Source organism: Protopterus annectens, chromosome 12.part0 (genome assembly GCF_019279795.1).
Source record: "Protopterus annectens isolate FY-2018-M chromosome 12.part0, PAN1.0, whole genome shotgun sequence".
NCBI classification, from domain to species: Eukaryota; Metazoa; Chordata; order Ceratodontiformes; family Protopteridae; genus Protopterus; species Protopterus annectens.
Window position 1 is genome coordinate 1,039,256,352 of NC_056746.1, and position 72,089 is coordinate 1,039,328,440.

A 72,089-nucleotide genomic window follows, 5' to 3' on the forward strand; every position below is an offset into this window, starting at 1 on the left:
AAGGTTGGAAACAAGCGCAAACACGGGCTTTTAAACCAGAAAGTTGAAAGAGATGGAAAAACTGCCCAAACGGCCAATAAACTACAATTTCTGAGCCAGAAACCACTCTTGTGTTAGATAGGCTACCTAGTGCTTACCACTCTCAATGGTAAGCTAGAAGGCTTCCCTCCAACACAAAAAGGCTTGGGGGGCTCAGAAGCTTACAAACAGTCCTGGATATAACAAATCTGTATCCGGACTAGACTAGTTACAGGAAAGGCAGGAAATAAGCTTAGAAAGTTTTATTTTTTTTGGAAAGTGGAAAGGGAGAAAGGAGAAACAGAAGATAATTCAAAATTAAGGACCTAAGTGGCTTGCCCTTCACAAATGTTCTCTCTGTAGTAGATAGAATGAGCTACTGACACTGGACTGGAATAGAGCTGTGATACAGCTGAACAGATGGGACTGGTAGGAGTGTCTGAAGTCAAAATATGATCTCACTGTACTCGGTTGAGTAAGCAATTTAAAGATGGGCGGGCAATTCCAAAGCCACCAAGATTAATACCAAAACAAAAACAGGGAGGGTGGGTGGGAATCTAACTGCAGCAATAAAGAGAGACCACAGTATTCTATGAAACAATTAAATAGAAAAATAAATAACTACAGAGAGACACAGACCACAATATTCAATGAAACAATTAAATGGACAATAAAATAAAATACAGTACAATCTTTAATACTGCAAGTTTGTACTTAACTCAGCTAGTAATGCAGTTGATTGTAGGTATGTAGCAGAAGCTAAACAACTCAGATATTGAGCAGTAATAAATTCAAAGATATGTGACTAACACTTATAAATACAGAGAAACCCTCTAGGCTAAGAGTTTAATACTGAATATCAATGAAGTAAAACACAATAGCCCGCACTTATTGCAGAGACAGAGAGAGACCACAGTATTCTATGAAACAATTAAATAGAAAAATAAACAACCACAGAGAGACACAAACCACAATATTCAACGAAACAATTAAATAGACAGAAAAATAAAATACAGTACAATTTTTAGCACTGCAAGTTTGTACTTAACTCAGCCAGTAATGCAGTCGATTGTAGGTATGTAGCAGAATCCAAACAACTCAGATACTGAGCAGTAATAATTTCAAAGATATGTAACTAACACTTATAAATACAAAGAAACCCTCTAGGCTAAGAGTTTAACACTGAATATCAATGAAGTGAGATACAATAGTCCCCACTTACTGCAGAGACAGAGAGAGATGACAGTATTCTATGAAACAATTAAATAGAAAAATAAATAACTACAAAGAGACACAGACCACAGCATTCAATGATACAATTAAATAGACAGAAAAATAAAATGCAGTACAATCTTTAACACTGCAAGTTTGTACTTAACTCAGCTAGTAATGCAGTTAATTGTAGGTATGTAGCAGAAGCCAAACAACTCAGATATTGAGCAGTAATAAATACAAAGATATGTGACTAACAGTTATAAATACAGAGAAACCATCTAGGCTAAGAGTTTAACACTGAATATCAATGAAGTGAAACACAATAGCCCCCACTTACTGCAGAGACAGAGAGAGACCACAGTATTCTATGAAACAATTAAATAGAAAAATAAATAACTACAGAGAGACACAGACCACAATATTCAATGTAACAATTAAATAGACAGAAAAAAATGCAGTACAATCTTTAACACTGCAAATTTGTACTTAACACAGCTAGTAATGCAGTTGATTGTAGATATGTAGCAGAAGCCAAACAACTCAGATATTGAGCAGTAATAAATTCAAAGATATGTGACTAACACTTATAAATACTGAGAAACCCTCTAGGCTAAGAGTTTAACACTGAATCTCAATGAAGTGAAACACAGTAGCCCCCACTTACTGCAGAGACAGAGAGAGACCATGATATTCTATGAAACAATTAAACAGAAAAATAAATAACTACAGAAAGACACAGACCATAATATTCAATGAAACAATTAAATAAACAGAAAAATAAAATGTAGTGCAATCTTTAACACTACAAGTTTGTACTTAACTCAGCTAGTAATGCAGTTGATTGTAGGTATGTAGCAGAAGCCAAACAACTCAGATATTGAGCAGTAATAAATTCAAAGATATGTGACTAACACTTATAAATAAAGAGAAACCCTCTAGGCTAAGAGTTTAACACTGAATTGCAATGAAGTGAAACACAATAGCCCCCACGTACTGCAGAGACAGTGAGAGACCACAATATTCTATGCAACAATTAAATAGAAAAATAAATAACTACAGATAAACACAGACCACAATATTCAATGAAACAGACAGACAGAAAAATAAAATATCTTTAACACTGCAAGTTTGTACTTAACTCAGCTAGTAATGCAGTTGATTGTAGGTATGTAGCAAAAGCCAAGCAACTCAAATACTGAGCAGTAATAAATTCAAAGATATGTGACTAACACTTATAAATACAGAGAAACATTCTAGGCTAAGAGTTTAACACTGAATATCAATGAAGTGAAAAACAATAGTCCCCACTTACTGCAGAGAAAGAGAGACAGAGATGACAGTATTATATGAAACAATTAAATTGAAAAATAAATAACTACAGAGAGACACAGACCACAGCATTCAATGATACAATTAAATAGACAAAAAAATAAAATGCAGAACAATCTTTAACACTGCAAGTTTGTACTTAACTCAGCTAGTAATGCAGTTGATTGTAGGTATGTAGCAGAAGCCAAACAACTCAGATATTGAGCTTAAGGGTGTCTTTAAACGTGATAGCAATGTCACCCTTCTCGTTTTTAATCTATCAAGTCTGATAATGTTGTAACCTTTGGGTAAGATTTCGTCATCTTTTATATGGGGTTTTAGGCAGGTCTCAGTAATGATAGTAATATCAGGTGGGCAAGAGCAGCATGGAATTCATGTAGTTTATTTATTATGCTTCTTAGTTTGAAATTGATTATCAATAGGTCAGAGCTGCTATTTTTTTGTATATGGAAGGTTACATGCCAGGTTGCTATAGTCTTGAGTGCCTGCAACAGTTAGGTGAAGGGGGAGCAGGGAAGCTGAGTTGATTTGATGGCTTCAGCCCTGGGTTTGGATATATGAGTCCATGTAGTTTAATCTGTGAGAAAGAATATAGGAGATGCATGCCAATTTCAAGAGGCTTCACAAATAAGATAATTGCAGAAGGTCCATGAAGAACAACCCACAGAAATATAATGCACAGAATGTGATGGGAAAACTTCTCAATTTGATTGGTCTGTTGATTCAATGGTTAAGTTGTTGTTCCTGTTTGCACATATGTAGGGAGGTTTCAGCTAAATGCAGAGCAGAAATGTAATGCACTGGATATGAAGGGAAAATGGTGAGCACTCAACGCCAAGGGATGCGGCAGCTTCTCATCCCTGAGGCAGGAATATGCATCCATATGAATGTATAAGGCAGAGAAATTCGAAGTATAAAAAGAAAACATAGTGCAGAACTGCCTAAAGTGGATTTGATAATATTAATGCTCAAGGAAACCTTATTTTGTAAAATATAAGGCATAAGCATATAACCAAATATGAAAAACAAGCATACAAATTTTAACATATGTAGTATGCAATATTTTGTAACATATGAGGCAGGAGAAATGGTGGAACCTTGTTTAAGTTGCAGATCTAAAAGGTGAGGATTATTAATGACACCGCTATTATAAATAATGAATATAGTAATTGATTTTATGAGCAATTCCTGAGAAAGTGCTTTAACATATATAGCTGAAGAGTTTCACTGAACAGATCTCATCCTTATGTACAGACATTTTTACAAACTGAGTAACTTCTATGAAAAGTTGGTACTACAGGCTGGTAAGCCCTTGGTAGGATCTAGGAATAACTTAACATGAGACCAGCAGTGGAATTGCTTAAAAAAAGAGTGACTGTGGTGGAGAAACTAAAAGATGAGCTATGAAGTTCTTAATAAATCTTCTGATCGCATCCAAGCATGTATTTGAATGACAGCTTCTGACATAGCTGCTGAAGACTTTAGAAACCACATGGTTGTTTTTTTTTCCAAATAAAGTTCTTTCCTTTATTCAAGAGTAGCTAAGTATTTTAATTTTACATAGCTAGTAAAATCTGAATATATGATGGTACTAACTTTTGTTAAGGCAATGTATGTGTCAAATAACTGCTGGTCTCAAATGCTAAGGTAAGTGAGGTATATACCTTTTCTCTGAATCTGTCAAACAACCTCCCCTTCCATGTAGAAGGGAAGTATCTCCACAGGCACTGGTAATTAAAACAAATGAAGAAGAAAGCCTGACCGTGTCTGCAGAGTCAGCTTTCAGAATAAAATGACTTCTGTCTTTATCATAGGCATATGAGAGTTATGCTGGCCTGTGTGGTGGTCACTGATGGTCTTGGAGTATGGTATGCTGTTTCCACATATACCAAAAAAAGGTCTTCGACATTGGAGGGATCATCTGTATAGAACAGAAAACTCTGATTATTTTCAAATATTTTCTTTTAGATGTTACAGTCTGTTAGTAGGCTAGTTTAAGGATTCACTCATATCCTTTACCATTTTAATAAAGGTGAATTCCTGCAAGATTAGCCTGTGGATCAAAAAGAGAAGTATTTATTATCAGACTGAATAAAATGAAGAGAGAAATGCCAAGAAAAATATGAATATTCATCTTTATATGATGAGGGAGGTAAAGACTTCTCACGTTCTTTTTTTTTTTTCCTGATAGCTTTGGGAGTACCGACATAGGCCACTTTGCTTGAGCCTGAATTCAGACATATTTTGATCAACAAAAGAAACCAATATCAGTCCTGAATGTTTCTCTTTTAAGACAGAAACAATTTTCTTCAGATGATTTTTTTATAATCACAGGAAACTACAGCAGTTATCAAGATGCTGGCCCTTTATGTATTGGAAGAGTGAGTCTTGATAACTAGCGAAATCGTAGACTCCCCTGCCTGGGAAATCTACAGCTCAGATACCTTTTTCATTTCCAGCGTAATCTTAGAAATGTCTGACTGTAAGGGTGCCAGTTTCAAACTGTATTTCAAATCATCAGTGTCAGTGGAAGTTATGATGGCACCAAAGAAACAAACGGCATTTCTGTGTTTTGGAGTCTGTAAAGTAGCCATGCCTGCCACTTATGTGTCCATCTATAGCTGAATAATCTTTTCTACCCTCAAAAGATTTCGACATTTTCTGGATGATTTGTTTACCTTTTTCTATCTTGTGCTGGTTTATCTAAATATTCCTTCTTTGACTTCTTTTCAAGGAACCTAAGACATCTTTCTGCATTAAAAAACACCTTTAAGGTTACTCATTTTAGTTGCCTGCTTAAATTTAGTAAGAGAGATATTAGGCAAGTGAGATATTATGGTGCTATATGCCTCCCATAAACATATTTATTAAGGAATTTTGCATAGTTCAAAACTTTGTATGCAACATGTAGGGAACCATTAATGAGAAATGATGAAAAGGAGAAAATCATGACTGAAGTTGTTAGAAAATAATAAAGCAAAGCTACCAACCAGCAAAGAATTCATCCTGATAAGCAGGGGATGACGCTGTGAAACAGTGGGACAGTAATGTGGAAAAAAAGTGGGATAAATAAGGGAGTGTCAGGCCATCATACATCATTTCCTGGCTTAAATTGTTTCTTCCTAGGGAATATGCTGCTCCTTTACCTGTCTGGTTAAAGAAACTTGTATGATGAGCAAACTCATGCTAAGATTTTTTAGAAGACATTTTTTCATCATCACCCCTTCTAAGATCAAGCTGCTAAGTTATCAGCTTATTAATGTCCCTATCTTCATGTATACCTCAGGCACATACCAGTTCCCAAAGTGAGCCACACCAGGGTGGTATCATTTACAGAAAAGCCCCCCTCCCCACATAGGTGTTTAGCAAGTCTCCTTCTGTATGCAATTTTAGGAATAGTTCACTGGAATATGCCGTGAGTAGGCCAGGACGAGGAAAGAATGCATCAAACTATGGTCTGCAGATGGCTTTTTTATTTTTTCTGGCTCTGCCACCCTCTGATGTGCTGAATCATATCATGCTTGGAACAAGCAATGATTTATGTGAGGAAACTCCCTCACCTGCATGATGACACCTTCCCAGGAAGACTTGCCCCTTTTTATTTCACAGCACTGTGCTGCTGGCAGAATACTACCACCATCTGTCCATATCTGTGTGCTCTGGCATATCCCTGGAGCCTTACCTCCCTGGATGAAATAAACAGGCACAGACTTGTCATTCCTTTTAGATTCTTAGGTTCATAGGTTGTTACTATGCCAATGACCACTAGGGCCCTTACAAGCATAGCTGTGCACCTCAAATCATTTGGACCACAGCATCATGGGTGTCTATACAGGGGTGGATAATATTTTTCTTATAGATGGCCTTTGTCCATAAGGGGCATGGGGGCCAGAACAGGGGTAAATGTCCAATTTCCAATCCAATTGCAAAGGTTTCATCCTTTGGGACACATATTTGTCTCTCCAGCATGTTCTCTTTATGTTACAAGTGAAGTTCAGATTGGGTTTATTTCTTGTATGTATGGCAGCCTGTATGCAGCCATTCACATGTTTGTTCATGGACTCTGAATAATTCTGCTCTGGTAGCTGTGGTTTAGGGGTTGGGGAAGCCTTAAATTTTGACAAACTCTCATTTAATAGGATGAAGTTTGTGGGCCTATATTAGAAGAGTGAAGTGACTTAAGAGCAAATGCTCCACGTAAAACCCAGAGTCTGAAAAGAGTGATGATACAGAAAAAAACGCTGTTCCAAAAAAAAAAAAAATCAGAAAGTCAAAATAAAGTGGGGGGGGGTTGCCCCCCCAAATGTGGGGAGCTGCCCCCCCCATTCCACCCTACTTAAATATACCAACTCTGAGACCGCACCATGGTGGAGAAAACAGCAAAGACCCGAGAATGGCCCAGCAATTTTTTTCCCTGGAAAAAAAATTGCTGTTCCGCAACTTCACTGTTTTCAGACTTTGGGCTTTATGTGTCGATGGAAGACAGTTTGCTCTTAAGTCGCTTTGCTCTTCTAATATAGACTCAGAGTTTGCCTTTGAATAGTTCCTGTTACTGGTTTACCTGGATGTTCTAGGTAGATTTTTCTTCACACAAGATAGCTTTTTGATCCAACCTTACTAGTGAGAACATAACACAGAGGGTGAGAGGGTGCAATGCTGTCTCATGTTGGTGAGAACAAAATCCAGTATCCAGTTTGATCTTCTGGTTGGAGTTGTTTGTGTTAATAAAGTATAGGAAGTGTTGTCCCTGTGAATTTGAGGCAGTGTACATTTCCCAGTCTCATAGGTTCATAGGTTATCGTAGGTTAGCACTAAGTTAACTGCCCTTCTGGACCATTTTAAGCTTAGCTAATTACCCCATGTGAGAATCAAACCCTGCACTTTGTGTTTGCAAGGTAAACACCTTAACCATTATGCCAACCTCCCAACCCCCCAAATGAGAACCACATTTTTGTCTCTCCAGTGCACCATCACAACTTGTGCCTAAATGTACAAACTTTTTTTTATTGGCCAGGATTTAAACACAAGTCAACTGCTTAGAAAGCAGATCTGCTCACCACTTTACCATCAATGATAGAGGGATAGCTAAAATCACCCAATAATGGGGTGTTTGGTTGGATGGTGGGTACTTCTAGGTTTAGGTAAGAATCATGAGACTCTAGGGGCATAGATGGTGACTTGTAGCTAACCATGATATGGTGAGGAACCTTATCGATGCTGACTTGCATGTGAATGAGCTCCATGATATCATCATGTTTAGTGAACCTGGAGGTCTGTTTGTTACCAGTGTAGATCAAGACACCTCCACATGTTGCCCAGTCTGTACCATTTCTGCCTAAATGTGTGGAAGGCAATGATGGCTTGCACTGCTGGAGTTTCTATGGCTTTAAACTAAGTCTCAGTCATGGCACAGATGTCTACATTTTCCAGAGTGACGAGGGCTTGAAGGCTGTGGAACTTTTGTTTAGGCATTGAGCACTGAGCAATAATACCTTAAAACTGCTTGTAGACTTTTCCACTATGTTAGTAGTTCTGTATTTCTGACATTGCCTAAAAAAGCTCTAAGGGGGTGGATAAAGTTTTAGCCAATATCTGAAAGCTTAGGGAAAACAGGTGTAACCCATCCTTGGCAAAGCTATGTGGCCTTTTGACCATGCGCTCTCATGCGACAGATATTGGATCCGCTTGGAGTGACACTAAGCCAGTTATTAAAATCAATTGTTTTATGTTCATACTGTGATATCATCCTTGGTGAAGATAGAATGCTGCTCAGTGCAAGGCTCATACCTATCTGTGACACATACTCTGAGAGATCTAGTATGTCTCTCTTTTCATATAATCCATTGAAGTATGTCTCAGGTCATTTACACCTACACAGACTATGATAGAATTGTGGTACTTGAAGTGCATTAACTTGTGTGTGTACATATTTCCATTCCCGCCTGGATCTTTTCCACACATAAATGTCCAGTGAGTACTGGAGTCACTAATCAAACTAGGGATGCCTGGGACATTGTCATGGTTTTATCCCTCTATGCTAACAGAACTGGCACATATTGTAACTTATTGTTGCACTGACTCTACCCAAAGAAGACCAGTAATCATATTATGGTGTCACATTTCAAGAAAGTAGCACCAAGTATTACTGCAAGTTCCTGATTTAGAGGTATTTATAAGCACACAGTGACACTCATTCAAGAATATTATGGAGAATATTGGTAGGCTTCTGTTTATTCATATATGTCATCAACTATTGTATACTGCTCTTTACAAATGTGTGATAATATAGCAAGATGCACAGAAAAATGTAGCCGAAATCATAACTCATTAAAACTGGGATGTAAATGGCATCTTGCTTCCACAGCAGCATAAATGATGTTCCATGTTAAATAGGGAATTAGAAAAGCGAGATATTTTACAAAAGGATGATTGTAACTTGCATGTGTGCAGCCTTTATATATATCGTGCAGGTGCCCTACATTTTATACAGTTTGGGAAATATTTTTCAATGGTCTGGAGCAGTTGCATTGCTTACTAGAGGACCATGTACTATTTGTATGTTTTTTAATTGCTGATACCAGAGCCAAATTGTACTTACATCTTAGCAATAATACTGCCATGCTGATTGATGTCAACACAGCATTTTGGTGCAAAGTCAAAGCAATATTTTGTTGCCTGCTGGAAAAGTTATAATAATGTTAATGACAAATGCAACTCTGAATCCAAGTCACTGACCACAAATGCTATTGGGCAGATGTATTCTTTTTGATGTGTGTGGGATGGGGTGGTGGTGCTGTTAAGCCTACAAATGAATATAATGGGATGGAGTCAATTGGAAGTAAAGATAAAAAATGGAAAGGTATGTGAGATATTTTCTATAACAGAAGAAGATAAAGAAACTCTTAAAGCAGCATTACAAATAGCCATATGTATTCATTTGTTTGTTTGTTTAATTATTTAAGATAAACAAAAAGGGCTGTTTTTCAGGTGCACTGTGTAGCAGTACACAAAAGCACAAAATTTCCAACAATGATACATAGACAAACTGCAATTATAAAGATGAAGGGATTCATCTAAAGCAACAATTAATCATTCCTTGGTCTGTCTTTTCTAGAAGATATCCTGGTCTAAGATAAAATATGTGAACGTGGTTTCTGATGTCAGATAAAGACCATCACTGCCCAGTTCCATTATCTTTTGGATAAGATACCCATCCACTGAGAATGGGCTCATGCTCAGTTTGACAAACCCAGGTAACAAATATCAAAATATCGAATATCAAAATAAAGCTGCATATCCCCTTAACCAATAACTTACTTCTTTTAACCACCCTTCACTTGACGTATATTCAGTTTGTTGTCACATAACTTTACAGTTCCTGACCATATGAGCCTTTATAATAAGCAGCTCAGATCATCAACTAACTTTCTATGAAATAACACTTCAACTCATTTCCTATAATGTAGCTCTGGATATTGCACTGTAGCTTCCAATAGGTGGAGCCTAAGCTTTTTTTTTTACTCATGTATTTTTTTATTTACAAATTATTTTGTTAAACCATTCATAACATATTAATCATAACATTTTAAACAACTATTTACAGTATTTACAAACAGCCTGACATCAATAATAAAAAAAAAACAATGATACATAAAAGTAAATATATGAAACATTTTACAGTTATCAGAGTGAGTCTGTTGGCAGTTGCGAAGTATCAATTAGTGATAAAACTTTTTTTCCAAAGGTTATTTACCAATGGCTTTGGATGTGTTCTTAGTTCTTTAATTTTGATTTCCTTCAGTACTGAGCTTTTCAATAAAGTTAAAAAGTCTTTCAAGGTAGGTGTTGACTTTGAGTTCCATCTTCTAGTTATACATTTCCTGGAAATCGCTAAAATTGTCAATAATATGTATGTTTGTTTTGTTGAGATAAGAGTCTTCATCAACATTCAATAGAATTAAAGCTTTAGATAATACAAATGATTCATTAAATAATGCCTGAAGGAAATTGTGAATAGCTTTCCAGTAAGGTTTAATGTTAACACAATCGTAAAAAATATGGTTCCAGTCTGATTTACACACCTGTTTACATCTCCAACATAGTCCATTAATGTTAGAACTAATTCTAGTCATTCTATCTGGAGTTAAAAATGCCCTATGTAAAAATGTTCAATTGAAAAATTTCCAATATTGTGAACTAGAAGTGTACTTTGTTGATAGTAAGATGGTTGATTTGATTTCTGAAGATAGATATAATGAATGCCCAGTATTGATATATTGCCAGAAACTCAATTTAGGCATCGTTTATACTTTTTTAATTCTTTATATAAGTTTGAGATGTTATTCTTTATTTTAAGACTATTATATATGATTCTATATAAGTAATTTATGAGTTTTGGAGTATCTTTAAAGGAAGAGTTACTAATTATCCTACATAAATCCTGAGAGTACATTAAAATACTCTATAAAGTTAACAAAGCTTGGGATGGTAAATCATAAAGTGTCCTTACCATTAGCATATCTATAGTCTTTAGTTCTTTGATGCATTGTATCCAACAAATAAAGTTATTTTGTTCCCAGGAAGTAAGTATTTCTTTATATATTTTGCATAACTTGCATAGCTGCGTATTACTAAAATTACTGTGTTTGTGCATAAAAGTCTATAATTTCTTAAATCTGCTATATATTCTGGCATATCTGGAATATTTTTTGTAAGTGTTCCTGCACAAAGTATATAATTGTCAAAGTATGTAACTGTCTTGTACAAATGTATACAATTGTCAAGTTACTCTGCCTGTATCTATGTATTTATGGAGCTTTTCTTCCCTTGGCCTCTGCTGAAAATGGACCAAATTCCAGTTGGACTCTCCCAGTTAACAAATGTAAAATAAAATAAATAATAAATAAATAATTTTATGAGGATCATTTTTTGTAATGGTAAATAGGGTTAAAAGATCAGACCAAAGTTTTAATTCCATGTTTGCATTGATTAATTTCCTAAAGACATTAAAAAGAAAATTAATCAAATATGATTTAGTAGGCCTGATTAAATTATATTGCATATTAATACTTAGTAAATACCATAATTTATTATATTTATCCAATATTGAGATGTTTTTAATGAATTGAATTCATTTAGTAGTTTAATAGTGTGTAATGTCTTCCAGTTAGCAGGGTAATTAGGGTTTATCCATTCTATAACAGTTTTAAATATAGATGCTTTTAAATAGTTTTTGATATCTGGAAAGTTCAGTCCTTCTTGCTCCCATGGCCTAATGTGATGTGTATAAGCCACTATGTTTCTTTTAGGATACCATAAAACCTTAATAAAACTGTATTTATTTCTTTAAAGAGATGTGTCTCTGGATACAATTGAAGGGCTACTGATACATATAATACTTTTGGAAGTAGAACCATTTTTATTAATTGTAATCTATCCTCAAAGGTCAATAATATTTTCTTCCATTTTTCCACCAAGGTTTTGATATTATTAATTATGTTTTTATAATTTGCTGTTATTAACTCATTCAAATCTTTGCATAAGACAATACCTAGATAATTTAAAGTAAGAACTACTTGATTGTCAAGAGATTTACAAAAAAACATAAAATTTATGACAATATTGATAAATATTATATGAACAACAATTAATTTAGCTTTACCAGCACTAGACAGAGGTCAAATATCAATACTTTTTGTTTGCCATTATGTAAGCCTTGAGATGACATATTTAATACTTTGTATGAAGCATGGTTTTGGAATTATTAATGCAAATATGAACAATCAATACTTGTTGCCTAGAGGTGTGAGTAAGATGTAACTACAGAACCCTTTGGAGACATTACCAGGTTGTAATGTGTTAGCTCCTCCACCTTCTAACTTAAATGTTGTCCCCTTCTTCTCATGTATCTGCTCTTGAAAGATGCCAAGCTAATATCCACCTTGGCTTGACTGATTCCTCCACTGTAAACAACATTTTCTATCATGTCCCACCATGCACATTTTTCAGTTCAAGAATATTCATACCAAACTATTCTCATCACTCTGTACATTGTTTTTGGCTGCAATTTTTACTGTCTTTCTGTGAAATGCTTCTCTCCTTCCCCTTTCCCCATCTCCGATTTTTGGAGAGGAGGAAGAGATCGATCAATGAGCAGGGGGAGGCAAAAAAGGAGGTTACCCGAAGAAGAACGCATAGGTCCAACCTTAAAGAAAATGTGGGAAAAGACAGGGAATCATTGATTTGGAATATATCAAGTAGATCATTAACCAAGGAAGAAACTCTTGTATTAGAAAAAGGCCTTTCTTTTATACCATCAGTCAAAAGTGATATGACAGATTTAGTAATAGACCTTAAATTATATACTAGGAACATTCAATTATGCTTAGACTACGGTAATCACCAGTCTATAGATGGAGCATGCACTCTTAGAAAACCAAGCACATATATACCAAACTTACATCCGCTAATAGATGCATATTCAAAATTAGTCGAACAGGAACTGTATGAAATAGAAGGAACAGAGATAAGAGATGGTATGGCAATTTACACTCTAATTTAAGAACAGCTTTGAGAACATTGAAAAATGACGATAGTATTGTGATAAGACCTGCTGATAAAGGAGGCCCCATTGTTATAATGGATACAGAGAGATATATCTCTAGTATAGCATAGCAGAGAGTGTTCAAATTTAGAATAAAAGTATGACATTCATATTTATATTTTTATTTATTATTATTATACAATTAATTTTAAGTAGTATATGTTGAGCTGATTATAGTCGACCAACATTATACTCTGCATTTTATACACATTTTTTATATAGTTAGTGTTGCTATAAATATTTGAATGTGAGTTGAGCACAAGGGAAGTGATGTCACACAGACCTAAAGTATATATATATATATGTTAAAAGCTCTGTGATGTGTTTGGCCTGAGGAAGCCTACAAGGTGAAAGCGCTTGCCAGTTTTTTGTCAATAAAGTGTTCGTATTTACAAGATTATATCGCTGTGGTCCTTTTAAAAGTGTATTTTGGACAGCTGTTTCCATTTGTAATGAGGTGAAGACCGAATTTCAACACATAATAGATTGTGTTGTTTAACTGTGGAACAAGTTTCTGTTTGGTGAGGTGAAAACCGACCTGTTAACTCAAAAAATTTACTGGGATTTAAACAGCCAGTGTGTTTCGCTGACTATTTTACAGCAAACCGTTTGCAGAAGGTGTGAAACTTTAACATCTGCTATCTTAACAGACAGTTATTGTCCAACATAAACTTGCTTTTGGCTATCAATTTGGATGGTAACCATCAATTATTTGAGGTGTTTATTCCAATTCGCTTTCCACTAATTGTAAGTAAAGAACTGAAATTGGAATAGTGACTGTTGCTCTGCCAAGGTGTCTTGTCATTTTTTAACTAACACACTTTACTGCTATTTTCGAGACACTAAATATAGCAGCTATTTTTTACCTAATATCCACCTTGGCTTGACTGATTCCTCCACTGTAAACAACATTTTCTATCATGTCCCACCATGCACATTTTTCAGTTCAAGAATATTCATACCAAACTATTCTCATCACTCTGTACATTGTTTCTGGCTACCATGTTTACTGTCTTTCTGTGAAATGCTTCTCTCCTTCCTGTGTCCTTGTAAAGATGTGGTCTTCAAAACTGCAGAAAATGCTCCAAGAGTGAGTTAGTTGGAGTATTACCAGCACTCTGAAAAAAGACAAGGAAGAAGAATCCTGTAAGATTCTAATAATAATAATAATAATAATAATAATAATAATAATAATAATAATAATAGAGTTTTGATGGAGAAACTGTCACAGTAGTACAAATGGACTTTTTACACAGCAATGTCTGTGCATTTGACTGAATTCTTCCTGCTGTTTAAGGTGCTTTGAACTTGGTAATGTCAGTATCACATGTGATCCCCAGTGGCACTGGCTTGTCCATACCCCATGCCATCTTTGATTCTTCAAGTGAGAAACTTGAATAAAAATATAATATTAAAAGTACCACTATGTAGTGACTGTACCAACATAATCCCACTAATGGCAACATGTAAGTTGTAACAGGCTATAAAATATTGGTCCTGCTGCTATAAGAGTGTTTTCCTCAAAGGAAGGACAGAAATGTGTGATTCTCAAGCAGAAAATAAACTCCATATGTTTTCCCAATAAATAATTTGGCTACACGCCCTTTGGGGTAGTCCAAGGTATAGAATTCTCCTACTCTAAACAATTTTTCCTGCAAACCAGTGATTGGCAACCCAGAAAGCCACTGCCCTGGGGAAGAATGAGTACTAACCTAGACACAGGAATTAGGTGTCCCTCTCAACTTTTTTTGCTCAAGAATTTTGGACAAAGCCAAAAATAATGGGGGGACAAAGGCCTAAAATCAGGGACAATTTTTAAATATTACTCTACGTTACTTAAAAACTTAATAGAACAACAGGTTTGTTTGTACTATGATATACATGCATTTTCTGAACAATAAGAAGTTTAAAACACTAATGTATGGCACTTTTGACTGACTGTAATTCTCACTGGCGTAACAGAAAATCAAAAATTTTATGAGGAACAGGACAGAATATAAGGCAAGACTCAGACAAATTCAACAAAATCAGCTACGGTTGAAAAATCTGGTACAATACCAGTTTTTGCAGTCACCCCTAAGAACATTAAAAAATGTGCTTACCCATTGTAGAAATAACATTTATACTTACCTATTGTACATAATAACAGCATGTATATTAGGTCATTTACTGTCACTCAAGTTAATCCAGAAAGTCAGAATGTAGTAATATGCCGAGAAGATCTGTCTCTCTCCCTATCTCTCAGGAAAGGTTGTTTACCTTACATCATACTATGCTGGCTGAAACTGCATTTTCACATCTATTTCCAGTCTTAGCTCTTGACATATATACCAGGCTTACTGAACTAATAATTTCTGATAAATCATCTCATTAACTAGACAAAAGACACAATGTCATACATCAGTGGATAGCTTTTAGGCTAACGTTGTTGCTGCACTTATTTACACATTATATGGTACACAGTTCCTCTAGAGAGTTAATAGCTGAAATATAGACCTCCTGGTATTTAGACTGCATCTACTGTGTCTGTGCAGTATTTTTCAAAACATTGGACATGATACACAATACCATTCATCCACATTACTGCACTCACACAAAATAAACATAGTGCTACAGAATCCGGAACAAACTTGGGTCATAATGAGGAGTCCATCATCTGTCACTGGTGATCACCTTACACAACTGTATTATGATATAGCCTTAGTTTTATTGTAAAAGAATTTAGCCTGAATATTAAAACTTTGTGAAGTTCACCTGTATCTACTAATTAGTGTGAAGCAAATTTTTATACATGAGCAGCTATTTAAACGCATTTCTTCACTGCCTACATTTACACTTTTGTCATAAGAAGACAACCATCTCATGGGTGTAAAGGAAACTGAAAAAGGAATTATGTCACCCCCCCACACCCCCCTGAGAGAAGGTAGGTGTGAAGCGTTAGAAGTCCAGTTTTGGTGTGTAGCCTCGCATAACTGCTATACTGAATACTTTTTGCTAGTTCTCTAGCTCACAGAAAAAAAAAAAGATAGATGACACACATTTTATAAGCATAAACTCCGGATTGAAACCATCAGATCTGTTCTCAAACAAGATGTTATAACACCTGTTTCTTTTTATAGTGGCATGTATGAGCAAGTATTAAAAGAAAGAACTTTCTGAAAATTCAACATTGAATACCTGTCAGTATTTAGAAAAATGTAGGCTCTTAACGCTGCTAGCTCTTGTCAGCCATGCATGTCCAGATGTCCAGTGGTCAGTCTGCATTATTAGCATAATAGCTAAGAGATTAGATGAGAATGATTATTAAAAGCCTTACAATGGAGTGTGCTGTACAGATTGTCCAAACTGTGTAAGTGGTGGCAAAGGCATAGTAAGGTGTATCCCACTGTATTGCCTTCTCATAGGACATATAACACCATTATTCACCCCTGCATAATACATATTATTCCAGTAATTACACACTTTTTCTCCTTCTTCTTCTACTGCTGTTTTGCATATTGTACATATGTATGTCTAGTAAAATATAATGCTATCTCCTCAATTATTTCTGCATATCTATGTATCTCTGTATCAATCTATTTCTATGAGAATATGTTGTATTGATGTGTCCACAGCTATTTTTACCCAGTTTCTTAACTATGCTGCTGCCACATTGGGGGTGTGGGGGGGTGAATGCCCTCACATAGTTTGGTTATATATTGTCTTCTGGAAAGAGTTACTCATTGGAGTTGTAAGTATCCATATCTATGGTTTTAAACATTTAAAATAGGTGGGGGGCTACATACCCCACACCCCCCAATGTGGGGTTCTGTGCCCCCTTACTTTATATACTAACTCCGGAATCACACTACACTGGGGAAAAGGCCATATATAACTTTCAACGAAATGAGTTTCAGGAAACTGAGTTGTGAAATGAACGTTCAGTGAAATTAAGTAGATCCACACACACACACACACACACACACACACACACACACACACACACACACACACACACACACACACACATATATATATATATATATATATATATATATATATATATATATATATATATATGTGTGTGTATAAATCTATGTCTCTGTCTCTCTGTCTCTCTCTCTGTATATATATATATATATATATATATATATATATATATATATACATATATATATATATATATATGGGTCTACTTCATTTGCCCTAACTTTCATTTGCCCAACCCCATTTGACTGAAATTTCATTTGCCTGACACTTCATTTGACTGACAAGTATTAATGGCAAGAAAATGGAATATGCCCCCTTCCCCACTGTAGTGCGACCCTGGAGTTAGAATATATAGTTGGGGGTGTGAGGGGCACAGCCCCCCACAACAGGGGGTGTGAAGCCCCCCACTTAATTTCATATTATATTGTTAAGTTTTGATTTAATATTGCTTAGTAAAACAAAGTAAGGGGGCTTGCCCCACACCTCCCTAACTATATATTCTAACTCCAGGGTCACACTACAGTGGGGAAGGGGGCATATTCCATTTTCTTGCAAATAATACTTGTCGGTCAAATGAACTGTCAGGCAAATTAAGTGTCGGGCAAATGAAATTTCAGTCATTTGGTCTCGGGCAAATGGGTGTCGGGCAAATGAAGTAGACCCATATATATATATATATATATATATATATATATATATATATATATGTATGTATGGTTTATGAATAGTTGATATAGTTTAAATTGTCCTGTTTTTGTCAGCACACTTTGTTTGACAGTTGTGTGAGATCAGACAACCCCTAGGCTGGGGAAATGCCCTTTTCTGTGGACTGTGTGGTCTTTGAGTTGGAATAATTAGCAGGGAGATATGAGGCTTGCCCTCTTTTAAAAACACTGTTATTGTTTGCATGTTCTGAGGATTAGCCCCAGAGCATGTACAGAAATATGTCTACGTGTGTTTGTTGAGATAAGTGCATCTACATTAGCGATGTTGATGTAGCAGCTATTCAGCAGTTGCTATCATATCTGTATATACATATATATGTGTGTATATATATATATATATATATATATATATATATATATATATATATATATATATCGAGAGAGATAAACCCCACTGTATCATGGTTATTTTATTCTTGACTTCAGAGCATTATCAGCATGATTGATTTGTTGCAATGAAAAATGTTTTCCCTAAAAATAGTTGTTGAAAGCAAGTCCATCTTTGATAATGGCAGACCTAATGCTACCAGGTATTAGGCATCTCAGTTTCTAAAAACTTTTCAGGCTACTAAATCCCCTCACCTTTACCTATACAGTTCTGCATGCAGACCTTCTTCTCTCAGATCACTGAGTTGCCAAGCAAAGTAATTGCTCAAGTCAAGAAAGGGCCTGAGTCATTTTCTTAGGTGCCAAAAACAATGTGGAGTAATACCCTAGCCCATTATGCTATGATGGGAACTACCGGATTTTTTTTATTTATCTAACAGGTTTATTATCTCTTTTCTTGCTGCAAGATATTCTGTAAACCTTTATCTCTATGTCTGCTGACCAACAAGCCAATCCTTCTTGGACCTGAAACTATTTTTCCTTTCTTCTGGGTGGGGTATCTCTAGGATGCAAGTAAGTGCCATCTAAGTAGCCATGAAAGTGGTTTGTGCACTCACTGGCATCCTAACAGTGAGGGAATTTCCATTATGACCCTCTCCCCACCCCTAGTTAGGAAACATATAAATTACCTCCCTAATGGAGTCACTACACCTTTCCCATGCAAATGCATTCTATTATGTAGCCACTATGAGGACTACCAGGCTTGGTAAGTTGAACCCAGGCTTACCCTGTGCTTCACCATCCCTCATCTAAAAGTATTTGGCAACTCACAACCCTGACAACTCCCCTTCTCCCAAGGGTAGACATGCCTGTCCTGCACACACTATCATTAATATATGCTGTAGATTTTTTAAGTGGGGAATGGGATGTGGGGACAAAGGTAGAAAGTGGGAATGCGGATTGGTATAGAATGTGGTCATGTATCCCCTAGAATTTAATGTCCTTATTCACTTGCCCTGCATGACGATCAACTAGTTAGTCTGGTAATGGGGCAGACAGACCTAAGTGACCTTGAGGAAGGACATTCATGCTAAGCCTCCGTGATTAGATTGCTGTCCCTTGAAAGAAAGCAACTCTGTGGCTGCTGTCAGTTATTTCTACCCTCTGCAGAGGTGACCATTCTGGAAGTTATCACAAAATAGATAGATCTTCCCAGATCTCTGATTCTGATCCTCCCAGATCCCTGATTCTGGCACAATTGGCCATGTCTGAACTAAAGATGGTGTGGATTTTCTGGCTTTGGGGATGAGCTCCTTTGCTTTGGGGATTAGCTATTTCCATGACAGAGCAGGTTCTGTATGAAATTGCCTACCAATACAAATAAAGTTGGTCAACGTTTAGAAAGATTTAAAAGAGCATTACAAAATTATTTTAGAATTAAGGTTTTTACATATCCAGTAACAGCAGGCAAAGTCTAATAAAGATCCTATCAAGACTGAGCTTAGATTACTAAACCTGAACACTGAACAATGAGCACTGAACACCTGTAAAGGGATGTTGTAGAATCTGAAATCTGACACCAGCTATCATTAAGGCTTATCCTTCTTTCTTTATATTCTTCAGACTCTTATGTCCATTTGGTCCTAAAGCAGTGGATCCATCAAAAGATAAATTTAAGAAGGACTCCTTTGTATCTGTGGATGAATCTATTAACCAAAGTCCATTGTGGTGACATATGGCTACGGTGGTGACTGCAGCTCTCTCTGAACACTCAGTAGAGTTATAATTCAGTGTTGTTTAGAGGTTCAAGACAGAAAATGCCGTTGCCAACTGTGACTTAAGTTCTATTTCAACTTTATATTTTGCAGCTGCTCCAGAGATTACTACCTTCTCATCTGAGAAGTTTCTCTAAACTGTACCATGTGAGACATGTCGTATGAATCCCTCAGAGAAAAGGTTGATGAAGAGTAAATCCCCTTCCTGGACCTGTCCATAGTCCTTGATCTCTTATTAGAGGAATGAAAAACGTGGTTCCTGGGGGAGTAGAAGTCTTTTTAAGGGCAGCCACTGTATAATGAATCAGGCTTCAGGGTCTTTGACAAACAATTCCAATCCTTAGCATGCTGTAGAACTCTGTTTATTCTCATTTAAATAGGAACTACATCAGTATTGTCCCATAATTTAAACATAGCTGACTTGATTATGTTATCAACAGGTGGGACCACCTTGGAAAAATGGGATGGAAAAGCTTCTTACAAAGTGTTCAGCACAGAGGACACTGGGACAATGATTCATCCCTTTTCTACCTCATCATGTCTAAAATCTCTCTAAACTTGGGGTCATTTTTGGGACTGGATTTAGGAGGTAGTGGAACACACACTTCTTCTGGTAATCTGGTGCTGGGGACTCTGCATGTGAGTTCACATGCTATTTCCTGCATAAGAGTTTCGCACTTGCCATCAGAGGTGACAGGTCTGAGAAGGATGAGGAAACAATATGATGACAAGAATTTGCTGACAGACTCTGCACTGGAGCCCTCTGTCCTGCTGAATGAGAAGAGGGACTGCTAAAGGATCAAACAAAGTAATGCTTGTGGACTGGCTTAAAACCAATATAAGGAACAAAAACGATACAGAGGTGGCACATACAACAATTACTTTATTGACAGTCTGAAGGCACTGACACTGGCCACCAAAAAAAGCTGACCCCTCCAGTGACAGCATCAACACAGAACTGAATATCAAAGAGCTGACCCTTGACTTTGGACTGACAAGCCCATTAAAATTAGCATTGTTGACACTGAAGTGATTGCTAGCACCAACGGTATTGTCTATGGTTGTTGACACCAAGTGCTGGGGATTGGCCACCAAAAGCAATTAGCACTGACTGGTACTCTCGAACCTTGTTGGTCAAAGCAGACCACCTCAGGAATGGCAGTACTATAAACTTGACCTGTGAGAATAAATAAGATAACTAACAGAAAAGTAAAGGCAGAAAAAAATGTCTCTATCCACTCTGAAACTACAGAGGGATGAAGGTGAATCTTCATATAGGCATCCTAAAGCCTGTTGTAGTCTACCTCAGAAAGAGGGAGAAAATGAAAACTTACCAAAGTTGATTTTGAGGTAATCATATTGGAAATGTCTTTATCTTAACGAAATAAGCTTATTGTCTCTTTTCTTAAAATCTCTTTCATAACCCCTTCCTTCACAGTCTTTGGCATCAAATACAATTGCACATTTTATCCTTTCCAATTTACCAGCTTGACAGCTATTAACATATAGTACTACAATAGTCAATAGAGATATATTATTAAAATCTTGCGATTAAAGGGAGAACAATTTCTAGGACTTATAAAATTGTAATGAGTGGAAAACATCAGAATGCTTTATTATTTTCAAACTATTGGCAAACGAAAAATCAATCACTGACTGAAGAAAATAAGAAACTAGCCATTGATAATACAATCAAATTTATTCCTTTCAAGAGGCTGTTATATACACAAATTATGGCAAATAATCTTCATTATACCTTATCTCAATTAAATAAATTCAATCCTAACTTTTCGCCCATATGTCCCCATTGTCTGGATCAAACAGCTGATATTTTACATGTCATGTGGAACTGTACTAAGATACACAACTTATGGTGTTCCTTGAGAGTAAGATTAGAGAAGATGGGATATGAAAAATCAACCCTTACTTGGGAGACAGCTATATTATACATTAATATCAATCAACTCCCAAAAATATTAAAACATGTTTTTATTACGATGTGTGCCCTTATTAAATTCTTTATTACAAAGAATTGAAATGTCATGTCACCAATTACATGGGACAATTTTAGCAATCTTGCTATCAAATATATCTCATCAAACAAATTATTTTATTCAAAAACAAAAAAACAAACGCTATTATCAAAAATATTGGGGTTACTTGCTAAATATAATTCTTGACAAATAAAATTTGCCTACAAATTGTCATGAAAAGCTAACCTTTAAATAAGAAATGAATGTAGCATAACCAGACTTTCTTGCATCTTCTCCATTTTCTTAGTATGTGTGTAACTAGATATTTCCCTAAACATACAAATACATGGTTAAATTTCTATTTTTATTTTATATATAGACTATCCCCATTCTAACTATCCCTTATGAGACCAAATGAACATAAGAAATAAGAATTCTCATACTTTACTTGATGTAGTGACTTCTTGTGTATATATTGTGTGTGTGTGTATATATATATATATATATATATATATATATATATATATATATATATATATATATATATATGTAGAATTTTCTCGGAACAAGATTGCTGTCTGTTTTCTTTAGATAGGTATTTGTATTGTTTATTTGTGTTTTTGAGTTACCGTATTGTTGTTATTATTTGAAAAAAGAAAACTGAAATAAAGAGATTTTGGAAAAAAAAATAATTTATTTTCTTTTAAGAGGAGGTTAGATCCATTTGTAAAGTATCATCAATGACAATACTTTTCTCCAAGGATTATTAGTTAATGTCACTGGAAACAATCTTAATTCTTTGGTTTACACTTCCATTAAAGCAGTCTTCTTCAATAAGCATAAAAATTCTTCTCTTCCTGGTACTGTGGTAGACTTCCATCTCTTTGTTATGCACTTTCTAGCTATAGCTAATATTGTCCATAGAACATAAAGATTAGATTTATTTAGAAAGATATCTTCATACATATTCAGTAAAATCAAAGCTTTGGTCAAGGCAAATTTATCTGTATAGATCGCCTGCAAACAATTATTAATATTTTCCCAAAAGGGGTTTAATTTTTATACATTCATAAAAAATATGAGACCAATCAGCTTTATCAAACTGTTGACATCTCCAGCATACTCCATTGTTAATAGGATTGATTTTTAAAATTTTATTGGGAGTTAAGAAGGATCTATGTAGGAATTTCCAGGTAAATATTCTCCAATACTGAGAACTAGAAGTTAATTTTACTGAGAGTAGTATATTTGATTTATTTTCTGGGGTTAACTGAATTAAATATCATCTAGTAATAAATTGCCAATATGTTGTTTTGGGTAATGTTTTGCAGTTTGTTATTAAATTATATAAGTAAGAAGTTCCAATATTCATAATTTCATTATTATAGATAATTTCAACCATTCTACTTATAAATTTAGGTGTAGTAGAGAATGATGAATTATTTATTATCCTACATAGATCCTTGGAGAAATTCAGTATATTCAGAAGCATTAGCCATTCATGAGAATTTAAATTATAAGCTGACATCATATATTGTATATCCAAGACTTTTTGATTTTTAATGCAGTGGAGCCAACAAATTAGTTTTTCATATTCCCAATGAATGGATATATCACTATGGATTCTGTCTGGAAAACTTTTAGTAATGCTGAAGGGAATTAATGTTGGGAACCAAGTCTTTAATTCCATGCTCATATTTATAAACTTTCTAAAGTGATTGAATAAATGATTTATTAAATATGTCTATGTTAGTTTAGATAAATTATATTGCATATTTAAACACAATGAATACCATCGTATATTATTCTTATCTATAATATTAGTATTTTTAGCAAGTTTGTTTTCATTTAATACAATAGTTGTATGTAATAATTTCCAATTGGATGTATAACTAGGGTTAATCCATTCAATCACAGTTTTGAGTAATGTAGCTCTTATATATGATTCAATGTCTGGGAAACTTATTCCTCCCTGATCCCATTGTCTTATATGATGCGCATAAGCAATTCTGTTTCTTTTAGGATACCATAAGAACCTTAGCAGTATTGAAGTTATTTTCTTAAGATAGGATTTCTTAGGAATAAACAAAATAGCTTGTACTATATACAAGATTTTAGGGAGAAGAACCATTTTAATCAGTTGAAGTCTGTCTTCAAACACTAAGAATAACTTATTATATTTATTCAATGTCAATAATCATTTTATAATTAATTTTCATTATATCTTGTATATTGTCAGACAAATCTATCCCTAAGTATTTTATTGTTGTAACTTGTGTTCCTATGATACTGTTCTTATCTACTTGTATTTCCTCTTTTTTATTTAATAATAAAAATTTAGATTTTTGGTTATTGCAGCAAAGACCTGAAGTCTTATAAAATTTCTCTAAGACAATATCTAGTTCATCTAAGACCTCTTTTGAGTTCAGTAGAGTAAGAAGTATATCATCAGCAAAAAGCATGATCTTAGAGTTATATTGATCAAATATATTTATTCCTTTTATCTTTGGGTTATTTCATATTAATATAGCTAATAGTTCAATAGTCAATGCAAATAAAATGGGTGACATTGGGCATCCTTGTTTAGTTCCTCTTGAAACTTTTATAGGTTCTGAACTAAATGGTCCTATCTTAACATATGCTAAGTTATTTTCATAGACTTTTTAATAAATGTAATAAAGGGAAGAGGGAATGCATGTGCTTCTAGAATTTTAATTAGATAATTCCAGTATAAGGAATCAAATGCTTTTTCAATATCAAGACCTATTATCAAGTCTTCTATATTTTCTTTATTTAGATAATCAATTAAAGTCAATATTCTTTTATTGTTGTCATGTGCATGTTTATTCTGAATAAATCCAGTTTGATCATTACTGATTATTTCATTTAATTGATTTTTTTATTCTGTTTACTAGGATGGACATAAATATTTTATAATCATTATTTTAGTAGTGATATTGGCCTATATGAACTGCAAAGACTAGCATCCTTGTTTTCTTTTAGAATGGGTATAATTAAAGAGTATTTCCATGAAGGGGGAATAATTGCATGGGCTTGGATTTCAATTAATGTCTTATGCAGCAAGGTGATTATTTTTTTGGGAAATAACTTGTACATTTCTGAAATTAATCCATCCATTCCAGGAGATTTACCAGGTTTACTATCTTTGATTTTATCCATGGTCTCTTTGAGTGTTATGGGTTTTTGTAAGTTCCTTTGTAAGCTGTCCGGGATAGATTTAATATTTGAGGCAATATTTCCTAAAATGGAAGGGTCTATTGTAGTATATTTATCTTTATAATGGTTACTGTAATGCCATTTGAAAGCATCTAAAATATCTCCTATTTCCGAGACTTTCTTGTGCTTTTCTTCGTGTAAAATATTAACAATAGAATTAGCTTTAGATTGCATTTTAACTCTAACAGACAAGTTATGTAGGTGTTTTGGAGAAGTAGCATAATAATTTATTTTTAACCTTTCTATGGCTAAATTGGTTTTATGATTTAATATATCATTATATCTTTTGTTTAATTATTCTATTGTCTTCTTATTCTCAATTAAATTAAAGTGCTTTTTGGATTTATATAATGTGAGTTTCTTTTGTAATTCTTGCAGTTCAGATTCCCATTCTTTGAGTTCATTTTTATACCAACCAATCACATTTCCATAAATATAAGTTTTTAGTGAATCCCAGACCATTACTATACTTACTTCTGAATTATAGTTTATATATCTAAAAAGAAATTAAGTTAATTCACTAAACATTGTTTGAATTCTTTGATTTTTGTAATGTACAAAGGAATTCTAGAAAGGAATGTTAGTGGTTTAAAATTTACTTGTAGTTTTAGAACTAATGAATTGTGATCTGATAGAGGACATGGAATTATTGAGAAAGAAGTAATTTTGGTTTGAAGGTCTTGTGATATAAATAATTTATCTATTCTGGTTTGAGTGCCAAACTTATAGTCTTGATGAGAGAATAACAGGGAGTTATTATCAATAGCATTAAAGGTATCTATCAATTTTAATGACTCAGTCCATCCTTTTAGTATTTTTGCGATAGCTGATAAACTTGGAGATTTTTATTAGTCATTTCAGAAGTGTCAGTTATACAATTAAAATCTCCTCTTATTATTATATTCCCTTTAGAAGTGTTTATGATTTAATCTAAATGTTTTTTAACTGTTCCTATCCCAATACCAGGAAACCAGTATAAGTTAACTAATGTCCATAACCTATTATTAAACTTCACTATGACTATCACTATAAGCCCATCATTATTAACATATTTATGTATTATTTCAGGGTTTAGTGAATGGTTTCTCCATAATATTGTTACTCCCCTTTTCTTAGTTTTAAATTTAGAGCATGCTAGGGACTTATAATCACTTGGATTCCAACTAAAATTATCATTGATTTTAAAATGAGTTTCCTGTAAAAAAAAATAATTGGGGACTATTTGCCTTTAGTATCTTAATAAGTTAGATTGTTTATTTGGACTATTTAAACCATTTATATTTAAAGATAGTAAAGAGATATCCATGCCTAGTTATTTTAAAGAAGTATTTGAGGTGTCATTATATTTTTCTGAAACCATCTCCTCTACATAAAGTAAAAAATATATTAATGTGTAAATATCCATCTTTCTCAGTGTAAGATGTTAATTCTAACCTAATCAATAGAAATGTCAGGCTTGGTGAACCTAATTAATGTCTTAAAGTCTAAAGTAAAAAATAACATTAAACTAGTTTGTACATTAAAACTTGCCCACCATGGAATGAAATACATTCCTAGTCCATCAGATAGATACAGCTGGTGGACTATCCATCTAACTTCCTTTTTCCATTCACTAGAGATCCATATATACATTTTTAAATAGTAAAGGAGTCAAATAATTTACTATTATGTGTTTTCACATTCAGCAACAGAAGAATTTGTTTATATACATTCAAATATATATTATTACGAACTAATCATATAAACATAAATACCTATAATAATGAATATTAAATTTCCTGAAATTGTTTAAAACAACATAGTTATTCAAATATATATAGTAAAGTATTTCAAAAAAGCACACCAGTTATTTAAAACCTTTGTCAGAAAGCTTGTAGCAAATAATATCTATTTCAGATGATTATCATATCTTAGTCAAACAGACAAACATTTGTATTTATTCTTCATCATATTAAAGTAACTAAATAATAATCCATATCATATGTGCAATCCTTGTTCTTATTATAACAACAGATATTAAAGTTATGTAAGTAAAGATTTCCTGAGGATGTATTTGCAGATTTACTCTCATAGCAGTAGAACATAACATTTTATATATAATAAAATGATGTGTTTCTGAAATACTGGATAGTTAGATTGCTTTATTATTTTACTCTATTAAAACACTTCAGACAAACTGTGTTGGGATCATGTTCTCAAATGATAAGTAAAAACAGAAAAAGATACTCAGTCCGTTTCTATTAATACATGTGTTCCTGCTTCTTTAAAGAATGCACATGCTGCTAGCCAATCAGAGCAACTCTTGCATGCTGCTACGACTACAATAAACATCCAACAACTAAAGTATACATATAACTAAATACATAGCTCATGAGAGCTACAGACTTAAATGCTTCTTATTGCATTCATGAGGACTGTTTCCCCACTCAAATAGTTTACTGTTAGAAGCTCGTTTTTCACTAACAATTCACTTTCTGCCAACTTATCGTTCAAAGTAAGCCATGAAAAGCACCATCCAAGAGTCTCCACATCAGGCTCTGTACACACCACTCAACCAAACAATGTCCCTCCAGAAATTAAGAACCAGTAACCCCATGCTCCAGCATTCAGTCAATAATGAAACTTAATAATAAGCCACTAATCTCCTCTCTTTCACCCTGCCAACATACACAGCTTCCTAGATGGACAGCAGTAATTCTTCATCTATGTAACTCTCCCATAGAAGTGCTCAGCATATTACACATCAGCAAAACCTAGCATATTATAGTCTGTTGTGTATTAGACTTACCCGACTAACAATACATCTAGGGACCTTCACTTACAGCCTGCAACAGACCACGGTAACCCCATTTAATTGAGCATAACCAGAAATCTCTCATCAGTGGACAAAAAATAAATATCTGAGCTTCATTTCAATCGCCGCTTCACCTTAATGTGGGTAGGGCCAAGAACAACCTCCTTTTCATAATATAAATATTCAGAACTTTTTTTTTTTCTTTCCAAGATGGGTAAAGACCAATCTACTGTACACTAGTGGGATAATAGTATTTATATTACAGTTCCCTCTTACTTTTGAGTGGAAAGCTTACAATATAACCAGATATTTAACTGTAATAACGTTCAAGGACATTGCAACATCAGTGCACCATTTCAGCACTACCAAGGAATTTAATTTAGTGATTAGGGCACAATGCAGTCAAGAAAACAACTATTAGTGTTCCAATGCCACTAAAACAAACAACTATATATACATAAAAGAATGAAATCAGCACATTAAATATTACAGAGCTATGAAATAATACTCTGTAATTTAAGAAATACTGAAGTGTAAATTTAACTATAGAATATACTTATTAATAACATATACTTATAGACAGAAAGGAGGAAACTTTAATAATTAGATATATAATTATATATCTATATGTAAAGAAATATAAAGAGACATATGACAAGAAGAAAGGGAAGAAAATGTTAGAAATATAAAGTTTAGTAGTATATAGCTATGAATTGTAAATTTTGCATGAAGTAATATAAGAACATACATTTTTCTTTTACTCAAGTAATATATGTAATATATATGTGTATGAAACTGAATGTTATGAAACTCATTAAGTCCATTTAAAAGGTTTTTAGTAATTATATTTCAGTTGATACTTTGAGAGATTTCACAGAAGTAGGTAATTTAGTTTCAGTTTTCTGCTTCTTCTTTTTGACATCAGTCAATTATTTTTATCAGTGGTTCTCTTCAGGGACAGGGATGCCAATCAAATATCTTCTGAGATGGTTATGATGTTGTTATTTTTGATAAATTGAAAGGCTTCTTCCAGGGTGCTGAAGGTTCTCATCTCACTTAGGTGCTGCATCCTTATTTTTGCAGGGAAGGCTATTTGAGCTTTGATATTATTCCGTTTTAGAGTTTTTATTAGTGGCCACACCTTTTTCTTCTGTTCCAGTACTTTGGTGGAGTAGTCATTGTCAAATCTTATTAGATTTTGATTATATTTTATAGGACTTTTCCTCCATGCTGTTTTTAACACTAGTTCTTTATCCATAAAAGATAAACATGTTATTATAAATGATCTTGGTGGCACAGAGACAGATGAAGAGGATGATGCTGAAATTTTATTTCCCAAAGCACAATGTGCCCTTTCTATGCCAAATGAAAAGCCTTCTTTAAGATTTAGAACCCCTGGTATCCATGAGTTTAAGAAAGAAATAATGTCCTTTCCCATTGTATTCTCAGGTAGACCAAAAATCCTGATGTTTGATCTTCTCTCCCTATTCTCTAGTTCATCTACCTTGTTGGAGAGCCAGGTATTTTGTTTCAAGAGACTCTGTTTGTGTCTCCTTTTCCTTAAGTCTTCCATCTATGTCAGATAACGAAGTTTCAGTGGATGTTATCTTTGACTGATGCTGCTGAAGTATTTATTTGAAAACTTCTGTTTGTTTCTGAGAATTCTCTTTTAGATTTTGTAGATTAATTTTGAAATCATCCATTTTTATAGATAATTCTTGTAATGTGGTAGTCACCATTTGAAGTTCCTTTTTTAGTGTCAAATCAGAATGAGTGTTCTTCAAGTTACTCAATTCTTCAGTTGCTGAGTAAAGACTCCTGAGTATTTTGACAGGAAATTTCTTGTATAAAGCCATCAAAATTTGTAATTAGTTACTTTAGACTATTAACTAAGTATTTATAGTAGTTTTGTTAGAAAAAATATATATAATTTCCTGATTTTAATACTAGTTTATGGAGCTCGAAAGATTTGCTGCCTTCAGATAGCCATTCAGGCTCTGCCCCCGAGATATATTATTAAATGTTCTTGCACTCTGGTCTTGAATTTCCTTATTCTTTTACCAGTATACCATTGGCTTGGTCTGAATCCACACTGTATGGGGATATGTAACATTTATACTATTTCAAGTACAAAATGTATTCAATTTTATGTTCAAATTCAAAACTGTTAATTTGATTTATTTCACTTAAGCAGTGACACACATTACAAGATAAGGAAACACTGTGATGTCCAGACGTTTCAGAGTAGCTTTGTTAATTTGGACAACAGAAGGAAACTGTGCACAAAGACTTGGGATCTTCTCACCTGCTAATTGAGAAAGTACAGTTGTGTACACTTACCATAAATGTAGATGTTCAAGTGTATTCACAGTTGCAGTCATCACGCTTGGGTTATCTGCCTGCAGGTAGCCCTCAGTCGGCCCGAATACCAGAGACTTAGTATTTCTGCATCATTGCTGTCACTTCAAGACTGACATCAGGTCATCAGGGGTATAAAAACAGGCAGCCGATGCCATTACATCAGTTTTTCTTGCCCCAAATGTCAGGAGCCCCCCAAATAGGGAGCTAAGTTATGGTGGGAAAACACCACCAGTAAAAAGTAAATACCAATAGCCCTGTAAGGGGTGAGTAATAGGCATACAGAGGAGAGAGAGAGAGAGAGAGAGAGAGAGAGAGAAGAGGGTTGGAGAGTGGGAAACCAGGACTGCAACAGTGAATACACTCGAACATCTACATTTATGGTATGTGTACACACCTGTACTATGTTCTTCATGTTTCACTGTTGCAGTCATCACACTTGGGTTGATTCCCAAAGCTGAAGAATGGGAGGAGGCAGTCAAGAAGAGTTAGGGCTGGCTAGTATGCCCTGCAGGACTGCTGTTGCAAAGCCTGCCCTGGATTTGGAAAAGATAGGCAGGTGGTAATGCTTGGTGAAGGTGTGAACAGGCCTCCATGTAGCAGCTTCCAGAATGTTCCTGGTAGGGACTCCCCTTAGGAATGCTGTAGAGGTAGCAGTTGCCCTCGTGGAATGTGCTCTGACCCCCTGAGGGGTTGGTTTCCCATGGTGTTTGTAGCAGAAATGGATACATTGTGCTATCCATTTGTAAATAGTTTGTTTTGAAATGGCCTTGCCCTCTCCCCCTGGTGCAAAACTGACTAGTAACTGGTCAGATTTCCTGAAGGGTTTAGTCCTATCCAGCTAGAATCTGAGCTGTCTGTGCACATCTAAGGAGTGCAGGATCCTTTCCCCTTTATTTTGAGGTTTAGGGAAGAAGGTTGGCAAATAGATAGATTGGTTGAGGGCCACACTGGACACCACTTTAGGCATAAAGGAAGGGTTAGTCCTGAGGGAAACCCTGTCAGCATGAAAAATAATGAAGGGTTTCACAGTCATAAGTGCTTGTAGCTCAGACACTCTTCCAGCTTTAGTGATGGCCAGAAGCAAGGGTGTTTTCCAAGAGAGGAATTTTAACTCTGCAGATGCTGCAGACTCAAAGGGGGGGTAGAGTGAGCTTTTCCAGTACAACGTTAAGGTCCCAAATAGGAGTGGGGGCTCTCCTTGGTGGCCTTAAGTTGTTTGCCCCTCTCAGGAACTGTTTGATGAGAGGGTGAGAGAAGAGAGGTGTCTCAGTGTTGTAATGAGCTGAGTTGGCAGAGGTATGGATCTTAATGGAAGAGAAGGATAGGCCTCTGTGAAGCAGATGTGCTAGGTAATCCAGGATTAGAGGTAAGGAGGGCAGTGTTGTGTCCTCTCCTTTAGATTGAATCCAATCAGTAAAAACAAAATGAAAACTCCAGCAAAGCTAGAAATTCCACTGAGTGACCTCCCAAACCTCTTGTATGAGAGGCACATGGGATATATGCAAATGATCCTTATAAGCATCAGGTGTTTCAGCTAATTGGCGATTCTGAATGCCCATGACATGTTTCGTCATATTAATGGACAATTTCAGGCCAATAAAGCCAAACCCCACTAGCTGTGGATATGCATATTTCGGCCTTGTTATGACCTCATCAGCACAACACAAGCAGAGTGTTTGACTAAGCATTAGTTTGTGGTTCAACATTTCCTGCATGAGTCCCTGACAGGGATGTGCAAATAGGCTTCTTTTAGGTCTAGGGTGGCTAACCAGGCATCTTTGGACAACATAGGGAGAAGCTGCTGAAGGGTGAGCATTTTGAATTTTGGTACCACCAGGAAGGTGTTTAGAATGGAGAGATCTAGGATTGGGCGTCAAGTACCCTCTTTTCTGCGTACTAGGAAAAGTCTGGAGTAAAACACTTGAACTATCTGTTCTGCAGGAACATGTTGAATTGCCCTTATGGAGAGCAGGGATTAAACTTGGTTTTGTGCCTCTGCCCACTGGTTTGGAGGAAGTTCTGAGAACCTTTTTGGGGTTGGCAGTGAGTGGAAGTAAAATTTGAACCCCTGGGATACAATGTTGAGGACCCATTGGTCTTTGGTGATGGAGGTCCAGTTTTTTGCATGATGGGCAAGTTTTCCTCCTAGGTGCACAAGCAATTAGGCAGAGGTGAGGAGTGGAGTTGGGAAGTCATTGTGAATTCTTTCTATAAGGTGGTGGCTTAGCACTCCCTGTTTTAGAGGTGGAGGTTCTCCATTGCTTAGATCTCTGCATACCCTGAGACTGTAATCTGGGTGGTCTGTTTGCCCTGGGTCTAGTTTGAGATGGCCTTGAGGGAGCTGGAAAGGACCAAAGTTTCGAGGGGCAATCCCTACTGAATCTTGAAGACTGCACTTGCAAAACATCTTTGACTGTCTGCATAGACTTAGCTTTTTCTTCCATCTTTTTTAGAACCTCCTCTGCTCTGGTGCCAAACAGATTGTCCTTTTCAAAGGAGCATCTAGTAATTTTGATTTGACATGATCTGGCAAGGTCTTCTCCTTAAGCCAAGCATGCCTTCTCAGTTCAGAACTGGTGACTGCTGCCCTGCAAGATTCTTCTAGGGCATCAAAGCCACATTGCAAAGTATGCCTGCTGACTTGACTTGCAGAACGAAAATGCTCCTGTAATTCTTTCTTTTCTGCACAGTATGTAAAGGTAGATAATGTTTGCTTAATAAGTTCCATAATATGTTGCTGGTATTTCAGCATGTGAAAATGGCAATTCAATGCCCTAATGGTGAGAGTTGCAGAGGTGTATACTTTTTTATCCCATCTGTATAAAGCTCAGGAATCCCTGTCCAGAGGGGTGGGATTCTTAGCTGTAGTTGCTTTTATACCTTTAGGCCCCTGGGAAATGACCTTTGGGTCAGCAGTAGGATTTTTGAAAAGAAATTTGTGAGCAGGGGGTAAAGTATCTGGAGTTAGACTGGATTCCATAAAGACATCATCCACAACATCCAGAACAGGGGGGATAGCTAAATGTCTATGTTGTGGGAAATCTAAAAATTGTCTAAGTCTCTTTTTGGACTGAGGATAATCCTGGCATTCCCAGTGGAAATGCTCTCTTAAAGTGTGTAGGGTTTCTCCAAAAGAAAAATCCTCTGGAGGGAAAGCAGAGGGAATGAATTCCTCTGCATCTGAATCCTCATAAGCAGATAAAGGCATGTCTTCATATTCAGAAACCTCAGAGTCATTGGACTCTTGGTCAGTTAAAGCTGCTGGGGACAGGTCTCTTTTTCATTTAGCAGGGGGAGGCTGGCTTCCCCTAATCAACATAATCAGGTCTTCTGCCATTTTAAGCATTTGATGTTGTGGCAAGGAAGCAGGTGCTTGAGTTTGGGTTGTAGGTTTTTTTAGGCATAGCTCGTACTCTTGGCCTTAGAAACTCAGTAGTTTTAGACAGAACTGAAGACATAAAAGAAGTTGTCGGTTGGTGTCAAATATTGGTAATTCGAAAAACTTCCTCAGAAGCCAGTGCCTGCACAGCAGCTCCGGACCCATCCAAGATAGAGATATCCGCAGGTTCCATAGTCAAAGAAGAGTCTTGCAGCATACTGGACTCTGAACGGGTCTCAGTAGCAGCCTTTGAATCCATCAAAGTGGGCATCAGGGGCTGCAAAAGTGCTTCACTGAGTACCGGCGAACTGGCGACTAGCTTTACGAAAATGCCATTGGCAGTTTTGGACCTGTGCAGTCTGTCTCCGTCTTTATCCTTACATTTTTTTTTGGAAGATCAGTACTGGCGTACCAAAGCCATTTTGGAATACAGAGATCAAGAGCAAAAGTATTTAGTGACAATAAGGACCCAATGATGAATAGTTTGGGCATTGAACAAAGCACAAAACTGACAGCGAGGTACGTCGTGGTTTGGGCCTAAACAGGTGACGTAGTAAGAATGGAAATCTCAATATGGTATTTGCTTTCCATAGGCGAGACAATTGTTAACTTCTTCTGACATCAGTTAGAACAAGAAAAAAGTATCCCCAATGGGGTACTTAGCTTTAGAAAACTTCATGATGATTTAATTCAGAAACAAAAACTTGGTTAGCAGCCGACTGGCACTCATGTGAACTGCTTCTACTTTGGGCTCCTCGGCAAGAAAGTCTGATGTAATGGCATTGGCTGCCTGTTTTTATACCCCTGACGACCTGACATCAGTCTTGAAGCGACTGCAACTGACGCAGAAATACTAAGTCTCTGGTATTTGGGGCCGACTGAGGGCTACCTGCAGGCAGATAACCCAAGTGTGATGACTGCAACAGTGAAACACAAAGAACATCAGGGACTGTCAAAGGCTCAAGCAAATTACTGCCCATGGACTGGCCTAAAGCTGCCCTAAAGCTGACATAAAGAAGCAAAGACTGTGTAGAGGATGCACATACAGCAAAGGCTTGATCAACAACACAGAAGAAAGTCCCTGTGTGAAGGTTTTGGCAGTCCCTACCAAAATCAGATCCCTTCAGTAAGAGCATTGGCACAGATCATATCACCAAAGAGAGATACATTTCAGCTCTCTCTGATTTTGCTGAAAGTTCCTGACTTTGTCTCATATTTTTGCTCTGATCCTCATAATAGGAGAAAAATGGAATCTTGGGAAAATGTAGCTTCAGGGTCATAATTTCAGAAATTTCTTTATCGGTAATGAAAGTTTAGGAGGTTACACATGGTGAATAACAAGGGGAGAGTTAGCAGAAATAACTCTTACTGTCATGTTGGCATCACAGTCAGATTTATACTTCTTAGCTTGAATACCTGGAGAGGAATGATTATATCTAAACATATGTTCGGACTTCTGTAAAGACTTATAAGATTTAGCTGAAAAAGTGATTATCCCTGACTCAGGAGTTAATTTGATGGACTGGGCTGTGACATCAAGATTACTGGCTCCAGACCAAAATCTTCTTTTGGAGTTGAAGGCTTGTTGGCCCTAGCAGACAATGTATTTTACATCAAAAATATTGCAATTTAGTCTATTTGTAAGCCACTGGAAGTCAAAGACATATTTTGCACCAAAATTATACTCCTTTAAATGCACACTCTCATGATGTTTATGCTGTGGAGGGAACTTGTTACCTCAGTTGCACGTTTTTAAGTGCTGTTTCCCTTTTTTAATTTCTCCAAGTCTTTTGGGTTTCTATTACCATGATGGGAATGGACCCCATTCCTAAGTCAAAGTATGATTAAGGTTCATGAAATTAGTATTGTTTCAATATTTGATGTCAGCCTAAAGTGTTCTTCGCAGCACCCGTAACATGCCAAGCAATGACTCCTTGTGCAATTTGTATGGAGTTACATATACTGGTAACATATCTAAATACGATTGTAGATTCTTTTTTATAAGACCCCTTTGTTCCTACTACTTTTGGAACTGGCTGGGTATCTTTCTTCCATATTGCTGTCATTTTTGCCTGCAAATCCTGATATTTTATGACTTTGTGTCTCTGTACACAAGACACTGTAGTCACTGGGTGTAGTGATTTCAATGATCAATGCTATTTTTGTCTTCCTTTCATGGACCACTATATCTGGTTTTCTCGCATCTATTTTTTGAACTGTTGGTAGTGGGTGATCCCATGTGATGTAGACTTCATCATTTTTTATGATGATGTGTGGCTCATGTTTCCCATGTTTTTCAGCTACTTCAGTACTATAATGTTTACACAATCTCCAGTGCAATAGTCTTGCCACATTATTATGCTTTTCGGTATACAGTCCTTCTGCCATTAGTGTGTCACAACCAGCAACAAGGTATGCGACTGTTTCCAATTGTCTTTTACAAAACCTACATTTTTCTGTTTCTTCCACATGTTCAATGGACTTTGTAAACCAAAGTGTGCATAGCCTACTATTTTAGGCAGCCAATGTTAACATTTCATGTTTTGGTTTGAATTCACCTCTCCTTAACCATTCTTGTGTTTGATCTTGATCAACATGAGGTTCTTCCAGATGTTTTCTATACTTGCAACTATATTTATGCATTTTCCACATTTCTTGCCTTCTCATCTGATGCTTTACCTTATATTCTTTTTTTTGTTTTGTTTATTGGCACATTCAGTTGCTGACTGATTTTTATCTACTTATGGTTTGATTTCCATTCCTGCTTAATGTCAATATGTTTCTGCTAGACTAAGCAGGGACGTCATCTTAGATTTATTCTACTCATAAATAATGGAATAACAATATGGAAACCCTATAAGAAAACAAGCATGAGTAAACTGGAAAGAGTACAGTGGAAATATACCAAGGGCATCCATGGATGTGAAGATTTAAGTTATTAGATCTTATTCAGTTATATAGCGCATTTAGAGACAACTACCTTCTAGAATGTTTGGGGTTATCAAAAATAAATACTGCTCTAAGTTGGAGTTTTCAACTCCAGGCGGGATGCAAGGTTTAATCCTTACATTATTTTCACTTGTTCATTGTTATATGTATATAGTTTTGACATCCACAATATATTTTGTACACTCATTGTCACTACAAACAAAATTGAATCCTATACAAAATCCCATAAGAGATTTAATAAATACAGCTATGTTTAAAGGTACACCTAAAAGAGGAGATGTAACATTATTTATCTTGTTATTTGTTATTTCGATCATAAGATTCTTGAGTTTTAAAAATGCCAAATGACATCTTTAAAAGGAATTTCTTTAAACATTAATGGATTGAATAATCCATGTAAAAGGGCAAGCCTAATAAGATACATTAATCTACACAAGGCCAATCTAGTCTTCCTGCAAGAAACCCATCTCTTGAAAAAGATATTGATAAACTAGCCACTAATAAGTATACAGTATTGGTTAGTTCAGAGCACACTCAGAAAAAAGAGGAGTGGCTATTTTATGGAATAAAAGTATGCCCATTCCTAAAACCATTAAGTCTTATCAGGATGACAAAGGAATGTTTTGTATGGTTACAATACAAATTAATGGGAAGACTTACACTTTAATTAATGTATATTGGATACCTGGAATTGGTATTAATACAGTGAAACATCATATTGATAAGATCATATCATTCCCTGTAGGGGATATTATTTTAGCTGGTGATTTTAATTGTATACTACATGAAAGTGATACTACCACTATAAAGAAAAGAAGAATTACATCTAATGCAAAACATTTAAATGATTTTGCTAATTCTTATCATTTGAATGATATTAATAATCAGATAGAGTCAAAATCATTACCATACACCTTCTTTTCTAACAGATACAAAACTTATTCAAAAATAGATAGGGTCTTTATTTCTAACCAGATGGTAACAGATTTAATTAATTCCAAAATCATTTCATGTCCTATATCTGATCATAACTCAATTGTTTTTGAACTCATGATAAAAAATACTCATAATGTTCAGATCAAAAGGATACCAGCATACTTAACTCAGCTAAAAGACTATAAAGAATATATACTTTCAGAAGTACAACATTTTCTAGACATAAATAATACTCCTGAAGTCTCCATTGTCTATGTTTGGGATGCCTTAAAATCATATCTATATGGACAAAGTATCAGATGGTATAATAACAAAAGGAAATCTTGGGATAAGGAATTGTTAGATATTCAAAGTAAACTAGACTCTTGTAAACATAATAATAAAGAAAATATTATGGACAAGAAAGTTATTGAAGAAATAAACAAACTAAATGAGAAATACAAAGAAATTTTAACTCATAAAGTTAAAATAACTTTAGAGAAATACAAGTTTTGTCTTATTCAATAAGCCCCAAATACTTACATAGACTTAAAAATAAAACAAAAGATTGAATAAACAAAACCATATCAAAGAAATCTTTTCTCTAAGGAAAAGAAGAATGTTTCTAGTATACCAGAAATACTGGATGAATTTAGAAATCACTTTCACAAGATTAACCATAACAACATTAACATGGAACCTAAAGATAAAATAAAGGAGTTTATAACCACAAACATGAATAAAAGCTTAATAAACAACAGATTAAACTATTGGACAAGAGTATTTCATATACAGAAGTTATTACACAAATAAATAAGCTTAAATCAAACAAAGCACCGGGTAATGATGGTATTATACCAGAGATATATAAAATCCTTTCTAAAACTACATATTCATTAATACATAAGGTTTTTATTCTGGCCCAAACTGAGTTAATAACCCCCATCTTGGCAATATACATTTATTTCACCAATTTTAAAACCTAATAAAGATCCAACTAGATGTTCTTCATATCGACCCATCTCATTACTTAATGTTGATTATAAAATGTTTATGAGTATTTTTGCTGATAGATTGAAGACAATTATCCCGGCATTATAGACATAGATCAGACGGGCTTCATTGTAAATAGAAATACTTTTGATAATATAAGAAGAACTTTAACATTAATTGATTTTGCAAATAGGAAAAGAAAGATTTAACACTTATTAGTCTTGATATAGGTTCAGCATTTGATTCAGTAAGTTGGGACTATCTGTTTACCTTACTGAAATGCACAAATTTCTCTGATGCATTTGTAAATTTAATTGAGCATTTATACAAAGGAACGCTGGCTTATATTAAGGTAGGAACATATGTTTCACAAAAATACCCATTCTTAAAGGTACAAAGCAAGGATGTCCACTTTCTCCACTATTATTCACTTTAGTAATGGAGCCTTGGGCTAATTTGATTAGAAACAGTACTGACATAGAGGGTTTTGAAATAGAAGAAAATACAACATCAAAATTCAACTTTTGCAGATGATGTTCTAATTACATCAGCAGGATCTAATTCTTCTATGCAGTCTTTATTTCATAAAATGATGAATTTTAAAAGTATTTCTGGTTTAATATTCAATGAAGAAAAACTAAAATACTACCTATATATACACGAAAAATACTCTCATTAGTGATTTTACTAAATATGTACCCAACTCAGGTCAGATAACTTATTTAGGTATAATACTATCTAAAGATATTAAATCTATTATATATAATAACTATAATACCTGTTTTCTTAATATACAAAATCTTTTAATACCTGGAATAATATGTTTTTACTATGGAGGAGAGACTTACAATTATTAAAATGATAATATTCCCCAAGATTTTATACTTAATACAATCAATAATACTTTCACCTACAAAATAACTATCAAGAAACTGAATACACTAATGTTAAATTTCTTATGGGCACCTAATAGACCTAGGATTGCATTAAAGAAACATACTAATAGCTGGTCTCAAGGGGTATTTCTTTTCCAGACTTTAATTTATATATTATCTCTTCTATTATAAAGTTATTACTTTATTAATAGATCGGTCATATGTCATAAAATGGAAAGATTATTGGGAGCTAATTAGTATGCACTTCATGAAAATCTCCTTAACACATAAAAATATGATTATAAATAACTCCATGTTGTGGTTGCTAAAGGAATTTTGTACTTCACCTATTACACCTAAACATATGGTCTGTTACCCATTAAATATTATTATTAGTTATCGTAACTTTATATTCATGCACCCTAAGTATAGGGAATGGAATTTTATTGTATTCCTATAATTTATACTCAGGGTATGCTTATGTCATCTACTTCTGAAGGAGCTCATTTAGCTATAGATAATAATCTAAAGTACTGGTATCAGCTGATATCTGATAATAAAGTTAAAAATCTAGATTTCTTAAAACAAGAATTTGATCTAAGAGAAACTTGCTGGTTAGAGGTTCAGATCTTTAGACAACATCTCATTGATAGAATAGATCTAATGTCTATAACAGTTAAAGAATCTATTCCAAAACTGATTGATTACTTGATAATAAATTTACAGCATAAAGTTTCTGATAAAGGTAAACTTTCATATATACATAAAATTATCAGACAAGAAACTTTTTACAATGTAGATTCATACTGGAATTATTTCCCCTCTATTAATGGGGACCCACCAACTCAACAAGATAAACAATATATATTGGAATCTGCTTATAGAACTACATCTTCCATTGTCTGGAGACTTTATACATGGAAATTTTTACATAGATCTTTTTATACACCTTTGATGATGAATAAAATTAATAATAAAGATAATCTATGTAAGAGATGTAATGTAGAAATTAATGCTGACTGGGCTCATATGTTTTATGACTGTATGAAGTTGAAAGAATACTGGAAGTCAATTAATGAATTTTTGCAGGCTCTTTTTACAGATAATTTCATTATTTCTAAGTCTCTTATATTATTCAACACACCTGTACCTCAATGTGTTAAAAAGATTAAGCTTCCCTTGTTATGGTCTATCCTAGCAGTGGCTAGGAAAATAATAACTAGAAATTGGATTTCAGATACACCTCCTTCGTTCAATGAATTTAAAAATGTTATGAATATAATGTGTCATATGGAAATAAGCACAATTAGAATGAGAACAACTAGAAAAACATCACATTTTATTGTATGGGATAATTTACAAAATTTGTTAAAAATTCTAATTTCAATAGCACAGTATTTTAGTTTAATTAATTGATCTGATTGTAGTGGATGTCTTTGTAAATACTTTAGTTGTTTTGTTGAATATTATAATAATACCTATTTTTAATTATTTGTATAAAATTGTTATGATATTTCTCTTATATGTTAAAACAATAAACTTGTTTTGAAAAAAAAAAAAAAAAAAAAAAAAAATTACTAGTGAATCATCAGACAACCTACATAGAAGATTCTATAGGAATGAGAAGTGTAGTAATTGGTTCTCTGAAGAGTAGCTGATGCATGGAACAGACTACCTAATTACATTAAAGCAAGTACTAGTTTAGATATTTTTAAGAACAGCCTGGATACTTATTATGGAAACAAATGTTTTGGTATATTTGCAAACTAGAAGAGCATTAATGCCTATGCTTGAAATATCTGTATGTATGTCTATGTATGTATATATGTATATAATGTTTTTCACAAATCCGTTGTATTAATGAACACAAATTTTTCTTTGAGGCTTCTGATAGTTTTTCTTGTAGAAGTATTTTTCTTACCTCTAATTTCTGTCTTTATCTTTTTGTAAATCCTGTATCTGGAAATTATGGGCTTTTTGCAAAATAGTAACAATACATAATTTCTTTCTTATCCTCAATAGTCCACTCTATCGTCTTTATGGCTCTTTTTTTGCCTATCGTTTTTTTGTGATTTTTGTGGACTGCTACTTCCTGCTACAATAGGGGGGCCATCCTCCCCCTGGGTGTGGCCTAGCCCCATTGTAGGAATGTTTTCATATTTTGAGGATTCTACATTGTCATTTTTTCAATCCTGGCACCCAGCTATCTTTTTTAATTTTTGATCTACTTCTGTCCACAATATATGCTATATAAAATACAGTCAATATATCTGTGTCATCTTGGTGAGATTTTTGTGAAAAACATGGTCCCCTTGTGAAGGTACTCATAAAGACTTGAAGATGAATTTAATTTCGGCAATACTACTCTCTTTTGTTGCTGACTTATCATCTCCCCATTTGGTCCCTTTAGGACCAAACAATGTCAAACAAGATCTAATAGATATAACTGTACAGAAAAAGTAACAGCAAAAGAAAACAGCAACTTAAAATCAGAATCTGTGACAGGAGGAACAACTTTCAGACTGGTTATGATTTTTTTCTTTTCTTTTAAGAGAGAAAACAGTGAAGCAATATCTCTCCAAATGTGAAGAATATAGATCCTACAATACAGCAAAAATATGCCTGCAGAGTCCACTGTCAAAAACTGTTATAATAGTCTAAAAGAAATGCCAATACTGTTCAAAAGGGAGAGAAGATAAAACTTTTAAGTCTGAGAAAGGGAAACACAGTTTTTGACTAAAAACTTAAACTTTGTGAACCAAAGCAGCAAAACTGGTGGTCAGTTAAAAGGCGAAAAATAAAGTAGTAGAAAAATATCAACTTACAGTTAGTCTGAAGAGAAAATTACCTCAAAATAAGCACTGCAGCTCAGGATCACTCTCTGATGATTCTGCTTCTTTCAAAGAGACAAATGAGGTTTGAAGATTTACCTGCAATGTATTTTGTGGAGGGAGATTAGTAGTTTGGGAAAGTTAAGGTGTTGAACTGCATAAGATCTGCTGTTAGCAAGGTTAGACTTTTTCATACTGGATCAGGTGTTAATATCTGCCACTGTCTGAAAGGATAATAGAAATCAGTGGAGTGAAGCAAGTATATTACTGGGTTAAGAAATAAATGTCAAGCCTCTTTTTTGTCTGGTTGCATGTTATCCCTACATGCTGTAATATGTCATTCTCATATGCCTTAACCTCTCAGCACAAGAAATCTGTACAAAACGGACATAATGGGAGGACAATGGCCCGACCATAGGGACAAATTTGAAATATTGCTCTTATAAACTTAGAAAGTTGCTAGAATAAAAGGATTTTTTTAGCATGCATTTTCTGAAGGATATAAAGTCTGAAGTTCAAATGCATGCCAGTATTTATTGACTTTAATCCTTAGATCATCCCAGTGATTTGGGGGGAGGTGGTGGCTTTATTGGCCTGAATGTAACCATAAAGACTTAAAAAGTAAAAAAAAAAAACATTATGAATAATCAGAAGCCAAGGATCAGAAAAACATGATGTCTTTAAGGGGTCATTGACATATATCCCATGGGCCTCCATTTCAGGAGGTTAAGGTATCACATAATGAAAACTCTAGCTTGGCTGGGTTCTTCTTTTAGCTTTTAATGAATGGTTTGTCTGTCTGACCTTTTCACCCTTTTGTTTGGATGTTAGTTGGGATATTTTGCAGTCACTTTAATCTTCATGGACATCAGCTGCATTTATAGTAGTCTAGCCAAAATATCCACATATGCTGGCTGACAAGGTCAATAAAAAGGGCAAAGCATGTTATGTCCACAGCTAGTGGGGTTTGGCTTTACTGACCTGAATGCAACCATAAAGACTTCAAAAATAAAAAGGTCATGGACATTCAGACACCATGTAGCTGGAACACTTGATGTCCTTACGGGTTCTTTTACATATATCCCATAGGCCTCCATTACAGGAGGTTTGAGGTATCACATAATGAAAACCTTAACTTGGCTGAGTTTTTCTTATATATATATATATATATATATATATATATATATATATATATATATATACACACACACACACACACACACACACACACACACACACACACACACACACACACACACACACACACACACACACACACACACACACACACGGTTTGCTGCCAATTGGTCGGCAATTCATTTTTTCAACCAGAAAATAAAAGCTGGTACAACTGACTGAAAATCAGCTTATTGCCTGTACAATTTTTTTCTATGTGAAATTGTTGTACAGTGGGGATCATAGAATTTGGCCTTTCCCCACTTTAGTTCGATCTCGGTGTTGTATTTTTCATTTGACCAGTCAGTAATGTTTGATTACTTGTCATTCGATATCAAGATGTGCATTCACATCTATCATGAAGGTTATTCTCAAGGACGTAACCCTGTGCACTGGACAGTTCATCATATGAAAAGGGGAGCTGGACAGTGGACACTAACAGATCCTTGCTGACCACTTAGGGAAAACTCATCTATCTGGCAAGAAGAAAGCTGTGGCTGATGGACAGTGTATTTCACACCCAGACTGACATGGTGAACTTGTCTTTCTGGTATAATATCTGTAAGAGTACAAAAAAGTAGTATCAATTTCTTTCAGTAACATTTGCAGTTTTAATAATCATAAACTGATCTAGAGGTCTTTAGCATTACTCGTTGCCATGACTTTATCTGTACCACTGTAGGAAATAAATTCATGTTATTGATATTTGTGCAGTCTGCAACCAAGCCTGGTGATGTGCTATAGTGGAGTAGGAAGGCTGTAACTTCATTACTAGATCTAACAAAAAACTCAGCATTTTTCTCCATGTCATTAACTCAAAAAAAAACTAAAGCAGTACACTGACAATGTACAACCTTTTCAGTGCTTTTGTACAGTCCATCTTAACTGTTACATTTTCTGAGTGCCAATTGTTGCATTTCTCTTTTGACCATAAAAGTGCCAAATCTTACTGTTCAAACTTTGTTATGCCCTTTCAGCATAAAAGTCACTCGGGAACATCCCATAGTTGATTAGCAGCATTTATTAATACAATGAATACAACAAACAGCAAAGTAGGAATGCTAGTAAATAGCAGCATAGATAAAGTCATATATAACTGAACTGTCTCAACTTACAGTGCTCACTGCACTGATACACTGAACAAAACTGAACAGCATACGCTGCACTCTGTATTCTCTACTTTAATACAGTACTTTTTCTCTTGGTAGTTCACAAGTATATACCTTGTCTCTGTCACTTGAATCCCATTCTCAGCCTTGAGCCTCAGACTTTGTGACTATAAATTTTAATAACAAAACTTGTTCAGATAACCTAATCTGTAGTTGTCTGCTTCTATCTCTGTATGGTCATTCTGAAAGCACTACACCCTCACAAACTCCCCCTTGAGTACCTTGCTCCCCATTGGCCATTTTTTTCAATTATAAAGAAATTCCCAATACTATTCTAGCATGTCCAAAGGTCAGTTGTCAATCTCCTCTCCAGTCCAGCTTGTGAATCTGGGAATCTTGAGGCAATGTTACAACTGCCTCATGTACACAGACAGCCCTCTCCTCCTCCCAACAAATTCCAACACATGTGAGAGATGCAACCATATAGCCAAACTGGAGGCTAAGCTCTCTCAACTCAGTACTGGCGTAACCAGTCAGGAGGAGAAGGAAACCACACTCACTACAATTCCAGTCTCACATAGACCTACCGCGACAGCAAACCAAACACATAAACACACAAAACATACTTGAGGCTCTAAATAAAATCTGCCTAAGCAGCAGAGACCTCCAAAGCAGACACCCAAGCAACCACTACCCCAAAACAAAACACGTGCAACACATAGCTCACAAAGCCAGTGTGCCGAACAGTCACAGCCCTTAAGGCTAAACAACACACCTGATACACTTGTAATAGGTGACTCTATCATCAGGCACACTGACGTCCCGCTCACCAGGCTGAACAAGGAGAAGGTCATGGTGAGCTGCCTGTCAGGCTTATCATTTGCCACATAACACAAGCACTCAGGTCACTCCAAGGCAAGTACAAATATGACTCAGTTATTGTCCATGCTGGTGTGAATGACCTGAGACGTACCTCCCTGGACTACATGAAAAGAGACATACAGGAGCTCTCTGAGCATGTAGCCCAGGCCGGTATGACCCTGACCTTGAGTAGCATCTTACCCTCACCAAGAATGATGCCACAGTATGAAGACAAGATTATCAATTTCAACAATTGGCTTAAGTATTGGTGTCATTCAAAGGGGATCCAATGCCTGTCAGCCTGGGATGACATGCTCGACAAGCCACGATGCTTCGCTAGGGACAGCTTGCACCTGTCACCCTGGGCTTTCGGATATTGGCAAAGGCTCTTGCTACCCCCATAGTGCCTTTTTTAGGCAAGGCTCAAAAGACAAACCCACCTCCATAGGTATCACAAGGGATAAGAAACTAAGAGTAATGCTACTCAACGCCAGAAGTCTAAACCTCAAGATGCACGCACTCGAAACTCTCCTTAGCATGGAGAACATCGATATCTGTGCAGTAACAAAACACTGGTTTAAGGCTCTCGAGAGCATCCCAGCACTACCAGGTTATACCTCATACCATGCTTTTCGGCCCCAAAACTTGGACCGAACCACAAAAGGAGGGGGAGTATCAATATTCGTCAAAGATACCCACACCACCAGGTTGGTAGCACAGCACGAAGCATCAGAGACTATCCATGTGCAACTAACAGTGGGTAAAACTGCCTTCCAGTTTATAACCTGCTACAGACCACCCTCCCAAACCCAGGAACCCCACTCGGCCTTCCTGAGAACACTGGAAAATATGAAGGTCTCTCCAAACACCATTATATTGGGTGACTTCAACTACCCAACCATAGACTGGGAGCATTACTCTAGCTCCAACACCCTAGCCCAAAGGTTCCTAGAATTTATAATCTCAAATGCTATGGAACAACTTGTTACCACTCCCACAAGAGGGGAAAACATACTGGACCTGATCATCACCAACATGGGGACTCTATGCTCCAGACCAGAAGTGTATCCCTCACTGGTAAGATCAGACCATAAACTAATCTCACTGGATATTCACATCCTGACCCCACCCCATACCCAGAAAACCACAGTGAAAAACTTCTCTAAAGCAAATTTCACACTCCTCAAAGCCCCCGGGCCTGTGGATAATACGACCCAGACCACAAAATCCTTTATAAACGCATTCTATGAACACCTTCAGGAATGCATGGATCATGCAATCCCAAATAAAACCAAGACCCAATCCTCCAAAGGCAGACGTCCTGTCTGGTGGACCTCAGCCATAAACAAACTATACAATAGAAGGAGAAATCTACTACATGATAGAGCAAAATCCCAAAAAGGGAAGGCATCTTTGATCAGTATTAGCAAAAAACTATGGGCACTCATAAAATCGTCTAAGGCCAGCTTCGAGAGAAAAATTGCACAGGACACTAAGGATAATCACAAGGCTTTCTTTAGTTATGTTAGGAACCTGGGTGGGAATTCCCAGATATGCTCAGAATTAGTCCAAAATGACAGAAAATACACCAAACCCACAGACATTGCCAGCATCCTAGCTGACAGGTTCAGCAAACTCCCCACCAAAAGGGCTAATATCTATCCCAGCAGAGTGCTGCCCCCTTGACATCTCAGATGCTCAGGTAAGAGCTGCCCTCTCCAAAGCAAGAAACACAGCATCAATGGGACCAGATGGTGTCCCGGCTGCGTCCTACATGAACTCCAAGAAGAGCTAAACCCAAACCTAAAACTACTGTTCAATCTCAGCCTTACTACAGGATATGTACCCAAAGAGTGGCGTACAGCAACAGTGGTCCCTCTCCACAAAGGTGGTGCCTCAATGGATCCTGGAAACTATCTCCCCATAAGTCTCACTAGCTTGGTCTGCAAAGCTATGGAAAGGATCATCATGGACCTTATAAATAAAGATATTGGGGACCTACAGACACTGGATCCTACCCAGTTTGGCTTTAAGGGCAGATCCTGCCATTTAAACCTGGTTGATTTCTTTGAAACAGTCACCTAGGCCATTGAGAAGGGGAAGGTGGTCCACACAGCCTACCTGGACCTCGCAAAAGCCTTCGATACAATACCCCACTCGGGCATTATAGATAAGCTCACCAGCTTAAATATAAATCCCTATGTCACTAGATTGGTTGCAAACTGGCTCAAGGACAGAACCCACATGGTTAGAATAGCTGGAGCCATGTCAGACTCCAAACCAGTTACAAGTGGCGTCCCACAAGGCTCAGTCCTGGGACCTCTCTTGTTCGGTATATATTTCTCGGAGGTACAGGCCAACATGAAAGGACTGTGGCTGACCAAGTTCACAGATGACTGCAAACTGGGCGCCATAATAGACTCTCCAGCCAACACAAGCATCCTCCAAAAGGGCCTCATAGAAACAGACAACTGGTGCCAGAGCCACGGCCTCAAGCTAAATGCCAAAAAGTGTATAATCATCCCCTTTGGCAAAAACAAAGTGCCCACAAATTACCACATAGGTGGTAATCCATTAAGTACAGAAGAAGTAATTAGGGACCTGGGCACCCAAGTTGATATCAATCTCTCATTTGACAACCATGTGGCCAAAGTGGTTAGAAAAACATTTTATATAGCCCACCTAATCATGAAGGAATTCACATCTAGATAAGGGGAGGTCATCGTGCCTCTTTACTCATCCCTCATCAGGCCCATAATTGAGTACAATACCCCTTTTGGGATGTACCTTACCAGACACCTGCAGCAACTGGAAAGACCCCAAAAGTACCTCACCAAGAGGTTCAAGGGGCTCAAACAGATGCCGTATGCTGCCCTGTTAAAGAAACTCCAGCTCTACTCAGTGGCATACCGCCTGCTCAGAGGCGATCTGTGCCTGACGTATAAAGCCATGTCCAACCTGGAATTAATGGACATGCTGCACCTCAGAAAATCCAAATCCCATTGAGCTACGCGCTCGAGGGACTTGAACCTCAGCACTGAAATAAATAGGACATGCTGGAGGGACAGATTCATAACCCAGAGGCTCCCTTCACTCTGGAATAAAATCCCAGTCCAGGTTAGGCAGAGTCCCTCATTGACTCTCTTCAAGAGGAATCTTGATGAGTGGATGGGAGATCGTAGGTTTACCCCGGGTATCACTTCTGTGTCACTGTTAGACAGAGCCACAGTATACTAACCTCGAAAAAGGGCATAGCAAAATTAATTTAAAATGGGTGGCGAAAGCCATACACACTGGCTAGGCTTATAAATGCCCTAGGGCAGATAGCCTAGTATGAACCTATGAACCTATGAATCTATAACACCCACAAAAAAAGTTCTCCAAAAAATCAGAAAGTTTTGCATGTCTATCCTTACCAGTGTTTTGGCTGAAAGGTTACTCACTGAGCATAGCTCATGTGTACTTTTCCACTAAAATTGCAATCACTAAAGCTGCAGTCAAAATGTAAAATATAAAATAAAGATATATGCCTGCTTCAAAATGGCTTCATTTCCAAGTAAGATCTATTTTAACAAAACTGTGTTTATGTAAAGTCTGTTCTAACACCACTTTGGCAGCATCTGACCATAGGGTACATGTAGGTATGGACACTTTGTGTAATACTTAATATCAACTAATAAGAAGGCCAAGTATAAGTGGCTACTGGACACTGTGATGATAATGGCGGAAGAACTGGACCTCATGGTTCCTCCACAGCTTGTCATCACAATCATTTTGTATATTGCTTTCAATGTAATTTAGACTGCATTCTCATACACAAAGACCTATGAATGCCTAGTCCAACTTGATTAAAATCCTGTGATGAGGGATACTGTGGCTAGAGATGCATTTACTTTATGCAGCCTTTTCTAGAATTCAAACTCAAGCTGGAACAACTTTTCGCACTGTAATTTCTGGATCCTATTGGGATTGTGGAGGTCTTCAATCTACTGCAGTAGCAGCGGTCCAAGGAGGCTGTACACCTGTATTTATGGTTCAATGATAACTACATCCAGAGTTGACCATAGATGTATGACATCTGTGTGGGCACAAGCCCCTTTGTCCCTTCTTTTGGTCAGTGGCCAAGTGGTGGCTGTCACCCTTCCCAGCATAACATGGAAATGTGTCATCATTTGAGGTGAACTTGTTGGAATAAGTCCCCTGACCTTCCTAAACTTTGATAAATCATTTACCAGGGGTAGAACCACATGGTGTCCCTTTTGGGGCCATTATAGATGGTCATCTCACACTCCCCAAAGTGCCACATGTGAATAGTACACAGTGGTGGATTGTGAAAGGTGTTAGGTAATAGAGGTAAGTATGGAAACATGTTAACCTATGTCCTTGTCATTCTTGTGATTCTTGTTTCAGTCATGGGTTGCATGTGTCCCCCTTCTCCTTCCCCTGTGCCTGCCCAGCTGCCATACCACAGTTCCTGCCTGCCCTTACAACTGACTGGTAGCCTATTTTATTTTGTGCAACTGTTCACTGAGGCTGTCCTAGCATTGCCACCTATCCATTTTCTATCCATTTGTTTTCTGAACTATATGGAAATCAAACTGATTGTACAGCCATCTGGAAAACACTGTACAAACTCCAGTATTCTGTTTAAAAAAAGTAACAGACTATAAAAGCTTGTTAAATCTGTGGATTTACTATGCTTTTTTACAGAAAAGCATAGTAAACCAGCAGGAAAAAAAACCTCTCAAACAGAAAAAAGAGGGCTTGCCTCCTCATCTGATGTGACAATGACATCACAAAATGGGCAGAAAGTGGTCAAGCAGAGGGGATAAGATGAGTGGAATTATGTGCGGTACTAGGTGTGTAGCCTTGGTCTGGTTTTCACCAACTAACAAGATGGCATCCTATACTGTGTGTATTCTACTGAAGTGATTATTGCTGTGGTCTGTGTGTCTTTCTGGTGGGACCATCCCAGTGTGTTTGGACACTTCATGCAGTGGAGAGTCCAGTTAACTAAGTATGTGTGCAGAATCCCTCAGAGATTTTCTCATGGAAGAAATGAGGGAGAAAAAGTCCATGGGCTCAGTGCTGGTTGGTAATACAAAAAGATCACAATGGGATTCTTCAGTTTTCAGAACATTTTCCTTATCATCTAAGAAATAAGATACTACTTAAATGGATTTTCTAGGAACATAGATGTACAATGAAAATTGTTGCTGGGCACTGTCCATTCCAATACTATGTAAGGATGACATACAATACAACTGCCATTGTGTCCACATGTATGGTTAAAACTCCCACAATGTGTGTCCCCGGGCTTAAACAGGAAGGCTATGGGAAGGGAAAACAGCAGTAGGAAGGTAATCTAGGTGAACTAGCATAGCTGGCAGGTGAAATGTATCAGAATCAGCCAATTACAGAGAGAGCAGACCAGCCCAGCCCAGAACACTACTATAAACTATGCAAACTCCTTCCCCTCTGGTTTTTCCCATACTCTACACCACTGGTGTATACAAGTGGGGAAGTTTTAACAGACAAAACAACAAAATGATAGGGGCTGCAACAGCTATCATACAACAACTTGTGGAAGAGGCTGATGGTGGTGAGGATGTGAATGCTGTCGACCAACCCACAGTGAGGAGACAGAGAAGAGTGTACAGACCCAGGGTAACCTACCAGGGGCTACATGAGCTGGAGATAGTGGAGCACAATAGGGTGGACAGGGACCTCCTACAGCAGATTGTTGAGCTGTGCCGGCCACGCCTGACACACAGAACTAACAGAGGGGAACCCATCCCAGTGGATACCAAGGTATGTGTAGGCCTAAGAATACTAACTACAGGTGCCTTCCAAAGGCCAACTGGGGATATGATGGGGATTTCACAGGCATCAGCATCCAGGGTACTCCACCAGTTCCTGGATGCCATGTCAGCACATCTCAGTGAGCACTTATATTTCCCCAACACTCGTGAGGCATTGGTCAGCAATATGCAACTGTTCCACCAAATAGCAGAATACCCTGAGGTAGTAGGTGCTATAGACTGTATGCACATATGCATCAAAGTACCACCTGGTGAGCAGGGTAGGGTCTACATCATCCGCAAGGGCTTCCCCTCCATCAACTGCCAGGTCGTGTGCGATGCCCAGGGCATAATAATGAATGTGTGTGCTGGCTGCCCTGGAAGCTATCACGATTTCCACATCTGGCATCTGACATAGCTGTACCACAGATTTGTCAATGGGGACATCCCTTACAGTCACCTAGTGGGGGATGCTGGATATGCACTTGAGCCGTGGCTGATGATACCCATCAGAAATGCACACACACACCCAAAAAAGAACTCCATAATGGGGCACATGCATAGTCCAGAATTATAATAGAGCATGTGTTTGGGATGCTCAAGTCATGGTTCTGGTGCCTGGACACATCCGATGGAGCCTTGCAGTACTCACCAGCTACATGTACCCAAATTGTCATTGTATGTGCCATGCTACAGAATATGATCCTGTGGAAACAGCTGCAGCAGGAACAGCATGGGGCAGGCCCACACAGCCCCTCACCATTGCCAAGGCATGCACAGGCACAGAGTGACTCAGAGGAGGAGCAACCTGAGCCTGCCTCAGTAGGCAGAAAGAGGCATGCCCAGTATGCCCTGGCATTGACAAAAAGGCAACGCATAGCACATACACTGACACAGAAGGGACCCAGGGAATAACACCTCTCTCTGACTCTCACATATAGTAAAAGGGATGCCAAACATGACACTACCTGTGCTCAACCATGTGTAGGGAGTGTACTATGTGCATCTGACATAGGCAGCCCTGAAGCACCACCCTCAATGCTGGGACACTCAACCTAGCAATTGCTGAATGGAGTAGAATGTGTTGTTACCTGTATCTATGGTATGGATGTGAGCATGCAAGGGAATTCGTTGGCTGAATGGTATGCCAGCAGATAGTAGATACCTACAGTGGCACTATGAAATCTGTAACAAATACTGGTGTCACCACAGCAGCCAGTACTACACAGGGTGACAAACCCCACTGTAGGAAATGTGCTGGTCCACATGTGTGTCCGTATGACTCACACATGCCAGTCAGGGAGGTTCACATACCCAACAACAATCTCATCCAGCAGGGCAGGTGTAGACAAACACAAACAAAGGCTGTGCTATGGCCTCTAAATGATGCTTATGTGTAACCTCCCACCCCAGGCCTACATAGATAGACTACAGCAGGTCAGGCAATGAGTTGTTAGTGCTGAAGGGTAGGAAGTCAGAAACTAATATGTAGGTCAATCAAAGCTATGACCTGTAGTACACTGATATGCTTCTAGTCAGCATGATAGGTTAGAATACAGAATGAAATGGAGTACCTGACATACCAGTACAGGCATAGCAAATGTGTACAAGTGTCAGGTGTGCCCCCCCAATCCTACGTAGAAATGTAAAAACAGTCAGGTGTGCCCGCAATCCTGTGTAGAAATGTAGTAACAGTCAGGTGTGCCCCCCCACAATCCTGTGTAGAAATGTAGTAACAGTCAGGTGTGCCCCCCCAAACCTATGTAGAAATGTAGTAATGGTCTGGTGTGCCCCTCAATCCAATGTACACATGTCGTAACAGTCAGGTGTGCCCCACCACCACAACCCTATGTAGAAATATAGTAACATGTCCTGACTCATGGCCCCTGTCTCTGAGTAACCTGTGTGAATCTGTACAGCTGTGAGGTATTGCCATAGCAATATAAGGCCATACTGTCATGTTGATGGATGTACAAGTTTGGGATCCTCTGCCAGCACTGCACTAAGGTGCTGAACCAGATAAACAGACCCAGCAGCAAGTGTCTGTAGCTCCCCCTTCAGGATGGCATAACCTACCATGAATATGTAGGCATCTTCCCACAATACTGCACACAGCTGCAGTCACCCTTGTCCCCCAAGACATCACTGTGAGCAGGAATGTCCACCTGACAGTACATGAGGACATAAAACATCACAGTGTATAACAGTACACGACTAAATATCTCTGCTAACAGCAGTACCATGTAGCTGAAGCAGCACAGACACAATCACCTACAGTACACACTATCCCCTGCACACTTTACCCCCATATTGCCAAATCATTGCAGGATACCCTGCAGATACAGTTTGATACCTGTATGTGTACAAAACAAAGGTCTGCACTGGAGTACAAACTACCTAGAATCGATCCACACATGCAATACAGGAGGGCATACTGGGCATGCTCACACACTTGAAGCCCATGTCTGCAAACAGCAGTGGACCAGACATATCTGGCAGTTGCAGATGTTAGTGCAGACACTCCTCAGTATGCACCATTCATGCTTTGCACACACAGTGGATAGGAATACAGACATATATCCAAGGACAACACACTATAATATGCTAAAAGTAGATGCACATAGATGTGTGGAAGAGAGTGACTGTGACAAGGAGCCATCCATTATGAGGCCTGTCCTACCCAGCACACAGCCAAATGGCTACAACCACATGAGGTTCAGATGTCACTCACTGTAGATCCTAGCCACCGGTATCTGTCAGCATTACAGACTATGTGGTGCAAGTGCTAGCTGTGTAACATGACTGTACAGGGAAGTGGTCATCTCACAGCTGTATACACGTACCTGTGGAATATAACCCTGCATGTGCCCACATGTGGTGTGTCAACCTCTCAATGAATGGGTTATGTCCCATGCACACACACTGCCCTCCCCATAGCCCTACTATGACAAGCCTACTGAGGTTATCCACCTTGAAATACACCTTTGGGAAAGTTGTTGCCCAGTAATCTCCGTGGCGCATCTTATAACTGCGTACTGCTTTAGTGTGGTAAACTAGTTAGGTAGGAGTTCTAATCCCAGACATGGCAACTGCATGTATGTGTGTGTTTCTATGTCTGTGTAGGGAGCAATGCATTTTAGGCTAGTCAAACTTAGTAGAATTCAAATGCCCTACTTTGGCAATCCTGCTGATGTCATTCACTGTGAAATACACCTTTGGGGAAGGAATACTCCAGTAATCTCTGTGGCACATCCTATAACTGCATAGTGCTGTAGTGTAATAAACTAGTTAGGTAGGAGTTCTAATCTCAGACAAAGCAGGTGTGTGTGTTTGTGTGTGTGTGTGTGTGTGTGTGTGTGTGTGTGTGTGTGTGTGTGTGTGTGTGTGTGTGTGTGTGTGTGTGTATGTGTGTCTGTGTTTGTAATTTGTATACTGTGTGGAGGTGGTTGTGAGTGTGTAACAACTGGACTCAATGTGGAGCAGGTATTGCAGATTTCTTATGTGGTGGCCCTAGTATATATCACAGTGTCCACCATACAGGGATAACAGATGTGAAATAGCCGAGAGGCTGGGGTGCAAATCCATACCCTTACATGTGACATCAAGGCCAGGCAAACAAAGTGAGCAACCCTAGTATTACCCAGGTAACACTCTCAACCCATGTCTCATACACACACACACACACACTTGCCTAGGCAACAGCCACTATGTTGGTAGTACCCTGCATATTGCCCAATGATAGTAACCATGGTGTGATAGCAGTGGGCTACAGAGGGCATGGCACCCTGTCCATCAGTCCAATAGGCACGTACATGCCACTGGTGCACCTTCCCCATGTTCTCCACTGGGCACCTGCAACACCTGTGGTGCCATCAAATGTGACCCACAAAGGACATACCATGCCTGAAAATTATGCCCTATATGGACAGATGCCACTGACACCAGGGAATACTGGTATCATGCTATCAGTGTAGGTGCAGGGTAAACCTGCTGTCCATTAACAGTTCCTGCCACATGAGGCCAGGACTGGCACATCTGATGATATCAATCTGTGTACACAACATGGGCCAGACACCCCAGGTACAGTTCCACATGTCACTGCACATGCATGTGGGAGGAGTGCAGATCCCAGACACTGTCTATGTCATGGACTAAGGAACACATACATGGCAAGCAATGCACAGCATTGGCCACACGCAATAGTCACCCAGGTGACTGGATGGTGAATATAATACCCACCTGTGTGGGCAAATCCAGAAACTACACCCCTGAGCCACAATGCAGACCATTGTCATGTGGCCTGATGCCAAGGTATACCCATCACCTAGCCTTGTATAACCATCTGGCACAGTCGACCACTCCACACCTGTGAAGCAATGCACCCATGCATGTCAGTACTGGCACTGTGTGTGTGTGTGTGTGTGTGTGTGTGTGTGTGTGTGTGTGTGTGTGTGTGACAACCTCCACTGGCATACTGAAGCATGCTGTCTGATGTCAGACACCTCCACATACCCTTTGTCCATATAACCTCCGTATGACCCCTGTGGTGCATGTGATACCTGCACAGTAATGTGTTGTGACAATCTTACTAGTGATGAGTTTTATTCCAGGATCTGCCAAGTGTGTCAATGTGTGCGTGTCCCTGTGAGAGTTTGGCTGTGTTGACGCTGGCACTTGTTCATGCAGACAGGTACCTGTACTACACCTACCGTATAGCTACCATATCCCTGTTGCAGATGTCACTCACCATCACATATACATTTTGAGAGCTCCTCAACATGTTACCTATGTGCGCATCCAATAACTGCATAGAAATGTGGTAGCACTACATAGTTGTTAGGGGTTTGATACCCTTTGCTGGTAGGTGTGTGACACAAACATGCTTAAGTGTTACTTTTCCACCCCTCCCAGACTTTTCTTTGCCTCTGTCTGCCTCTCTCACTCCCTCTCTGGTGGATGTGGAGACCTACACCTGCTTTGCTTAGGCAGCAGCATGTGTATTTTAAGTGATGCTCATGATCACTTGATGCCCTCTGCACGAATTGCAGCCCTCCTCTAGCTGATTGCATGTGGAACAGCTGTGGTAACATTCTCATAGCCAGTTGTATGGAAACGCACTCCAGTATCTAGGAACATCATGTTGGTGTTGGGCCATTTCATTCACTGTGAGCAGGAATGCAATTTGTTGTTTGGCAAACAGCATCTCAGATGGATTGGGGATTTACCTCAAACAAAATACACCGTGGAAACAGGGCAACACACAGGAGGGGGATGTGTCTGACCTGACTACAGACTGTAAGTGCTGCTATACTGCATTTGAAGTAGTGCTGGTTTAACAGGGTGTGTGTGGATATGGCTTTCCTACATGTTTTAATACCTGCCACATCAATGCTATGTTTATGAAGAAACTCCCATCTGTAGGATCATCTGCAGACTGGGCAGTGTGTGGTGTCTTTTGTTTCATGCGTTACCCACAGAACACCTATCTGTGAACTGCAGAAGGTAGTGTGAGGATTGCAGCCTGTAGATGGTGACAGCCATGAGAGTTACTGACTTCATATCCCTCATAGGACATATGTTGCAACAAACCCTGTTACAACAGTAAATGTATGAGGTTATCACAGCAACATGTCAATACTGGCCCAGTGTATGTGCCTCCAGCCACAACTCTGTCATCCTTTGTACATTTGTCATGCAGTAAGAGGTGCATATGTGCTGTACACCATAATTTGTGATATCATATCTGATAACAAGCCAGTGAGATATCAGAATGCTACACGTTATGTATAGTAGAGGTTATATTTGATGACATAACCTAGTCATTCTGTGGTTGTGTGTACAGTACTGAGGTCTGTGTACTTATGGTGAATGCCGACAGTGTGTGCATTGTTAATATGTACTTTGGCCTCTGTACAGACTGTGGTACATGTCATTGTTCTTGGTCCCGTTCTATCTGATGTTACATGCTGCTTCACTGTATGTTACCCTATCGGCTTACATGTTTGTAGGGCCATACACACACATGTCCCATACCACAGACAGGCATCAGACCACACTGTGTAGCAGCCCAGTATATGTAGGGTTAGTGTGCCAGTGGCACATATGAGGATGGTGTTGAACAGATACTCCATATACTGTAATATTACGCTAGCTTACCATATGTGGCTGTGGCTGTGTTCACATTGGTTGTGGTTATGCACTTTCACACAGGGGTATCTTAATATGTGCTGTGACATGCCTGTAGAGCCTGCTATATATGCAGGTACATGTGCATTCCCCCATAGGAAATGTAGGCCAGTGTTGAGCCAGTCTGCCTGTAGCATGCACAGTGCTATGTTACATGCCTAGCAGCTTAGTGTACTCACCCAGTGAGATGTCATGTCCAGATATTTGCCAAATGCACTGCTGCTGGGCCTCCCTTAACAGTCATGTATGTCAGACAGAGCAGTGGGATGCTGTACAGATCTATGTCAATATCTAGTGGGTAGTATGCGGCCATGGCACCTCTGTACCAGCAGTTATTATGTGTCATGACAGACAGGGGTGTGTGAATGCCCCTATAGGAGCAAATGTATACCAGTCATTACGTGTTATACCCATCTACATGGCTGTTAACATCCACACTGTCAGGATTGGTACACATGTCTTGCACTGTGTATACCTCTAGACTGCCCAGAGTGTGTCAGAATGTCCACATATATTGGCCAATATCTCTGCTGTAGTCCACAAGAGCATTATGTGCTAGCAGCGGTAATGTACTATGATGCCCTTAGGATTTCTGGCAGTAGCCAATGGTGCACATGTTAAAAGCAGATGTGACCTCCCACACACACCATATCTGTAAAGACAACCCCTATTACAGTAGCAATAGTCTACAATTATACCTGCTATACATACCTGACATCCCCTTGCACTACAAAGTTGGGACTATAGGGACTGAGGTAGGCTACACTCCATGTTCAGGACAAATGGTGAAACTATATGCATATATAATTATCCAGATATCTATATAGCTATATACACATATACATATCAACATATATAGATTGATATGTATATGTACATAGATATACATATAAACACCTAGATATATACATATACAGAGCAATATATGTCTACACATATACAGATAGAGATACATATGCCCATATACTTACAGATATCTACATATATATTGACAGTAGTAGGTATATCAGAATAGATATGTATGCACATATAGTTATAGATATCTACATATATGCCAACATAACTATGTATATCTGTACACAGAGGATGCGCATACATATATAGTTATTTATATATATATATATATATATATATATATATATATATATATATATATATATATATATATGTATACGTATATCTATGTATACATATATCTATATATATATATATATATATATATATATATATATATATATATATGTATGTATATATATATATATATATATATATATATATATATATATATATGTGTGTGTGTGTGTGTGTGTTTACATATGAAGAGATGTACACATGACCATATATATGTAGCACTATACAGATGTGTATACAGACATATGTATGAGTATACATGTGTATGTACATGTAGACATATTTAGACCTATTATATGTATACAACCATATTCCTGTCATGAGTAAACCTCACGGTTGTGTATACCCTCCCAGATGCATCTCACCATATGTATCTGCTATGTGTATATTATGATAAAACAACATATGTGATGCAACAGTCATATTAATAACAAGGACTACACAATTTAGGAACCAAAGGCAACTGATCAATACTACTCAATATGTGTATCGACAGCTATATCGGTAGAACAACAGCTGTCTTCACAGTGGTCATGGTGTAGTGGTTAAGTGCTGTGACTTCAGTGTACAGGGTCCTGGGTTCTAGCCTGTAAGGGCTGTTCATTTTGTTGCTGGGCAGAACAAGGGCTGTCGGATACAGAGTGGTTAAGGCAGTTTTGAGCAGCTTTAAGCGCATTTGCGTGGGTTTGCACAAAGCTAAGCTGTGCTGAGCTATGGGTAAATGTATGGCCACTTACACAGTGTAGGCTTTGCTTACCAGTGCTCAAATCAGCTCAGCTGTTATATTGCAGCAATGTTGATACATGCTAAGCATGGCTTAGCCCTGGTAACCAGGTCACACCACCCAATTTAATAACAATGACATCTGCAATAAGTGTATGTAATGCCATGTACAATACATGCTCCTTTGTGCTGTCATTACGGTAGCAAGGAGTGTGACTGTCAGATGTGGGACACAGACGTATATGAGGCCTGTACAGCACTATCTGTGTGAATGTGTTACATACAGGTGTAATAGCCCAGGGTATGTGCTGTCACACTGTTATGTAGTGTATCATGGCAGTACTAATGTTGACAGTGCTTACCCAGGCAACAGCAGAGTACTAAATATAGTACTGACAACAGGTACACCTGTGGGCATAGCTGGACACTGAGGCCTCCTTGTTGTAACCCTGGTGTGTGAGCTGTGTCACAATATATAAATCTTAGTGGGTAATGATCCATCATGTGGAATGTAACTGCAGACTACCGTCTGTACAGCACATGTTAGTGAGGGCTTCTGACATGTAGTTATGGCATACATATTGTTGTCAGATGTCTATCTGTCAACACATTCATCCTAGTGCATAGCTACTTGCCAAGCTGATGACAGTCAGTCCCTGTGCAGATGTGCAGATGGCAGGTATCCAGCTGGGATATGTACAGGCAACCTAAGCTTGATTGACACTGACATGTCTGCCATGCTGTGTAAGAACTGGCACATATAGGAGATGTCACCCTGTACACATCACATGCCACGGGTACCTCCACTAAACTACCACAGTCAACAGAACATGCTTTGGTACAGGTCTCCATAACAGACACTAACCATGGTTGTAATGCATGTTGCATACATGTCAACTTGATCACCTCAGTGGCCATGTGCAGGAGGCAACTGGAGGATTGGCTGATGCATGTCATTCTCACCCTGAGGGTCACCACAGTAGTGTCTGTCAATAGATTGCTCGATGCCACCTGGCAGGTGGCAGGATACCACTGTACACACAAACCCTACACAACCCATCTCCCCTTGGACAATAGCTAAGTACACAGCTATGACCACCTGCAGTGATGCACCCCTGTGTGTACATGTGCATGACTGAGTATAGCAGTGTCTGTGTGTTAGCACACCCATACTTGGGAAATCCATGAGGACCTTCACAACCAATGCAACACCCATTGCCATAGTCAGTTGTGGCTGCTGCTGTATGGGACATTACATGTACCCTGTTAAGCTCCTCCCCATACCGGCTACATGAGCCTTGCAGTACCAGCACAAGAGTGTTTTACAAATGGGTTGATAGGCATGGGATACCCATTGTGTTCTGGCATGTGTGTGTATTTGTGCATGTCCGTATATCTGTAGGGTACAGCATTCCAAGGCGACATACTCCTATTACAATACCCATTTCCAGACAGTAGTATAGATAGTGTTGCTGCTGCCGATAGATGAGGCATGACAATGTAACACCCTACTATGCATGTGGCATGTGCATTAGATGCATATCTCTGTAGTACCACTGCTGGGGTATATGGGTTGTATCACAGTCGCAGCCAATGTGTGATGGTGGGTATGGCAGAGTGTCATTATGGGTTTCAGGGAAAACAATATCCACTGGGGGATGTGGGTGCTGTGTACACTGTTCATACACCAACGTACACCCGGTATATGTCCCATGTACCATGTTATGGTTACCACTGTCACCTTCAACCATACAGGTAACTGATACTACAATCCAAGCCAGTTGTGCATGTGCTGTGCACAGCCTACCTGTAACACATTGGACACATGGTCAAGTTAGTTAGCAGTGACAGGCCCTGGTATCTCAGATGTGTGTCTGGATGTTATGTATCTGTTAATGTGTATATGAAGGTTTGTCACACTACGTATTGTCCATATACATCCATTACATCCACCATTAGCATAATGTACATGTCTGGGGATGTTCTGCATGTAACATGTAACCTGAGACACACATCATGCTACACACTGTGTGGTGTGTGCAATGAAAGCCACACACTTCAGTATCACTACATAGCTAGGTAGGGGTCTAGTCCCAGTGTTGCCAAGTAACAGTGTACATGTATGTGGATGGGTCTATATCAGGTTGCAGGGTATACATGCCTCAGTGAGTCACCTGTCCATGTGGCACAGGCAATAACTGTTTTAGTAACCTGTGAAACAAACCACAAAGATGGGAGGAAGTGAAACGCTTAAGACACTGTTTGCCGTATCTTGTAAATGATGTACTACCTTTTAAATGATGTACTGTGTTTTTAAATTTATTCCTAAGGAAGAAGAGTATTTAAGGTGAGACTGTTTGCAGCACTGCCGTAAGTCTGATGAAGTTCAGGCAGGGACCTGAGCAAAAACGCATCTTAAGCGTTTCGATACTGTTCTGTCTTTGGATTGTGGTACAGTTTCTATTAAACTTTGGATTTTACTACTCGAGTGGATGGCGTGGTTTGCTACTGTTTTTGCCAAGGTTACTTCACCGCTTGTTTTTGTGAACTTTTTGGCACCCGCCAGCCAGGATACTATTGTGGCACTTCCTCCCATCTTTGTGGTTTGTTTCGCTGTTTAAAACCTTTCCTCTGTTTTAGTAACCTGTGACATGTGTTCAACTGTACCCCAGATAGGTCACAGCCATGGTGTCACCTCAGTGCTATACCCCGTTGTGGAATATGACTGCAGACCATCCTAGTGCTGAGACATGTACACCTACAACACAAATGGATAACATTATAGGGACCGCAATCAACCAGTGTTACTTACAGCTATAATGCATCATTGCTGGATGGCTACACTACCTGTCATGTATGCATTACACTTTACTCCCTACAATGTTACACTGCAGTACTGTGGTACACTGTAGTACAGTCACTGTGTGCATCAGACCCATATTATCCTGTCCCTGCATTGATGGTATGGATGACAGGGATGTGGCACAGGTATCATCATGTTGGTTTTGCCAGAGGCTGAGGGTGGGCCATACATTTGACACCATGTGTGTGGGTGAGATGTGTACTGTGGTGAGCTGGGTGTGGTACTGTGGTGTGTGTAGGTATGGGCTTGCCCTAGGTTTGTTTGCATAGTGTGTGGGTATGCATGCACACAGTTCCACCATGTGGCTGCCCTACACAGGTGTTTATGGACAGCTGCAGACCATACCTGGCAGGGTGTGCAGTTCACTGCCTCTGGCCACGAACATGTGGACTCTGCCTGCCAGGGGTTCCATGGGCATGTCCAAATACAGGCCTTGATGTGCTACTCTCACCTGACGATGACAAATGTCCACTAGTACCAGGTCCCTCCTGGGACTGGCCAGGACCACATGCTTGTGGCCTGCTCTGGTGTGGTGTGGACAGTGCCCCCCACAATGCTGGGGCCAGTACTGCCAATATGGGAGCCCCTTGATGTCCTAGCATGTCCAAGTTGACTGCCAGCTGTTGGCATTGCTGGCCTACATCCATGCAGCCATCACCGCACTCCCACCACACGTTCAAGCATTGACAGACAACGGTTGATGAGAGCCATCATCTCACCAAACCATCTGTCCATGAACTCAGTAAATCCAAGGATGGCACCAGCCAGTTCATGGGCAATGTCACTTGTAGATGTGAGAGCAGCCATCTGCAGCCTCAGGCCCTGTCTGGTGTAACATTCTATACTTGTCTGCATTGCCATGACAGCCTGAAACATGCACCTGCTGGTACCAGCTATGTTGCCTCTGACAGGGGCATGATGTTCAGTGACCCTACCACGAGCACCCTGGGACATCTGCCTATGTGCTGACCTGCCGGGTATCCAGCTATGCCTGCTGCGACTGGACACAGTAGGCATGGTTACCACACTTTCCTATGCACTGCCACCAAACGCCAGCTGTCCCTCCACTATGGCTACTGGTGATGGGGTGTGTATAGGCACTGAAACTCTGTGCAGGGTTGGGGTGGCTAAAAGGGGGATGTCAAATGATGGCGCAGTGTTGGCCCCTGACAGCCCCACCTGTGCCTCAACAGTGCTATCATCATCTTCGGTGTCTGTTTGGACACCAACATCAGATTGCATACAGGAGGGACCCTGACCCACTTCTCCACCTGTGGGGGAAAACAATAAACACACTTTAAAACCTGTACAGCATTGCCTAACAGTACACACACACACACACACACACACACACACACACACACACACACACACACACACACACACACCTCCATAATACCTACCTGTCCATGGCTTTACAGACAGTCCCACATATATGTCCATGTGGTACCCCATCTTGCATCACACTTGTTAACATGCACACATTGATACCACTCATTAACATATCAGTCCTCTAAATGCCTACACACGTGGTCACAACACAAGACCTGTTACTACTTTACCTGCTTGACCTGTGTATAGTGATTTTACATGGCCTCACTGCTGTCATTCGGTATGTTCCCTCTGTATGTCCAGACATCATGAGCATGGCCCCTATATGTGTGGGTTACTGTGTTCTAGCCATAATACCACACACTGGTGTGTCATGTGTATGTAATGCTCAGTACATGCCAGATATGCTGCTCATTCAGCCTATCATGTGACAACTGTAATATCTGAATACACTCCCTGGTGTTGACTAGTACTTCCTTAATGCATCTGTAGTGCTGCATACGTGGGTTGTAGGTGACCTCTCTGCTGAATGCAATATTAAGGGTGTACCTGGTTTCTACCTTCCCTCTCGATGTCTGTTCCATGCTACAGACCATATTATACTATCAGCTGTCCTGTGATTACACTTGACAAGTATTCCTGGTGTGTAATGTGGCAGTCCATGTACTTGTACTGCATGATTCCAGAGGGAGGTACTGCTGTATGAACACCCCACAATCACACTTGTACATACATGGCCAGCCACGCAAACACATACACATGCACACAAGCATCCTACATGCATCAACCTCCCTCCACTTCACCAGAGTTACCCTACAGACAAACCAACCACCCACCAGGACGCACACACACACACACACACACACACACACACACACACACACACACACACACACACACACACACACACACACAGGTGGGGTTGCACAATGAAAGTGCACACAATCTTCCTATTACCCCTCTGTCAACATACATAACATATGGTACCCGACAGCATGCAGTGCAGCTATTGTCAATCCATGCTGGCAACAGTATACATGTGTTGATGCATGTGCTTTGTCACTAGGTGAAGCTCCTTCCCCTGGATACCACTGCGCCCATGAACACGGTATTTCTGTTCACCTGTTCTGCACCCTGCCATGTACTGTGCACCACACCTCACAGGTATATGGACCATTGCTGAGTGTGTACTACTGTGTCAGTTATGTCAGCTTTAATGCTCACAGCCCCTATGTTTTCCAGCAACACATACCTGGTATGATATGTGGACAGATGTCATTTGTGAATGCCTGATGTCTGATACACAGCTCTTAATATCAGCGGACCATGTATGACCAATCCAATACTCTTACACTGACAACCATCAGAACATACTGTGGTTATGAGGGGTGTACACACCTTTATTGATTTGACGCAGCTATCTTTGATCTGCCATGGGACCACATCACCGCATATCTTAGCAGTACATGAGCCTGATATGTGACATATGTCCTGTACTTTCACATGCAGTGTCTACGGAATGTGTTAGGTGTGCGGATGCTGACCATGATGCATACACACAGTGTGGACATATGTGTGCACACCCTTATCATGATGGTTTATTGCACCTCTTGTTGTGTGTACTACAGCAGTCACTACTCCTGGCAGGGGTATACCAGCATGAGCCATCTGGATTTGCCAGTGTATGTTCAGTCTGTCCTACACATGGCTCCCTATTCTGCATGATTGCAAGGTCTACTCATGTGCACATCCCTTGGTGTTCACACACTGTCATCAGTATTGCTGTGGGGGTAGGGTTATGGCTGCCACATGTCCTGAACCTGACCATGTGCAGATAGAGCCATTCCTAGCATCCTTAGGATCCCTGCTGCAGTGCCCTGGTGTGTCATGCTGATACCCCCTCCTTCAGCATTTTTGCAGATGCATGACAAGTTAAGCCCTACACATGTGTGTCACTTTGCAGTGTCCCATACACTAAACACAACATGTTACAGCCTAGTCCCAGCGGATAATGTGGACTACTGTAATGCCTTATGCCATAGTGTATCTCTGCAGCAGTTGCCATTGTCCTACAGGTATATACACTGGTGTTTCACTGTATATGGGTGTTGTTCTGAACATGTCCCTACTGTAGGCCATGTCTCTGACCATTATGTTAATCCCTGTGGACACATTCCGCAATGACTGGATGTTTGTTATCATGCAGGTGTCTGACATACCCTTCCAACACCCCATCATGACCACCCCTGTGATGCCATGCATTTCACAGCAACAATACGTGCACATGTACAGCATGCATTCTGGGTAGGTGTTTTAGAGGTGTGCATGGAATATATCATCGCCATTACATACCTGGTGTGGGCAAGCATCTACATAAACCATACTCACCAGCTACAGGCTGCTGCCTAGGTGGTATGCTGGAGTGACATGCATAAGAGGGTGAGAGATGTAATGTCAGTGGCCACACCTGTGACAGCGCTACAGGCTGGGTGCAGTATTACAATACATCAATGGTACATTTCCACAATACTACCACATCTGGACATCTGTTTATCACTACTATGCAGCAACACAATATATCTATGACATGTCAGATATGCATGATCTACCTGTACCAATGTGGATGTATACACAACAGTGGTCTACTGATGTGCTCTATGGTCTTACCTGCATGCTCCTCGGCCAGTGTGTGGGTGGAACCAACCTTCACAAAGGTGTTCAGTGGTTGGTGGCTGGCCAGACGGGCAGGTACCATGAGGCTGGCCAGGAGCTCCTCCACACGTGTCATGGGGGGATGGATGGCATGGCCCCCCCTGTGGTGAGGTGATCCCCCAGACTTCAGCAGCACACCGACAGGCATTGCAAAGCAGGTCATAGCAATGATGCAGGACCTGCTCATAACTGCGGTTGTGCAGTCCAACATCATTGACCCCATGGACTAGGTCGTTGCACAGGGCAGTCCACTCCTGCTGCTCATGGGTCACCTGACCAAACAGGACAGGGTAGTGCTGTATTAAACGGGTAAGCAGTGTCTCATTTTCGGCAGCTGAATATGATGGTAGCCATGCAAGTGACATCTTGGCTGAAAGACATAAAGATGGAAACAGATCTGAGCAACTCATACAGCAAGGTTACCGCAGTTCTTAATACACATCTCTGTCACCCTCCACCATATCTGTGACAACAAACTGTACACACAACTCATTAGGTATAGTCACAGCTTACCTACCAGTGGGACAGATATTGTATTGTACCACACTTTCTGCTATGTGTTTGTAGCCATGCTCCCTGTGTGGACACTATCATTGCTGGCTTGTTATAGACTATTCACCTGCATGCCATTGTCAGGGCCACTATGGTCCCATATATGCCTGTGGTATGGCTGCTTTGTGATTGCTGCACATCTGGCATTCTAAGTTATTGGGGATATCTATGCACGCTGTTGGACATGTTCCAGGATTGTGTAAACTATTACTACCAACATATGTTCTATAATGGTGACACAATAGCATGTATATGTACTATTGCCCAGCAGAACCACCTGTCCAAACCCCTTCTGCCCATGTTACCCAGCCACATCACATGTGTGTCCCACCCTGGGGCCTCCTCATGTACTAGTCCTGCAATACCATCAGGTGGAACCAACCCAGGGGATGTTGACCACCCCTGGGGGCACACACAGACACGTTCCTGTCCCCTGAGGTCAGGTCCAGGGTCTGTTCCATAATGGGCTCCATAGACACATGTGGGATGTGCTACATCACTCTGAGGCACCCAGTACACATTCACAGAGCCGACATGCTCCTCCTGCTCAGCCTCCAGGCCAGGCACCTTCAGGACTTGGACTGTTGTTGTGAGTAGCAGTGGGTAGGAGGCTTGTTCCCATTCTGTCCATATTGGGGCCCATGGGATGTCCACATCACAGACCACACACACCATCCAGGGTGTTTGCCTACAATATGTGTCACATATCATCCCTGTAGACTGTCCTCAATATCTACCAACCTTGACCACCTCCACAACTATACCTGCCATGCTTCCCCATATTCCCATTCCATACTTCACAGACAAGGGCAATGCGGTCCCAACAAGGGATTCACATATGACATACCCATCCATGTTGCACACACTGCCAGCTGTTGATATCTGTGTGTATTGCTATGTATGCTGTTTCCTCACACATAGCATGCAGCACTATGGCAGTAATATAGGGGACATGTATTTACATACATATATGTTTGTGTGTGTGTTTGTATATATGTAGACATGTGCATATAGGTATATATCTATATATGTGTAGATATATGTGATGTATATATGTACTCATATATATGTCTACACATGGGTATCTGTACATTTGTGTACATACATATGTGTATATATATATATATATATATATATATATATATATATATATATATATATATATATATATATATTTATTTATATATTATATATGAGTACATATGTACACATATGCATACCTATATGTGGGGTACATTCAGACATCAGGTCCACAATCTCACAACACCTTCTTGCACAGCTGCACTGTTCTGCCTTGCTACAACACAGACAGGTGCCACATACGGACCCAGCCTGACATTAGGGGGGTATATGTAGGACCAGATTGCAGGTAACCCTATTACACACCTATGACAGTCTCACATGCTACATTACAGATTGACCTGAGTATCCTGCAAGGGGTGGGCTGTGGGTCCCACGTGTCCATCATAATGGCATTACTTCCACCACCAGCTATTGGCCATGTAATATACATACTTCCCATTACACAACACACACTATGATGGTTTACATCTTGTCAAGTCAGTGCTGATCTGCATAGTTAATGGCTATGGCCCACTACCCACAGGGACAGACACTATTGTCCATATCAGTTGTTCAGTTGAACATCATTTTAACACCTAATGGCACATATAAATCATTCCACATCATCTATCCCATTAGTATGGACGAGGTACTACATTCAATTACATGCATATATACTTCACATACCTGTTGTGGGAATGATGTCTGTTCTGGATAGTTTGCTGGATGTTAGGTTTCTTTTTCCTTTGGCTGTTGCTTTGCCTTAGGTTATTTTTTATTCTTTTTTTCTTTCTCTTTCGCTCTCCAGTAAATAGATTGAGCTGCTTTGAATAAATTGCAGCATGGATTTTGTAGTTGATGCATATGATCAGGTGATGGCCTCTGCACCAATCAGTGTCCTCCACTTGCTACCTGCATGCAGCTTGCTGTGTAGTACTTCCAATTGCCACTGTCATGGTAACCACCTACTATAAATGCCTACATCATGTGGGCGTGGTCACTTTACCTTTCCTGTGTGATGGACATCCTTTCTGAGTGTGGGCATCAGTGTTACAGACAGCAGGTAGCAGTACCTCTTACAGGAGAACCTGCACACTCAGGCCATCTACAAATTTGTAGGAGGTTCCAGAACTACAGACAGACACCAAAAGGATAAAGGGTCTCAAAAATATGTCTTATGCTGCCCGACTGAAAGAACTCCAGCTCTATTCAGTCACCCGCCGCTCAGGGTGACCTGTGTCTGTGTCTGACATACAAGGCCATGTCAAACCCAGATTTGATTGAATATCAAAAACCTCAAAAAATCTTCACCAACCAGGAGGCAGGAGACTTAAACCTTACCTGACACGGTTATTGCTGGAGGAACAGAGAGGGACACAGATTTAGAGAATGCAGAGCACCTCGCTGGCCTTGTTCAAGAGGAATCTTGACCAATGGATGGGAGATCGCATATATACCCCAGGGATTACTTCAGTGTCACTGCTTGACAGAGGCAATGCAAAATAATAGGCATAGTTTTTATTCAAACTAAAGGGGTGGCGAAAGCCACATAACTATGGGCTAGGCTTATAAATGCCCTTGGGCAGATAGCCTAGTATGAACCTATACACCTATGAACCTATAAGTATGAGTAGAGTTGTTGTATGCATTGTATAGCACTGGTGTTACAGGGTTTGTGTGTACATACTAGTTTACCTTGGAATGCAGTCTGTCTGCATAACTTTCAACTGTGGGCCTATCCTCTTAATGGCCAGAGGTGTGCCTATTATGTTTTGTCTGTCCACCACACAGGTCTTGTGTCAGATATTTCACTGGCAGTGTGTGTGTTGAGTGCTATCAGTATATGGCTACATCCATTTCTGTTTCTATCTTCAAATCCCTGACTAAGGGTATGTTGCAGACTATTCTGTAACACCAGCGACTTGCTTAGTGCATGACAACAGTTTTCCACATATGGGCCTGTGTTCCAGCCTCTGTCCTCCACCTACATACCAGGCTTTGCACATATGACATGCTGTCAGGGGGGTTTTCTGTAGTGGGCTGTAGTGGGCTGCGAGTATTTCATGCTGCCATTCCTACCATCAGTCCACTCATATGCTGGGGTTGGGGCCATATATGTATGGGCTTCACCTACACAATACATGTGTGCCCTTATGCACTCCAGAGGCCAGTGTATGTAACAGTGGTATATGGCCCTGTATTATTGAGTCTAGGGGGATGCACCATAACTAACCTAGGCTGTTACAACATGTGGGGGTATCAGGGGTAAGCTGTCTTAAGGTATCTGGATGTACATTACCATACAATCCACCTTGGGTAAATGCAGGCCTACTGCCTCCTGCTATACAGACTGTTCTGTTTGTCAGTGTGCTTGTGATGGTGTCAGTTATGCCTTGTTATGTAACAGTTACATCCCATTGTGTCAACTGAGGTCTTTACCCCATAGGGATTGTCTACAGAGTGTAGATAGAGGCTGCTGAACTATACATTTGCATTACTTACTGTTGATTGTTTGGTATCTTGTGGCCCAGTCTGTCTTCACTATTGTACTACTTGAAGGCCTTGGCCTGGACAGCAACATTTATAAACCTTTCCAGACTACTGTATTAGTATACCTGTTTCACAGTTGCATTACTCAGTTTATATGGATGTCCGTGTCTAAACAGCTATATGAAATGGCATATACAACTGTAATAGTGCACAAATAAAGTTTTCCCATTTATGCAAACCTGTGTGTGGTGTTATATCCTTTGACCTCTCTGTGAGTATATGTTGCAGGCAATGATTGTCATTTGTATGGGTGACTCATACATTGTCCAGTTGGTAAGGTGGTAATTGTAGGCATAGTGGCTGTTCCATATTTTGTGCACCTTCTACATATGTATCTTATTATACATATCTCTGCATGTTCATAGGTAGGTTCATAGGTAGGTACTAGGCTATTGGCCCTAGGGCCTATATAAGCCTAGCCTAAGGTACCCTGGCTTTCGCCACCCAAGAAAATTATTTTCCTGTGCCACTGTCGAGCAGAGCCACAGAAGTGATCCCCGGGGTGAATTTCCTATCTCCCATCCAATCATCAAGATTTTTCTTGAAGAGTGCTAATGAGGAGCTTTGTTTGATATAGATAGGTAGTTTGTTCCAGAGTATGGGAAGTCTCTGGGACAGGAATCTATCCCTCCAGCATGTTCTGTTTATTGTGGTGACGAGGTTTAGGTCCCTAGAGCATGTAGCTCAGGGATTGGGATTTTCTTAAGTGGAGCATGTCTAAAAGCTCTGGGTTTGACATAGCTTTGTGTGTTAGGCAGAGATCGCCTCTGAGTAGGTGATATGCAATGGAGTAAAGCTGCAGTTTTTTGAGATGGTCTGCATAGGGCATCTCTTTGAGGCCAGTAATCCTGTTTGTGAGGTACTTTTGTGGCCTTTCCAGTTGTTGTAGATGTCTTGTGAGGTACATACCAAAAGGGGCATTGTACTCTATAATGGGTCTAATGAGTGATGAGTAGAGGGAAACAATGACCTCTTTTTTCCTGGATGAGAAACCTTTTGTGATGAGGTGTGCCACATAGAAGGATTTCCTGACTACTGTGGCAATGTGATTATCAAAGGAGAGACTACTGTCCACCTGTGTCCCAAGGTCTCTTATCACACTTTTGGTGTTAAGTAGACTACCACCTATGTGGTAGTTCATGGGTACTGAGGTTTTACCAAAAGGAATGACAATGCACTTTTTGGCATTGAGCTTGAGGCCATGGCTTTGACACCAGGCATCTGTCTCAGCAAGGCCCTTTTGTTGGATGTCCACATATTTTTGAGTTTTGATTATGGCTCCTAGTTTGCAGTCATCTGTGAACTTCATTAGCCAAAGACCTTCTGTGTTGGCCTGTACTTCAGAGAAGTAGATATCAAACAGGAGAGGACCCAGGACTGAACCCTGTGGTACTCCACTTGTCACTTGTCTGAAGCTGGATTTGGAGTCTGCTACTTTCACAGTGTGGGTTCTGTCAGTGAGCCAGTTGGCAACCCATCTTGTGACATTGGGATTTATACCTAGTTTAGTGAGTTTATCTATAATTCCAGAGTGGTGGATGGTGCCAAAAGCCTTGGCGAGATCTAGATAGGCTGTGTGAACCACCTTACCCTCATCTACAGCTTTGGTGACTGCTTCAAAGATGTCTATCAGGTTTAGGAGACATGATCTGCCTTTTACAAACCCGAACTGGGTGGGGTCCTGAGCTTGGAGATTACCAATGTCATTGTTTATAAGTTCCATGATGATATGCTCCATAGCCTTGCAGACCAGGCTAATTAGG